This window comes from Macaca fascicularis, chromosome 11, assembly GCF_037993035.2.
Source record: "Macaca fascicularis isolate 582-1 chromosome 11, T2T-MFA8v1.1".
Taxonomy (NCBI): Eukaryota; Metazoa; Chordata; class Mammalia; order Primates; family Cercopithecidae; genus Macaca; species Macaca fascicularis.
Window position 1 is genome coordinate 97,984,889 of NC_088385.1, and position 72,089 is coordinate 98,056,977.

The 72,089-nt window shown below is 36.2% G+C and overlaps 1 protein-coding gene across 1 annotated transcript; it reads right to left on the reverse strand.

The window, feature by feature from the left end:
• Positions 1-3,536: 3,536 nt before the first annotated feature.
• Positions 3,537-53,428, reverse strand: EPYC (epiphycan). Its single transcript, XM_015431903.4, has 7 exons — positions 53,403-53,428; positions 50,853-51,030; positions 17,911-18,085; positions 12,569-12,727; positions 11,561-11,763; positions 9,853-9,948; positions 3,537-4,059 (listed from the first exon to the last, which is right to left on the reverse strand). Exons 2-7 carry the CDS (start codon positions 51,015-51,017, stop codon positions 3,889-3,891), a joined length of 969 nt encoding a protein of 322 aa, XP_015287389.2. The 5' UTR covers positions 51,018-51,030; positions 53,403-53,428; the 3' UTR covers positions 3,537-3,888.
• Between the last annotated feature and the right edge of the window lie 18,661 nt (positions 53,429-72,089).

Sequence of the window (72,089 nt, forward strand, 5' to 3'; positions counted from 1 at the left end):
ACAATAAGATATAGCAAATGATTTTTCTTTCTCTCTTATTACTTTCATTTATATTTCCCACAAATGCAAGCAAAAGTAACATTAGAATGTAGTTTTATCTAAAAATATGTCCACATGTTTAAAATAACTGAACTTTTCAAAGAATCATTGCAATTCTTTTTGTTAAACTATAACAAATGAATCAAAACCAAATCATCCACTTGGCTACCTCACTGGCATAGCAGAAATTGAAAAGTCAGTGACATTGTGTATTTCTTTGTCCACATAGAGACATCATCAAAGGGTAGCTATTCCATCCCAGAGATACAATAATAAAAAGCTTTCATTAAATGTTACTAATATTTCCTTATTATTCCCACTGCTATCATCACTATTTTTTATGTCTTTCTAGGAGGATTTAAGACTAGAGAAAGAAGGGCATTATCTGTGGTGAATCACCACTTGCTTATACTACTAGGATTTGCAGATTGTGTTAGGTAGAATTTTAAAGATAGGTCTCTGAGATTCCTGCCTTCTGGTTATTCAAACATTCTTCTAGGTATTGTTAAAAAACAATTACAGGGCCGGGTGTGGTGGGTCACACCTTTAATCCCAACACTTTGGGAGGCACGCAGATCACTTCAGGAGATCTAGACTATCCTGGCCAACATACTGAAACCCTGTCTCTACTAAAAATACAAGAAAAAAAAAAATAGCTGGATGTGGTGGTGTTATGCCCAGACCGTTTATTCCCCGAAGAAGACCACCAGAGTCCAGAGTCAAAGCTAAGCAGCAAGGATCTTTATTACAGGTTCGAACCTGGAACTCTCCCTCGCTCGTGAAACGAGATGGGCAGGAGAGCTCCCCCACTGAGCTCCGAGCAGTGTTATATAGTCTAAGAAAAGTGGGCATAGAGTTAATATACAAATCAGATATATGCTTGGCTAGTGTTTGAACAAGGCGATTTGGCTAACTATGATTGGTTCCCGCCATTTCTGATATTTTGGTTCAAACTTTGAGGCGGGAGAGCAGGTTTATGGCAGCAAGAGTTTATCTTACTTAAACATGTCTTGTGACCTTGCCTCAGAACTTACAAAATCTCTGGTATTGCAAAACAAAATCTCTGGTACGTGCAGAAAACCAGGTACTCACAGAACTTACGAAATCTCTGGTATGTGCAAAGATTAGAGAGCAGAACAAGGGTGTAGCGGGTGGGGGGCGGGTACACATCTATCTTTGTGTCCTTTCAGTGGCACACACTTGTAGTCCCAGCTACTAGAGAGGCTGAGGCAGGAGAATTGCTTGAACCCGGGAGGCAGAGGTTGCAGTGAGCCGAAACCATGGCACTGCACTCCAGCCTGTCAACAGAGCGAGAGTCCGTCTCAAAAAAAAAAAAAAAAAAAAAAAGCAGATATAATTAAAGCCCCAAACCAGTTGGCCTTTTCTAAGTTCATATGGAGGTTACCTGAGTGGGCTTGCCCCTACCGAAAGAGTACTTTAAAAGAGGAGAATTTTATCTGGATAGTAGGAGATGAGGAAATCAGAGAGATTGAAAGTAGAAGGAGGATTTGACATGCCATTTCAAAGACATTTGACATGTCTTTGAAAATGGAGGAGGCCTTGTAATGAGGAGTGTGGGCGTCATCCAGAAGATGTGGGGAGCCTCTGGCTGACAGCTAGGTATTGGGGACCTACAACTGCAAGGAAAAAAAATTCTTCCAAAAAGCCAGATAAGCCCAGAAGTGGGCTTTTTATGTCTTTCATGCAAGAACCTGGGGAAGAACAATTGGATTTTGGTCTTTTGAAATCCTAAGTAGAAAACCTAGGTGAGTCTTGTGGAACTTCTAACTTAGAACAAATATGACATAATAAATAGGTGTTGTTTGAGTTGCTAATTTTATGGAAATTTTTGTCAGGCCACAGTAGAAATCTAATATATATGTACAACATTAGATACAATTCTACTTTTAGTCTGGTGCATGGTCATATAGTTATTACAAAGTGTATCTAAAAAGCCAAAAGAAAAGCTTCTAAATAAATTTTTAATTGTCACTGGTTTGTGGCATTTGATGGTTAGATGGTCATTCTATTTGAAAGTTTTCAACTTTTGGGGTATACAAATTTGATTAATGATTAATTTTTCTCCATAGATCTCAAGCAAATTAACGGATCTTTTTTGTTATTAAAGACATGGAGGTGTTTATACTTTTTAACTGAACCAGAGGAACGTTAATGCACCTAAAGTGGAAGATATTAGAGCAATGCTCTCTAGTCATTACATTTTGAAAATTTTTGATTTAACTGTAGTATCTATATTTAGCAACATACAAGGAATGGTGTAGAGCAATGGGGAAAAATTCAAATAATTTAGACAGAAATATATTTGATTGAAAGATACAGTTGAAAAATATATTTAGTGTTTTTCAATGCTGGAGGAAGTATATTGCCAATTAATTGTCTCATTTTTTAATATGTTAATTCAGAAATAGACTATGAAGTGATGAAAAGATTTGCTACTAAACCATCTTAGTGAAGTTCTAGAGAATTATGTACTTTCCCACACTGTTGGTGAAAGTGTAAGTGGTTACACTGTCTTTGAAGGTCAATTTAGTAATATTTATTAAAATTTAAAATAATAATCTTTGACCCAGAATTCTACTTTCATGATTTTATCAGTACATGTACTCTCACATGTACACAAACTTATTCATGTTCAAGCAAGGGTATTCTTTGCAGTTTGGTGTAAATGAAAAAAATGTGCATCCATGTGATGGACTGATATGTGGTTTCCAGAATCAGCACAGCTATATGTGCTGATATGGAATGATCATCCAGCAATAATTTTAAAATAACAAGCAAAGTTCAGAATAGTGTTTATTTTCTGTACTTAAAAATGTGTATTTTATGTATAATACACACATTCTGGTGAAATGCACATGTAGCATGTGCACATATGTATTTGTGTAAAAAAGAAAAAGTTACTTATATGCAAGTTTTTGTTTCTTGTGGAAATCTTTATAAAATTATCAAGAAAACATTATTTCTGGGGAGCAGACCTGGAGGTGTTGCAGCTGGAAGGAAACTTACCTTTCATTGGATACTCTTTCATTGTCTTTCAGTTTTGAACCATGTATGTTCCTGTATTATGATTATACATTTTAGAAAGATGAACTCTCCTTAGAAAGTATTACTTAACTTCTTCCCTAGTATGATTATCATATCATCTTCTATATTTTCCATTTTCTATATTTTATTTTTCTTATAGGCACAGAAATACACTACATAACTAACCGGTTTATCAAAGATCTAAAATGAGTTGTCAGCTCTTTTAAGATGATGAAAGGTTATATTTCAGCAACTGGAGGTTATGTGTATTATTGTTGAATATGATTATTTGCATGGTGTGATTATAATGATTATTTCACAAGGCCATTATAATTTTCTAATACTTTTATTCTTCATGCTCTTTAGTGGATTAGGGGAATAAACATGCCTTAGTGGAAAAAAAAGGAAGAGAAAAGTTTAATTAAAAACACCTACATGTTGGCAAAAATACCTAAAGTGTTCATTTCAAAATTTTACTTTATTATGTGCTTAATTTGAAATTATATAGGATATGAACTCCTAAAACTTGCAAGTGATACACAATCTATAAGAACATGTGTGAAATATTTTCTATCACTTAGTTTTGCTCTTTTTGTAAATCTTATAGGTTTATTCCTAACTCCTCTGGTGTTTTCTTAAATTACTACATTTTCATTATATTATAGCATTTTAAATTGTATTTTATGTACTCATATCATCTCTCAGAACACAATCTCAAAGTATCATGCTGAGTTTTGTTTTGGAAGAGAGCAGTAAGAATGGTTTATTTATAGTAGGCATCTTAATGCCAACCATTATCTGAAATTAGACAAGGCTCCCAACAGGCAGACGAGGCAGACACATGTATGCTTGAGGAGTTTTGCTGAGATTAATAGGGTTTCCATCCAATCGAATGTCCTCTAGTGCCTTACGAATATAAGTCAAATTTTTAACATTGCAGAACGTATCTTCGTGCATCTCCAGAATGTTGTTATTCTAAAAAAGATGAAAATAAATTATGACAAGATACAACACATCCTTATTGATTGATAGCACAGTCCATTGTGCTTCACCCTTGTTTTTATTCTTTTGTTCTTTTCCACAATCAAAATTACTTAATGTATATGCCAAGCACTTTCTAAGCAATGGGGATAAATTAGGAAATAGACATGCTCCTATCTTTAAGGAGTTTATATCTTTAAGGAGTAAGAGAAATACAAATTGAGGTGAGAAAACTACTAAAAGAAAAGTTATTTCCAAAAATGATGAGTATTGTGAAGAAAATAGGATGACTGAAAAGTTATCGTTATCGTTAGAGGTAACAATTGAACTGAGATTGGATTGACAAGAAGAAAAAGGTGTGGGGAAAAAAAAAAAAAAAAAAGGAAAGAACATTCTAGGCAAAGATAACATCAGGTTTAGAGCCCTGAGGAATTAGCATGGAATGCTCCTCCCTCAGCATTCAACATTCAAGTCAATGTGGCTGAAAGGAGGGGAAGGAAGGAGGGAGCAAATATCCAGAAGGTAAGCAGGACCCTGGACTGGATTTTTAAACCTAGGTTTATTTACTGTATCTCACATACCATAAAATTCACCCACTTAAATGGTACAGTGCAGTGTTTGTAGTGTATTAACAGAACTTTGCAACCATCTGTCTAATTTTAAAGCATTTTCAACACTTCCAAAAGAAAACCACACATTCCCCTCCTCCCACCCTGGCAACTGCTAATCTGTTTTCTTTTTCTATAGATTTTCCTATCTGGACATTTCACATAAGTGGAATTATATGTATATATATTGGTACTGAGTTCTTTCACTTAGTATTGTTTTCAAAATTCATACATGTTGTAGGATGTATTGGTATTTCATTCTTTTTTATTGTCCAATAGTATTTCATTGTATTGATATACCACATTTTTGTTTATTCATCAATTAATGGAAATTTGAATTATTTCCAAATGCAAATTATGCCTCTTATGAATATGCTTCTGTTAACATTTGTGTACAAATTTTGTATGTATATATGCTTTCAGTTCTCTTGGGTATATACTTAGACATTGAATTGCTGAGTCATATAGTAACTTCATGTTCTAATATTTTTTTTTTTTTTTGAGACGGAGTCTCAGGCTGTTGCCCAGGCTGGAGTGCAGTGGCGCGATCTCGGCTCACTGCAAGCTCAGCCTCCCGGGTTCCCGCCATTCTCCTGCCTCAGCCTCCTGAGTAGCTGGGACTACAGGCGCCCGCCACCGCGCCCGGCTAATTTTTTGTATTTTTAGTAGAGACGGGGTTTCACTGTGGTCTCGATCTCCTGACCTTGTGATCCGCCCGCCTCGGCCTCCCAAAGTGCTGGGATTACAGGCTTGAGCCACCGCGCCCGGCCTAGTGTTCTAATATTTTGAGGAACTGTCAGACTGTTTTCCAAAGTAGGTACACCATTTTACACTTCCACCAATAATGGATGAGGGTTACGATTTTGTCTGCATCTCAAGCAACGCTTCTAATTATATCTTTTATTTTAGCCAAATAAGTGAGTATGAGTTGGTATCCCACTGTGTTTTTGTTCATTGTTAGTGTATTGAAACATAATTGATATTTTATATTGATTTTATACCCTGTAACATTGCTGAACTTTTTTATTAGTTCAAATAGATATCCTGTATACAATTGATATTTGTATATTGATTTTGTAACCTGCCACATTGCTGAACTCATTTATTAGTTCAACTAGTTTTTAGTGGATTCCTTAAGATTTTTCGTATGCAAGATCATGTCATCTGAAAATAGAAAAATGACTTCATTTCCAATTTGGAAACCATTTATTTATTTATTATATTTTATGTATTTATTTTTCCTAATAGTCCTAGCTGTAACTGCCAGGCTCAATACTGAATATAAGTGGTGAGACAAACAATTTTAGTCTTGTTTCCGTTCTTAGGAAGAAAGCGTTCAGTCTTTCTGCATTGAAGATGATGTTAGCCTGAGTTATTTATAGATGTTCTTTATTGGATTGAAGAAGTTCCTTCTATTCCTAGTTTTATATTTCTAGTAATATTATAATAAAATGGTGTTGGATTTTGTCAAATGCTTTTTTGACATCTCTTGAAAGAATCATATGTTTTTTAACCCTTTATTCTATTAATATATTACATTGGTTGCTTTTTAAATGTTAAACTATTCTTATATTTCTGCAATCTCACTTGGTCGTGATGTGTAATCTTTTCTATATGTTGTTGAATTCAGTTTGTTGTGTTTTGTTGAGGCTATTCGCATCAATATTTATAAAGGGTATTGGCCTGTAGTTTCCTTTTCTGGTGATCTATTTGTCGAGTATTGTTATTGGGTAACATTGGCTTCACAGAATGGGTTAGGAAGGAAATGTTCTCTTTTTTTTGTTGTTATTTGAAATAGTTTGTGAAAGATTGTTATTAATTCTTTTTTAAATGTTTGATAAAGTCAACCAGTAAATCCATGTGGGAGTGGGTTGTCTTTTTTGGAAGATATTAAATTGCTAAGTTAATATATTTGCTTATTATAACTCTATGCAGATTATCCATTCTTTAGTCAATTTCAATAGCTTGCATTTTTCTAGAAATTTGTTCATTTAATTTGTTGGTTTACATTTGTTCATAGTAATCCCTTATGATCCTTCTTATTCCTATAAGGTTGGTAGTAATGTCCCCTTTCTTATTCCTGATTTTAGTAATTTGTGACTTTTTTCCTAGGTCACTTCAGCTAAAAATACGTCAATTTGTTGATCTTTTAGAAAACCAAATTTTAGTTTTGTTTCTCTATTATTTTTCTATTATATATTTTACTTATTCTGCTTTAAATTTTATTATTTCTATCCTGCTCACTTTGGGTTAGTTTCCTCTACTTTTTCTATTATCTTAAGGTGAAAGGCTAGGTTATAGATTTGAGATCTTCTTTTTGAATATATGTGTTTACAGCTGAAATTTCCCATTAAGTGCTGCTTTAGCTCCATCCATACATTTCAATATGTTTTATTTTTGTTTTTATTTATCTCTGATTTTTTTTTTTTTTTAACTTTCTTGAGATCTCTATTTTGGCCCATTGGTGATTAAGAAAAATTTCATTGCATATCCACATATTTGTGAATTTCTTAAATTTTATTTTTTGTTGATTTTGAATGCAATTTCATTGGAATCAGAAAACATACTTTGTATAATTTTAATTATTTTCAATTTACTAATACTTGATTTGTGGTCTAGTATGTGGTCTACCTGGGAAATGTTCTTTGTGCACTTGAGAAAAATGTGTATTTTGAAATTGTTGGGTGGAATGTTCTGTTGATGACTGTTACACCAAATTGGTTTTCAGTGTTGTCCAAGTTTTCTATTTACTTAGTGATCTTATAGATAGTTGTTCTATCCACTATTGAAGCGGGGCCAGGTGCAGTGGCTCATGCCAGTAATACCAGCACTTTGGGAGGCTGATTCAGGAGGATCACTTGAGGCCAGGAGTTCAAGACCAGCCTGGGCAATATAGTGAGACCTGGTCTCTATAAAAAATTTAAAAAGTAGCCAGGCATAATGGTTCACACCCTAAAGTTCTAGCTACTCAGGAGACTGGGGTAGGACAATTGCTTGAGCCCAGGTGTTTGAGGCTGTGGTAAGCTATGATCATACTACTGCATTCTAGCCTGGGTGACAGAGCAAGACCCTTTCTGTAAAAAAAAAAAAAAAAAAGTAAATTTAAAAATGAAAACAAGAAGTTGGAATATTTCATTACTATTGAACTGCCTATTTCTCCTTTCATTTCTGACAGTTTTTGCCTCATGTTTATAATCATCTATGTATTGACCCTGATATATTAACCCTCTTATCATTATAAAGTGTCAGTGAGGAATAATGCATATTTTGTGCCTATTATCTCTGCTCTTCCCTTTGATGTGTGATAGATATGTGTTGTTAATAACTGTGACTTATATTTAAGTATTTATCATATATCAGTAGCTATATTAAATGCTTTATAAACATTGTTTTATTCATCCTCCCAGCCATCCTGTATAGTAGATCACCTTTTAATCCACATGAGAAAACAGAAATTCAGGGAGTTTCAGATAGTTTTGGGTCTAGAATTTCAGCCCAGGGCATACGCTTTTGCCAGAGCCTTCAGTTTTAATTGCTATACGCAAATATTTTTCAAATGAATAAAAAAGGGGATTTATTTACGTATTAAAAAATATAGAAATTGAAGACAATGTAAGCGAAAAACAGATATATGTATATTGGATGTTGTGAGGTGACAGTGATGGAGAAAATATTTTTAAGTTGCACTTACTGACTTTCAAAGCTTAGAATGGGAATGCAAAAGCAGTTACTTTAAAAAATTCCCTCATGTTATATATACAAACAAATTATGTTTAAATATAACATCAAAGACTTCTTTCTTGGTAGGATCAGTATCATCTCAGATAATAGTAATAAAATTTAATTCATAATTGGAAAACACATTCCAAAATCTCTTTAAGTACTCCCTTGGAAATCTTTCCTTCAGTCATAAACAAGGAAAGAAATCTTTATATGTATAGAAATTCACCCCCAGAAAAAAAGAGAGAGCCATCCAGAAATCAAGCCAAATGGCTAGAAAATACATATACAATAGGCAAGTAAACAAATCAGACAAACCCACAAAAGAGACAGATATCCAAGACACATACATGTATGTATATACACACATATATACATAGTGTGTATATACATATATGTATATATAGAGATATATATTTATACATATGTAGACACTGAAAATATGAAAATGTTTATATTAATAGGAAAAAAGAAAAGGCACAAAGGTAAATATTCACAAAATCCACAAGGGGAACTACAGGAATTCATGTCCTGCTCTTACATAGCAAAATCGCTTTTTGTACATTTCTGCCATAAAATATAATGCTAAACTATGACGTTGTTTCTTTGTTTCCTTGTTGCTTTGAGCATGAAATGGGTGTTTTCTCTATTTATTCCACAAAACAGATCAATTTGTTAGAGAATGTTGATTATAACTACAGGCTAAAATTTACAACTGAAATAAGAAATAATTTATATTTGTTTAACAACCAAAAATATTCATTATGATTGAAAAATTTTTTAATCACATAGGTGAAAATAAAATATTATTCATTCATTAAACTAATCAAACTGAATACTTCAAAGATAACATGTAGCTTAATGGGATTTAAAATCACCAAAACTTTCAAATATGTTTTTTATTTAAACAAAACAAAACAAACAAACAAAAATGCTGCACTTTCTTTATCCAGAGAGATGGAGCTTGCCATCTCTCAGCACATAGGAATGCCTTCGGATTGAATTTAATTCAATACATAAAACCTAAAATCACAGGCTAAAATTGATTTTTTTTTCTCTGACAACTAAACATCAACTTAGATTTTTATTTCTCCCTTTACTTTTCCACTTCTAATCTTTACATTTTCTTCAACAGGTGAAACTTTCAGTGTTTTTTGTTTGTTTGTTTTTTGTTTTTCGTTTTTTTCCTAAAGAGATTTGTGTACCAAAAGGGTGTATTTTGCTTCAGAAAATAAGTAAAAGAGTAAAGTTATCAGAATTCAATTAGAATAGAGTGTTGAATGTATAAAGATAGCTTTATATTCAGATAAAGAGAGAGAATAAATGAGAAAAGAGAAAAAGAAGAAAAGTTGTCACAGTGTGTCAACATGCCATTACAGACAAATTCTTGTGTCCTGACGTCCTTCTTGGCTTTGCTTTCTCTGAAGCTCTTGGACACACCTTACTGGTAGACTCCTACCTGGAGGTGAAGGGCTCGTAGATTTTCTGGCAGTGGCAGAGGGATGTGGTCCAAGTTGTTATCAGTGAGGTACAGATGATGGAGGTCATACATGTCCTGTAAACATTCCAAATGTGGGAACTCAATAAAAACTCGAGGTGCCACAGTTGTGTTTCCCATTCCCTCTCCATGCAAATATTTGTAAAATAATGTGTTCCAGTTCAGGTCTTGTTTTGTAAAGTTGAGGCAGCTTAGTTTTCTGAGTTATTAGACAATTCAAATGAGTTTTGGAAAAATTGGCTGCAAGCAAATATTTCTTTATGAAAATACAATGTGTTTCTCAGTCTCTAGGAAGAACCATGTTTTGTTCAGTCTAATTTTCTCAATTTAAGCAAGGCTGCTTCCTCTTATGAAAGACATTGTGCAGTGGGATTTTGAGGATTTTGATGAGACATAACAAGCATTTCCTTTATTTTATAGGCATGGGAACAAATAGTTCCTCCCTAGCAATGGCCTGGTAGCCCAAGTACCAGGAAAGGGGCAGCCTAGCAAGACAGAAAACATTTAGACAATAGCTGTTCTACTGTAGCCAAACACCCTAGAATAAACTGTGACTGATCACCACCTGTGCCAACAGAGGCAGAGTGGGCAGACTAAACTATGACCCTTGCCTGGCTGTAGTGAGATGCCCTAACTCCCGTAGCTACCATTGATGGTATCATAGGAGGCCTAGTAGAGAGACAGAGTATTCACCACCACTCAGTGGTCATGAGGCCACACTATTCCCTGTGCCATTCCTGAGAATAATGTGGTGTCTCTCTAAAGAGTATTTTAAAATTATGTGTTCAATGTGCACTGGGAGGAGCTGCTTGAATGCCCTAAGAGGGGGCAAGAAAGCCAGTTCGTTGCTGTTCTCAGACCCTATGCTGTTTTTCCAAGCAAGTCCTGTAGCTCCAAACCTGCTTGCTTCACTTAGAAAACAAAATCTCTAAGGTTAACTGAATCCATCCTCTTTATAAGGTCATTTAGTAGCCTGCTGTCTTCAAGATATTGCCCATTTCCTGCCAAGTAGCTATCCTTTTAGCCAGGTAGTCTTTCTGAGTGGAGGGTCTGATCGATACAGATTCTCTGGCTTGCGTCACTTCCAGGTGCTCCTGTAGACTGTAGACAGTGCTTCGGGTAGCCACCAACTTCTTATTCTAGCCCTGCTTTCTGTTCTTGGTGCTTGATCACCCTCACAATGTACTGGAACATAGTATTTCTCAAAAGCACGATAGATGCAGTTGATAAGTTTATTTTGAAAGTTAAAAGTCTCACTAAATTAAATCCCCTTATAGAAGTTGAGCATAGTGGCTCACACCTATAATCCCAGTACTTTGGGAGATCAAAGCGGGAGGATCACTGGAGCCCAGGAGTTTGAGACCAGCCTGGGAAATATGGCGAAACCATGTCTCTACAAAAATATACAAAATTTAGCCAGGCATGGTGACACTTGTCTTGTAGTCCCAGCTACTGGGGAGGCTGAGGTAGGAGGATCATCTGAGGCCAGGGAGGTTGAAGCTGCAGTGGGCTGTGATCGCACCACTGCACTCAAGCCTGAGTGACAGAGTGAGACCATATCTCAATCAATCAATCAATCAATCAATTTCCCCATACGAATAAAAAGGCTAGTCAATGACAGCAAATAAAATTGGAAGATAAAAATCCGCACATCAAACTTAAAACTTACTTTAAATGCTTCTTGCTTTATCCCTTTCCTTCCAAGTCTATTGTTGCTAATATCAATAAATGTCAAAGTGGTTGGCAATTCTGGGAGTTGCCTTATTTTGTTGTCACGCAGGACAAGCTCTCGAAGTTGAGGCAGTTTTCGGAATGCATCTTCATCAATCTCAGATATTACATTTGATGTCAGATCAATCCTTCTTAAATCACCTAGAAGAAAAAAATAAAGGAAGTAGTTAAATATTCTTGTTTTGCTCACACAAAAATATGAATGTAATTTTCCTTTATTTTGCAAATATAAATATGAATTTAGCAATGCACAGTTAATGAAATGATTATCTTTCTTTTTATAAAAATTATTTCCCCAAATACTATTCATATTTATGTACTTAGGAGTATAACTTTAGCAAAGAAATTGGTATACCACATTTAAAATAACTGGTCTTCTCTCCATAATCTTCATAAAGTTTGTCTGGATTTTATCATTTAAAATGTTTCCCTCAGTGATAAAGAGTGTTGTGTTTTCTAACAGTCAAAGATACAGGCATTAGAAAGAAATCTTCAAATGATTAAAACATTTTATGACACATACCAAAATTCTTTTAAGTTGGCAACAACTATAAAGCCAGAATTCATCCATCATAAAGCAACTATGCTTTAGTGGAAGTTTATTTTTAAAAAGCCAACTCCTCATAAATATGACCATGACATTTTACTCATAAGAACATGAGAAAACATTCCAGCATGTAAAATATAATTGTTTATCATGCATATTTAGTTTAAATTGCTCATTTGAAAACATCACCTATGTGGTTTTGAGATGACTATTGCTTGTTTGTTGTTTTTTCTTATAATTATTAAAGCAAATTGTCAAATTTTTAAATAACAAAAAACTATTGATTCATGAACCAGGCTTTGGCATTCAAGCTGCATTCTCAGCCAACATTTGACAATGTAAAAATTTTAGGGAATTCTGTAAAGCAGTGAAAACCGCTGTTACTGCTGTCATCCATACTTAGGCTTGCAAAGTCATTTTTGTTGATCTTTTTAATTCTGTTAAAGCGGGAATAGAAATAAGCGGTGTTCTTGGGCAGCGGAGGAATAGCATCAAGTTCATGGTCATCACAGTACACGGTGGTACTTATACAAGTACACAGAAGACAGGTTGGAAAGTCTAAAAGATAAAGGAAAATGAAATTATTTGTAAGTACCAAATCAATTTCTAAGAAATAATGTGGAATGTTTGATAAACAAGATTAGACTCTCCCACTAACCAAGGAGATTTTATATTTTCTCATAATGTTTTCTGTAAATAGAATATTCAAGTCAAACATACCAATTAAAATTGTCTCAACAGGCCAGGTACGGTGGCTCACGCCTGTGATCCCAGCACTTTCGGAGGCCGAGACGGGTGGATCACGAGGTCAGGAGATCGAGACCATCCTGGCTAACATGGTGAAACCCCGTCTCTACTAAAAGATACAAAAAACTAGCCAGGCGAGGTGGCGGGCGCCTGTAGTCCCAGCTACTCGGGAGGCTGAGGCAGGAGAATGGCGTGAACCCGGGAGGCAGAGCTTGCGGTGAGCTGAGATCCAGCCACTGCACTCCAGCCTGGGCGACAGAGCGAGACTCCGTCTCAAAAAAAAAAAAAAAAAACAAATAGTCTGAACAATTAGTATATTCAATGTAACATTTTAAAAATAATTTAAAATTACTGAGTACTTTTCTATTTATTAGAAATTCTATATTCAAAATTTAAACATTATTATTGTGCTTTTCATAAAGTTAAAATATCACATGTAATATTTTCATTAAGTCTTTGGTTTAATAGTGAAACATCTCACTGAAAAAACACCTGCTTCAAGAAAAATAAAAGATAATAATTATTAATATTCAGTTGCTCAATACATATCATTGAATCCTTTCTATGTAAATGGCACCATGCTAGCTGGTGAAACAGTGCTGAGCACAAAGAGACCCAGTTGTGTTTTATGATCTGCTATGTGAAATGAATGTTAATCACACAAGTAAAATTATGAATGTGACAAATGTCATGAAGTGTCATCTGAACATAACATAGGGGGATTTGACCTAGTCTGGAAATCATGGAAGGCAACTCTGAAGTGAAAGCTGAGCTGAGATCAGCAGAAGAGGAATAATTGACTATGCAGGTAGGAAGGAATAGTATGCCAGGCAAAGGAAGCAGCATGTGCCTTCACTTTGGAGGGACTGAAAGATAGTCCCTATGGTGAAAACTCAGAGAACATTGAAATGTATGGGACATAACATGCAGGGGCCTTGTAGGCTGTGCTACAGCTTTTATTTCTTCCCATGAGGATGGACAGAGGTATCATACGATGCAGTTTGCATGGTAAGAGTTAAGTCTGCTGGAAGGTGTAATGGAAGACTGAAGCAGGGCAACTGGAAAAAGTGGAAGTGAATCATAGTGTAGACAAAAGATGGTTTTAGACAAAAGGGTTTTAAGGGAAAGGAAATAATCAACAACCTAAGCCTCCTGAGATGTCAGGTAAATTAAGGACTGAAAAATGTTCTTGGATTAGTTATTGCAGTGGTTATCAGAGAGTTACAAGATATGCAAAGTGAGGGAGCTGAAAGGCAGATTACAGTCCATTAAGGGAGAAGTTGGAAGTAAGGGAAAAGTTGCCACAAATGTAGAAAATGCAGAGAGGTTTGTGAAGAGCAAGGGATGAGACATAGTGATAACTATAATAAAATATGCTTGTGGTTTGTATGATGAAGGGGGTGATTAATGTGGAAGATATTTGGAGAAAAAGATCCAGAGGAGGTGAAGTTGAATATAAAAAGGATCATGAAAGGACAATAGGAAATAGAACTCAAAGAACATGGAAGGATTTTCATCCCACCTGTGGAAGGACAGAGTGTCTTTGTTGTGCTAGAAGGAGAGGGAGATAGAAGAGCACATTGATATAGATGGATATAGATGTAGGTAGATTATTTGTCTGGAAACAGGAAGACCAAGGATCTGCTGACTAAGAAATTGCATTTTCTTTGTGAAGTAGGAAGTTAAGTTATCTGACAGGCTTGAGGAGTCTAGGGATGAGGTAAATAAGGGTTGTAAGATGTGAGATGAATGGAGAAAGTGAAATCTCTATGACATAAACTAGAAGAGAAAAGTGGTGGAAGAAATGTCCTGAAATTGCTCAATGATCAATTTGTCTTGGTTTACCTGAGACTTTCCTGTTTATAACATTCAAAGACACTTGCTTTGGGAACTCCTCACACCCAGACGCACCAGGAGATTTGATCACCCTAGTTGAAAGGTCCATTTGTGGTTTGTAATCATGAACTAATAATGTACCTATTAAGGTCTTATTACTATCATTAAATACAAAAGTCATTTCCATTTTAAGAATGGAAAGCCAGGAAAAAATATTTAAGCGGGAGCTGTAAAATATTTAATATGTGCTAATTTCTCCAATCATTGTAAATTAATATTTTATACTCGTCATAAAAATTTTAAGAGTTAAGACATTTGATTCTTCTATATATTTATCACCTTGATAATTAAGCAACGATTGCTTAGGGTAATTTTTACATATTCACAGTAGTTATAATTTAATTCTAAGTTTTTCTACACCTAACTCAAGGCTACATTACATGGTTTTAGAATGTTAGTTTTAGAAATTTGTTTTAGTAGTAAAAATATGGTATTTTTATTTTTACTATTCTAAATATTTCTAAACTATTTAATTTGATGAATCTGTGCTTCTTCTTTGAAATTAAAATGTGAGTTTGAGTTTTTAACTTCATTATTTATCCTCAGAGTACTTTAGAGACAAAAATTTTCTTTAAAAGTCTTAGTTTTTTTTATGTTTCTAAATTGACATTAGTGAAGCATTACTTGACTCAAGCTTCTGAAAGGATTGGGCATTCTGCTTCTCTGTGGTTACTGGCTCAGCTGAGAGATCCAGAGTACAGGTATTGATACCAGGTTGGTCAACTTTTGAAGGATCTGAAATCACTTAAACATAAGTAATGTTCTAGGGATATTTAATTTTCCTATTTTGGGTGCTTTATGCTGGATATTTACATTTCCTTCTCATTATGTCTCTTCCTTTTTCTACTTGCAGAGTGTTCTACTACACAGAAATTTAACTACACAGAAAGAATATAATATATTCATTAATGACACTGACAACATTTATTGGTCTATGTTGCATTCCACATACCACCTCTATGATACTGGACACATTTTATAGTATGTTGGAGTTTTAGTTTTCTTATTTTTAAAAATGAGTGATCAGTGTCCAGTACATAGTGTTATGACTCTTCCAAAAGTTAATGTAGATAAAACAATTCGAGTGTCTGGCATATAGAAGGCATTGGATGAAAGGGCAACTTTTCATATTACTTATTGAAGAACAGCTAAAAACTCAAAGAAGCAAAGAGTAAAATGGTCATTACCAGAGCCTCAGGAAATGGGGAGTTGTTCAAGGGGTATAAAATTTCAGTTATATAGGATGAATAAGTACTAGAGGTCTGCTATACCATAGTATTCATAGTTAATAATAGTGTATTGTACACTAAAAATGTTAAGAGAGAAAACAGTGCATGAACTCCTTTATCAATATTAGAATTTTCGTAACTAACACTATGTTTACTATGGGCCAGTAACTACACGTATTCATTTAATGCTGACAGCATCTCTGTAAGGTAAGTTCTATTATTTATTATCCCATGTTTTTTTAGATGAGAAAACTAAGGCACAAAAATATTGAATGCCTTGCTCAAGACTATAAAAACCCAACAAGTCACAGTGCTGGGATTTGAATACATACATTTTGCCTCCTCTGTCTCTCCAAGAAACTCTCAGTTTTGATTCCTGTACTTTGCTTTTAGTCTTGCCTTAGGTAGTATTGTTCCTCCCACTCTTTTTGTCTCCCAGTGTGTTCTGGACACTTTTCTCATAAGACTTGTAATACAGTGATACAGTTTGGCTGTGTCCCCACCCAAATCTCATCTTGAATTGTAGCTCCCATAATTCCCACATGTTGTGGGAGGGACCTGGTGGGAGATAACTGAATCATGGGGGCAGCTTCCTTCATACTGTTCTCGTGGTAGTGAGTAAGTCTCACGAGATCTGATGGTTTTATAAGGCGTTTCACCTTTCACTTGGCTCTCTTTCTGTCTTTCCTGCTGCCATGTAAGATGTGCCTTTTGCCTTTCACCATGATTTTGGGTCCTCCCCAGCCACGTGGAATTGGGAATCCATCAAACCCTTTTTTCTCTGTAAATTACCCAGTCTTGGATATGTCTTTATCAGCAGTGTGAACATGGATTAATACATACAGTATTGCCTCTAAATTTGTTTGTATGTCTATCTTCCTGTGCTAGGCAGAAATATTCATGAAAACAGTGGTTACTTAAAGTTTTGTGTCTACAGAACTTGGAATACAGAGACACTATACTCACTTGACTCTTGCAGTGGGAACTCTCCTTACTTTTTTTCTACACTCCCTAACTATGCCATTCTCTGTATATATAAAAGTATTCCAGTCTGAGTCTTCTTGAGTACCCCCAAGGTTGATAGTGACACATTCAAGCAAGAAATATAGACATATAATAGAATCACATGTAGCACCAAGAATTCCTTCTCATTAACTAAAAGGCCCTGGTTTCTTCTGCAGGCCAGGCAACATAGTGTCTGATGTTGTGCAACAAATTTCCTCTCTCTGTTGCTTCTTAGGAGTGAGTGAGAAGAAGCCTGTTTTTAAATAAATAAACAGCCAAGAATCTGAACAGGCTGGCTTCAAACCCACTATGTAACAGCTTTGTGATATCTGGCAAGTTACTATCCCCTTTGAATTATAGTTGTTTCCATGATAATGAAAAGAGTAATATTAACACTCTCACAGGGAGGTTTTAATAATCCAATGAGATAATGTGAAGTGCTGAGCATAGGGGCCACAGATAGTATATGCTCAATTAGTGCAAAATATTATTACTATTACCATCATCTTCATCCTCATCATCTCTTATCCCCTTGAAATGCTGTGGCCTGATCTCAGAGGCAAAGATTTTTTCCTGCTTATCAAATACTCTCTGTTCTACAAATACATTCCACTACACAGGTTTCGAGTAATGATGTACAATATTTTCATCCCAAATCTTTGGTTATTTGATCATTTTAGCGAGACCAAAGCTGAATTATTAAAACTGCTTTATATTTGAATGTAAAATCTATGTATAAATCTACTTCAAACCTGGCCTATTCCAAAACTTTTTTTCTTGGGTCATGTCATGTGGTTTCTCTATAGAGTTGAAGCTTTGCAGTTAATGTGGACTCAGTTGTAATTCTGCTTTGATGTATCTGACCTTCATTTGTGTGTGGCCCCAGAACCCCTGTGAATTCAGGCTCCTGCGGGGAAGAGCCATCAATCAGCCTGGGAGTGGATTCTTCCTCCTCTTCCTCTTCCTGGGCCTCCTCAGGCTGTGGGGGTGGAGTGAGGAGCTCTCGGTTCCCTGAGGGCATCACTGTGGCTATTTCAATCTGAAAAAAAATAAAAGAGAGAGAATTTCTTCAGGCAAACTTCTCAGTCACTCTGTGTGGCAGTGACACAAATTTAAAATGTACCCATCTTTGCCACAAGAGGACACTCATGTTCTAAAGTTCAACAATGTGACCATCCTGCTTGCTTGGAGGAACACACATGGTTCTAGTAACTGTTGTTGTTTTTAATTAGTTTTGTTTCTCAAATCTTAGAAGTTGTTTTCAATTCTTCCTTTTTTTTTTTTTTTTTTTTTTTTTGGTCTTCTTGTTCTTTAACATTTTATATGTTTGTTCATTTCATAGTTTCTTTAAAAAAGCTCATTTATTGTTTTCCAATAATAAGTAGCATTACAAGAGTGTATCAATGTTGTGAAAGCTTCACATTAATTCAGAAGTGTACAGAGTAAAATGGAAAAGTCCCCATCACCATTCAGCCCTCATTCTACTCCCCTTGAAGGTAATAACTGAGCAGAAATTGATATATATTATCCTGTCCTTTCAATCCTTGATTTCCGAGGTTCAAATATTCTGTTCCTTACCAGTGACTTATACTTTCTCTAATGGCGTTTTACTGAAAAGTATCCTTTATACTAAAATAAAATATATAGTGACATAAAAACTATGATTTGATGATGATATGCCATTTCTTATGTGTTTTCAATATTATTAAAATAACAAATATTCCAATGATATCTAGGTATCTTAAAATGGACTTTTTTGAGAGCTTTGACAGGAAGAGGCAGTTATAAAATTACAAAATTATTCAAAGATTATTTTTTGTATATTGTATTTTAGATTATACCTGTTTTGCTCTTATCTAACTTGTACATTGTCAGTAATGGAGTCATTGCTTTTAAGAATACTGTTTGTATTTAGGAGAAACCTTCCTTTCAGATTTCTTCCTTTGTCTGAATGTATATTTCTTTGTGGTACTTAGTAAATATCTACTTCTCTGATGGCCTTGTAATCTTGGGTTGAAAATTTGCCCCAGGCAATTGGGATGGCGACTTCCAGGACCCACCCTTTGTGGCCCAGTGTCCTTGTGGTATCCCCAGAAATCCCAGATTTTCCCTTCACCACACCAATATGGCCTTTTGGTTTTTTCCACCCTTTATTTGCTTTCATTAAAGAAGTAAGGAAACACATAAATTATTTCTGTATTACTTAATAACAAATGATGTGCAAACTATTCCTTTCATCTATAACACAGGTGTATTTTCAGACCAAATATTTTCTAGATGTTTGAATAACCAAAAAATTTTAAAGATACACTTATGATTTGATATCATTTTTAATATATTTAAATGCATTGCAAATCACAAATGAAAATTATTCTTTTGAAGAAACACTAAACTTTATTTTATCAGTTTATATTTCTGAATTGTGCATCCTTCAGTGCTTCCTTAGTCTCTCTCTTTCAGCTTTTTCTGTGCTGTATTACATTGGTTCCATTTGTTTTCTGCATATCCAAGCCTGCTGGATGGTAAAGTGTGTCATCTCTTTCATCTGTGTACCTCTAGGCTGTAAGCATAATAGGCAATCAGCAAGTACTTATTGAAGTATAATTTTTTCAAACTTTGCTTGTCCAAAATATCTCTCATTCACAGCTCTACGTTTAGAGATTTTCTGAGACGAATCAGTGAATGTGCTAATACTTACTTTAAATTATTTAAAGCATGAAATCAAAACAAAAACAGATTATACTGTCTTTGATACATTAGGAGCAATACATGAAGATACAATAAAGCTTGGCCAGAAAACTCCAGCTGAGAAGATGGGGCACATTTTCTTAAACAGAAAGACATACGGTTTCCATCTGTAGGTCAGAATGAGGCAGATTCAGAGGGAATGGATTTGTAGAGAGACCAAAAGGAGGCTCCAGGAAGAGCGGAAATTGAGACAGATGTTTCATGGAATGGAGACAGCCTAAAGGGAGAAACAAATTCCAGACACGTTGCCTTGAATCTTAGCTTTGTAAGAAAAATGTTTGCACATACTTTTTACAGATAATTGTTTTTCCACTGATTTGATGTGAAGCTGTAAGATCTCACTTGTCATCCAATATAATGAGGCAAAACAGCATTTTGCGTTTATCAAAAATTGTTTTGTTCATGCTTCCTTGCTAATAAAACATAAATGCAATACAACTTTGAAAACCAAAAAAAGGAATGCCTTTTCACATCAGCAAAATTGCAGAACCTCAAAGTACTGTGGCTGGAGAGACTTTTGTTTTGTAGACACATTTATTTTCACTATTAAGTAGAAGTGATTTAGGCATCTTTTCCCCCTCTTCAACAATCTTCATACTGTGATATGAAGTTGTGAGGCAATGCATACAAAAAAAAAAAAAAATGAGTCCAGGGAAACAAGACCACCGGGCCTTCCGTGTGGCAGGCTTGTATGCTTCTGTTGCAGAAAACTAAATTTGAACATAAACACAAATGACCAGAAAAAAATCCCTGCCCTTTTTTTCAAGCTACAATTGGTAACACTTGAATGCAAACATAATTGAGCCTCTTCTACAAATACTCATAAATTCTTTCAGTGTTTTCCTCTATTTGTTTTTCTTTGGCCTCTTGTTTTACTTGAATTGCTTTAAGGTTTTTTTTTTTTTTTTTTTTTTTTTTTTTTTTTTTTTGAGACGGAGTCTCGCTCTGTCCCCCCGGGCTGGAGTTGCAGTGGCCGGATCTCAGCTCACTGCAAGCTCCGCCTCCCGGGTTCACGCCATTCTCCTGCCTCAGCCTCCCGAGTAGCTGGGACTACAGGCACCGCCACCTCGCCTGGCTAGTTTTTGGTATTTTTTAGTAGAGACGGGGTTTCACCATGTTCACCAGGTTGGTCTAGATCTCCTGACCTCGTGATCCACCCGTCTCGGCCTCCCAAAGTGCTGGGATTACAGGCTTGAGCCACCGTGCCCAGCCCTGTTTTAACTTTTTAATCTGTTCATTATATTTCCCTAAAGTTTAAAAATATAATACAAATGGTCATTACTACATATGACTTCGATTTCTGTCAAAGGCACTGCACTTGTGTGTCTTCTTAACATAGTACCAGCAGGGTACATCTTTGAGTTGACAGTTTGCAGTAAGTTATCTATTTCTATTTTCTTGTGTACCTGGTCTTAGAACTGTAGATGAAACTAGGCCGCATAAAACTTAGAAACTAGGCATCATAAAAAAAGAACTTAAAAAAAAATTAACACCAGGTGGCTCTGGATAGGGTCCCACCCTGCCTCGATAGGGTCTCACCCTGATAGGGTCCCACCCTGCCAATTCCGGGAAACAACCTCATGGGGTCCCACCCTGCCAATTCCGGGGGTCCCACCCTGCCTCGAAGTTCCCGGAATCAACAACTCCAGGAAAAAAACCTCATAAGGTCCTGCTCTAACCAATTAGAACAAGACACCTTGCTCAGGCCATAGACAGACCCAATTACCACGCGCCTAAAGCTTTGTTTGAATTTCGCGCCCTAAGCTGTGTTTGAACTTGTGTTTGCCTATATAAACAGCCTGTAACAAGCAGTCGGGGTCCCAGGGCCAACTTAGAGCTTGGGACCCTAGCGCGCTAGTAATAAATAACTCTCTGCTGTGAATCTCGTGTCGGTGATCCTTCGCGGCGACCCCTGCCCAGGAGGGAATCGACAGTTCGGTTCCAACATAGATAACTTATATTATGGTAGCTTTTGCTTAGGGAGTACATTCTGCATCCACAAAACAGTACATCTATTCCAGAGATGACAAATGGATAGTTCACAGTGACCTAGGCTGAGTGAGATATCAGCAGATGTCAGTATGAAGAGATAACTACCAAGAGAAGAAGTCCTTAGGCCTGTCCCAGTCTCTGCACCCTGCACAGCCGTGACTCCATGTAAGCAATGTATCACCTCAACCCAATCTCAGGGTAAAAGCGGTTGAAGTGACCCTGGAGTGTCTCAGGCTAAGTTTCTGCTCCCTGGAGAAATAAAGACTCTCCATAGAAAATAATCCAATTACATTTATTGTTTCAGATTGAACTGAGACTTTTACTAGCAATATTTGTGTTATTATTAAAAATATGACAAAAGATTAAAAGCTTTCATTTTCTAATAATCACCATTGTTGTCAACAGAAGATTATCTCTATAAAAACATTCAGAACCATTTTAAGTGACAATAAGATTTGGTTAACAATAATTTTGATGAAATTCATTTGCCCCTTAGCAAAAAGTGCATCTAAATGATCTATATAATTATATTGCTGCCACTAAGCCTACTTTTTTGTCTTAATTTCAGGGTAAAAATATGAAAAACTGGTGTGTTCAGAAACAGCAATCATACATCTTCCTGATTGCTTCATTATCCACTGAGTCCTTTTAGTGCAGATTTCTTGTTGAACATATAAATTATACCTGTTTATGGGGATCATAAACCATTCGCTGCCATTCAATATTGTGGGGGTTTTTTTGTATTTTTTGTATTTTAATTTTTTTAATTTTAGTTAATCTACAGCTAAGTTTCTAATAAGGAAATCAGTGATAATGTAATATATATGTTCTGGAAAAAATGCTGTTAAGGAATTCAAATAAACTAGATTTGATTCCTACCTTTATGAATGAATAAAAGAATCGCCAGGTGAATGTGTGAATTTGTAAATGGTGGAAGGTTTGCCAATCTTTATCTAAAATGTCTATGTCAAACATTATGCTTAAGTTATGATCCAACTGTTCACTTGATTTGTCAATACTGTTTTCTAAACATCTATCAATATCATTACTTTTGTTCCCTATCTGCCATCATCACCATTATCTAAATTACTATCCTCTCTTAGCTGGAATACAGCAATAGACTACTTGTATAAAGTTAGGTTGTCCTCTAGTGTAGATGTACTAAGAATGGACTCTTTTAAAAACAACTTTATGGAGATACAATTCATATATTATACAGTTCATCCATTTAAAGTATATAGTCTAATTTTTTTTAGTAACAGTTATGCAACTATCACCCAATCAATTTTATGGCATTTTCATCACCCAGAAAAAAAAACTCTGCAACTATTAACAGCCATTTCCAACTTCTCTCTTCTCATACTCTCTCCTTCCCCCCTCCAACCTCCCGGCCCCAGGCAATCACTTACCAACTTTCTGTGGTTGTACTTTTGCCTAATCTGTTTCCATATTTGCCTATTCTGGACTTTTCTTTTCCCTCCTCTTTAACCGTAATTATGTATCTTCCAACCAACCTTTCCCCATTTCCTTCTTTTCCCTAACTACCTAAGCCTCTGGTAACCACCATTCCACTCTATCCTAGGGAATTAACTATTTTAGATTCCACATACACTGAGATCATATGGTATTTATCTTTCTATGCCTTGCTTATTTCACCTAACATAGTATTCTCCAAGTTCATCCATGCTATTTCAAGTGACAGGAGTTCATTCTTTTCATGTCTGAATAAAATTCCATTGTGTGTATAAACCACATTGTATTTATCTTTCCATCCATTGAGGGATACTGAGGTTTATTCCTTGTCTTGGTCTTTGTGAATAGTGCTGCAATAAACATGGGAATACAGATATATCTTTAACATACTGATACATTTATTTTGAATATATACCCAGTAGTGGGCTTGCTGGATCTTATGGTAGTTCTATTTGTAATTTTTTAAGGAATCTTCACACTGTTTTTCATAGTGGTTGTACTGATTTACGTTTCCAACAACAGTATGCAAGAGTTCCCTTTTTTCCACAAACTCACCAACACATTTTATCTTTTAGTAGCCATGTAGTCAATGTGAGGTACGCATTTTTCATCTCTGGAATAGATGTACTGTTTCACGGACACATAATATACTCCCTAAGCAAAGGCTACCATGAGATAAGTTATCTACAGTTCTAACTGCTAACAGTTCTAATATCGTCAAGCAGGGAGTACCACTGGACCCCTTTCACTTGCTATTCTGTCCTATTTTTCCTTAGAATTTGGGGGCTAAACACCAGGCACCTGTCAGCCAGTCAAAAGCAACTAGCATGACTGCCAGACTAAAGACATGGGTGTCAGGCTTTCTGTGAAAGGGCTCTCTGACAAGCCCTGACTCTTCAGACTTGGGAGCATTTGTTTGCCTGGAACCAGCTTCTGGTTTTCGTGTACTTCCAGACTGAGCTGATGGTTGACAGAGAGGAAAGCCATTCAACTCCGGTGTCCCGACAAAAACATCATTCTGATACTAAAGCCTGGCAAAGACACAACAACAACAACAACAACAACAACAACAACAAAAATAGAATTTTATACCAATATCCCTGACGAACATCAATGCAAAAATATTCAATAAAATACTGGCAAACTGAATCCAGCAGCACGTCAAAAAGCTTATCCACCATGATCAAGTGGGCTTCATCCCTGGGATGCAAGGCTGGTTCAACATATGCAAATCAATAAACATAATCCAGCATATAAACAGAACCAAAGACAAAAACCACGTGATTATCTCAATAGATGGAGAAAAGGCCTTTGACAAAATGCAACAGCCCTTCATGCTAAAAACTCTCAATAAATTCAGTATTGATGGAATGTATCTCAAAATAATAAGAGCTATTTATGACAAACCCACAGCCAATATCATACTGAATGGGCCAAAACTGGAAACATTCACCTTGAAAACTGGCACAAGACAGGGATGCCCTCTCACACCACTCCTATTCAACGTAGTGTTGGAAGTTCTGGCTAGGGAATCAGGCAAGAGAAAGAAAGAAATGGTATTCAATTAGGAAAATAGGAATTCAAATTGTCTTGGTTTGCAGATGACATGATTGACTATTTAGAAAACCCCATTGTCTCAGCCCAAAATCTCCTTAAGCTAATAAGCAACTTCAGCAAAGTCTCAGGATACAAAATCAATGTGCAAAAATCACTAGCATTCTTATGCACCAATAACAGACAAACAGAGAGCCAAATCATGCATGGACTCCCATTCACACTTGCTTCAAAGAGAATAAAATACCTAGGAATCCAACTTACAAGGGATGTGAAGGACCTTTTCAAGGAGAACTACAAACCACTGCTCAATGAAATAAAAGAGGATACAAACAAATGGAAGAACATTCCATGCTTGTGGATAGGAAGAATCAATATTGTGAAAATGGTCATACTGCCCAAGGTAATTTATAGATTCAATGCCATCCCCGTTAAGCTACCAATGACTTTCTTCACAGAATTGGAAAAAAAAATACTTTGAAGTTTATATGGAATCAAAAAAGAGCCCACATTGCCAAGACAGTCCTAAACCAAAAGAATAAAGCTAGAGGCATCATGCTACTTGACTTCAAACTATACTACAAGGCTACAGTAACCAAAACAGCATGCTACTGGTACCAAAACAGAGATATAGACCAATGGAACAGAACAGAGCCCTCAGAAATAATACCACACATCTACAAACATCTGATCTTTGACAAACCTGACAAAAACAAGAAATGGGGAAAGGATTCCCTATTTAATAAATGTTGCTAAGAAAACTGACTAGCCATAAGTAGAAAGCTGAAACTGGATCCCTTCCTTACACCTTATACAAAAATAAATTCAAGATGGATTAGAGACTTAAATGTTAGACCTAAAACCATAAAAACCCTAGAAGAAAACCTAAGTAATACCATTCAGGACATAGGCATGGGCAAGGACTTCATGTCTAAAACACCAAAAGCAATGGCAACAAAAGCCAAACTAGACAAACGGGATCTAATTAAACTAAAGAGCTTCTGCACAGCAAAAGAAACTACCATCAGAGTGAACAGGCAGCCTACAGAATGAGAAAATTGTTTTTGCCATCTACTCGTCTGACAAAGGGCTAATATCCAGAACATACAAATAACTCAAACAAATTTACAAGAAAAAAACAAACAACCCCATCAAAAAGTGGACAAAGGATATGAACAGATACTTCTCAAAAGAAGACATTTATGCAGCCAACAGACACATGAAAAAGTGCTCATCATCACTAGTCATCAGAGAAATGCAAATCAAAACCACAATGAGATACCATCTCACACCAGTTAGAATGGTGATCATTAAAAAGTAAGGAAACAACAGGTGCTGGAGAGGATGTGGAGAAAGAGGAACACTTTTACACTGTTGGTGGGACTGCAAACTAGTTCAACCATTGTGGAAGACAGTGCAGCGATTCCTCAAGGATCTAGAACTAGAAATACCATTTGACCCAGCCATCCCACTACTGGGTATATACCCAAAGGATTATAAATCATGCTGCTATAAACACACATGCACACATATGTTTATTGCGGCACTATTCACAATAGCAAAGACTTGGAACCAACCCAAATGTTCAATGACAGACTGGATTAAGAAAATGTGGCACATATACATCATGGAATACTATGCAGCCATGTCCTTTGTAGGGACACGGATGCAGCTGGAAACCATCATTCTCAGCAAACTATTGCAAGAACAGAAAACCAAACACCGCATGTTCTCACTCTTAGGTGGGAACTGAACAATGAGAACACTTGGACACAGGAAAGGGAACATCACACACCGGGGCCTGTTGGGAGGTGGGGGGAAGGGGTAGGATAGCATTAGGAGATATACCTAATGTAAATGATGAGTTAATGGGTGCAGCACACCAACATGACACGTGTATACATATGTAACGAACCTGCACGTTGTGCACATGTACCCTAGAACATAAAGTATAATTTAAAAAATAAAATAAAAACGTTGGTTGACCCTGCAGTCATGAGTGGAACTCTCAAAGTCATGTCCCCCAAGCAAGACTCACCCATCTATCCTATCTATCCTGACCCTTGGCTCCTGGGTCCTAATGCCTGTCAGACAAACTTCCTCCAACCTCTCTTCTCTGATTCTAGTCCTGCTTCTAAAAACCACTCCCTGTCTCTGGTGCTTTTCTAGTTTTTCCTATAAGAATGATTTCTAGTATAAATTTCGGGACTCTGTTCCTTTCTTTAGGCACCCAGACTCACTAATCAGAAAGACAAAATTTTTGCCCAAAGCCCCATTGTGGGGGTTACTATCTAGAATTTTAGGATCCCTCTTCAGACAAGCAGACCTAACAAAAGCTGTTCCTGAAGCTAAGATATGGAGAGCCCCAGAAATGATATCCTTCCTATTCATATGATGAGAAGTGAGGATAAAAGGCATCACTCTTCCAACCCTGGAGATCCCTTCCCTCCCTCAGGTTATGGCCCTCCACTTCATTTTTGGGGCATAACATCTTCATAGGACAGGGGTAAGGTCCCAATACTAACAGGAAAACGCTTAGGACTCTAACAGGTTTTTGAGAATGCATTGGTAAGGACCACTAAATCCGGCCTTCTTTGATCCTCTTTGTGGTCTAAGAGGAAAAGTAGTGTTTCTGCTGCTGTGTCGGTGAGCATGACTATTCTGATCAGCAGGGTCCAGGGACTGTTGTAGGTTCTTGGGCAGCCAGGGTGCGGGGGACAAACAAAGCAAAACTGTAGGCAGTTTTGTCTTTCAAATGGAAAACATTCAGGCATCAACAGGCTCACCCTTAAAATGCATCCTAAGCTATTGAGACCAATTTGACCCACAAACTCTGAAAAGGAGGCGGCTCATTTTTTTCTGCACTATGACCTGGCCCCAATATTCTCTCTCTGATGGGGAAAAATGGCCACCTGAGGGAAGTATAAATTTTAATACTATCCTGCAGCTTGACCTTTTCTGTAAGACGTAAGGCAAATGGAGTGAAATACCTTATATTCAATCTTTATTTTCATTGAAGGAGAATATGCAACTATGCAAAGCTTGCAATTTACATCTCACAGGAGGACCTCTCAGCTTACCCCCATATTCTAACCTTCCTACAGCTCCTGTTCCTATTAATGATAAGCCTCCTCTAATCTCCCACGACCAGAAGGAAACAAGCAAAGAAATCTCCAAGAGACCACAAAAAAAAACCCGGGCTATCAGTTACGTCCCCTTCAAGCTGTAGGGGGAGGGGAATTTGGCCCAACCCAGGTACATGTCCCCTTCTCCCTCTCTGATTTAAAGGAGATCAAAGTAGACCTGGATACGTTTTCAGATGATCCTCATAGGTATATAGATGTCCTACAGAGTCTAGGGCAAACCTTCAACTTCACTTGGAGAGATATCATGCTATTGTTAGATCAAACCCTGACCTTTATTGAAAAGAATGTGGCTTTGGCTGCAGCCTGAGAGTTTGGAGATACCTGGAAAGGGACAAATTTCCTACTGGTCAACAAGCCGTCCCCAGTATGGATACCCACTGGGACCTCGACTCAGATCATGGGGACTGGAGTCGTAAACATCTGCTGACCTGTGTTACAGAAGGACTAAGGAGAATTAGGAAAAAGCTCATCAATTATTCAATGATGTTCACCTTAACTCAAGGAAAGTAAGAAAATGCTTCTGCCTTCCTCAAGCGACTATGCGAGGCCTTAAGAAAATATACTTCCCTGTCATCTGACTTCCTCAAGGGTCAATTGATCCTAAAAGATCCTAAAAGTTTATTACCCAATCAGCCACAGATATCAGGAGAAAGCTCCAAAAGTGAGCCCTGGACCCTGAACAAGATCTGGAGGCATTATTAAACCTGGCAACCTTGGAGTTCTATAATAGGGACCAAGAGGAACAGGCTGAAAAGGAAAAGCAAGATCAGAGAAAGGTCACAGCCTTAGTCATGGCCCTCAGACAAACAAACCTTGGTGGTTCAGAGGACAGAAAATGGAGCAGGCCAATAACCAGGTAGGATTTGTTATCTGTGTCATTTGCAAGGACACTTTAAAAAACATTGTCCAATGAGAAACAAGCTGCCCCCTCACCCATGTCCATTATGCCGAGGCAATCACTGGAAGACGCATTGCCCCAGAGGACAAAGGTTCTCTGGGCCAGAAGACCCTAACCAGATGATCCAACAACAGGACTGAGGGTCCCTGAGGGAAGCACCAGCTCATGTCATCACACTCACCAAGCCCCCGGCAAGTTTAACCATTGAATGCCAGGAAAATGACTTCCTCCTGGACACTGGTGTGGCTTTCTCAGTGTTAATCTCCTGTCCCGGACAGCTGTCCTCAAGGTCCATTACCATCTGAGGAATCCTGGGACAGCCTGTAACCAGGTATTTCTCCCACCTCCTCAGTTGTAATTGGGAGACTTTATTCTTTTCACATGACTTTCTTGTTATGCCTGAAAGTCCCACACCCTTATTAGGGAGGGATATATTAGCCAAAGCTGAAGCTATTATCTATATGAATATGGGGAACAAGTTACCCATTTGTTGTCCCCTGCTTGAAGAGGGAATCAACCCTGAAGTCTAGTCTTTGGAAGGACAATTCAGAAGGGCAAAAAATGCCTGCCCAGTCCAAATCAGGCTAAAAGACCCCACCACTTTTCTTATCAAAGGCAATATCCTTAAGGCCTGAAGCTCATAAAGGATTACAGGATATTGTTAGACATTTAAAAGCTCAAGGCTTAGTAAGAAAATGCAGCAGTCCCTGCAAAACCCCAATCCTAGGAGTACAAAAACCAAATGGTCAATGTAGACTAGTGAAAGATTTTAGACTCATCAATGAGCCAGTAATTCCTCTATATCCAGTTGTACCCAACCCCTATACTCTGCTCTCAAATACCAGAGGAAGCATAATGGTTCACTGTTCTGGACCTCAAGGATGCCTTCTTCTGCATTCCCATGCCATCTGACTCCCAGTTTCTCTTTGCCTTTGAGGATCCCACAGACCACACATCCCAACTTACATGGATGGTCTTGCCCCAAGGGTTTAGGGATAGCCGTCACCTGTTTGGTCAGGCACTGGCCCAAGATCTAGGCCACTTCTCAAGTCCAAGCACTCTGGTCCTTCAGCATGTGGATGATTTACTTTTGGCTACCAGTTTGGAAGTCTCATGCCAGCAGGCTACTCTAGATCTCTTAAACTGTCTAGGTAATCAAAGGTACAAGGCATCTAAATTGAAAGCCCTACTCTGCCTACAACAAGGCAAATATCTTGGCCTAAACTTAGCCAGAGGAACCAGGACCCTCAGCAAGGAATTAATACAGCTTATACTGGCTTATCCTTGCCCTAAGATGTTAACACGGTTGTGGAGGTTCCTTGGAATCACCAACTTTTGCCGACTGTGAATCCCTGGATACAGCGAGATAGCCAGGCCCTTCTGTACTCTAATCAAGGAGACCCAGAGGGCAAATACTCATCTAGTAGAATGGGAACCAGAGGCAGAAACAGCCTTCAAAACCTTAAAGCAGGCTCTAGTGCAAGCTCCAGCCTTCAACCTTCCCACAGGACCAAACTTCTCTTTATACTTCACAGAGAGATAAGGAATAGCTCTTGGAGTCCTTACTCAGACTCATGGGACAACCCCACAACCAGTGGCATACCTAAGTAAGGAAATTGATGTAGTAGCCAAAGGCTGGCCTCACTGTTTATGGGTGTTTGTGGTGGTGGCCGCCTTAGTATCAGAGGCTATCAAAATAATACAAGGAAATGATCTCAGTGTCTGTACTACTCATGATGCAAATGGCATACTAGGTGCCAAAGGAAGTTTATGGCTATCAGACAACTGCCTGCTGAGATATGAGGTGCTACTCCTTGAGGGACCAGTGCTTCAGATATGCATGTGTGCAGCCCCCAACCCTGCCACTTTTCTCCCAGAGGATGGGGAACCAATCCATCATGACTGCCATTATCAAACAAATTATAGTCGAGACTTACACTGCCCTAGAGGATCTCTTAGAATTCCCCTCAGCTAATCCTGACCTTAACCTATATACCGATGGAAGTTCATTTGTGGACTTCAAAGTTCATTTGTTCATTAATGGGATACTAAGGGCAGGTTATGCCATAGTTAGTGATGTAACAGTTGAAAGTAAGCCTCTTTCCCCAGGGACCAGTGCCCACTTAGAAGAACTAGTGGCACTTACCCAAGCCTTAGAACTGGGAAAGGGAAAAAGAATAAATGTGTATACAGATAGCAAGTATGCTTATCTAAACCTACATGCCCATGCTGCAATGTGGAAACAAAGGGAGTTCCTAACCTCTGGGGGAACCCACATTAAATACCACAAGGAAATCATGGAGTTATTTCACACAGTGCAAAAACCCAAAGAGGATGCCGAAGCCATCAAAAGGAGGAAGGATAGGGAAGAACAGCAGCGTAAGTGGCTGGCAGAGGTGGGGAAAGACCAGTAGAGAAGAAAGACAGAAAGTCAAAGAGAGAAGGGGGATGGGGGTGAAAGACAGAAAGTCAAAGAGAGAGGGGAAGAGACAGGGACAGAAAGCCAAAGAGAAGGAAAGAGAGAGAGCAAGAGACAGAGACAAAGAAGGAGTCAAAGAGAGAGAAAGAAGCAGAAAGTCAAAGAGAAAGAAAGAGAAAGAGAGAAATAGTAAAGAAAAAACAGTGTACCCTATTCCTTTAAAAGTCAGGGTAAATTTAAAATCTATAATTGATAATTATAGGTCTTCTCCATGATCCTATAACACTCCAACACCACCTTGTTGTCAGTGTAAACAACGGCGTAGCCCGAAAGCACTGAGGCCACTGACAACCTGTAGTTTTCCTATCAAAAGTCCTTAACCCAGCAGGTTTCCTAACAGGGGATCTAAATCTTAATTAATTACCATACAAAAGTCTGACCAGATCTAGGAGGAACTCCCTTCAGGATAGGACAATAAATGGTTCCTCCCAGGCAATTAAGGGGAAAAGACACAATGGGTATTCAGTAAGTGATAAGGAAACTCTTGCAGAAAAAGAGTTAGGAAAATTGCCTAATAATTGGTCTGCTCAAACATGTGAACTGTTTGCACTCAGCCAAACCTTAATGTACTTACAGAATCAGGAAGGAGCCATCTATACCAATTCTCAGTTAATATGGACTGAATGAGGTCTTATTAATAGTAAAGAATAATTGAAATCCCAAACTTACAAGGTTTTCAACAGAAGTAAAGTTTACTAGAAGTTAGCAGTGAAACATATTATCCTACTATCACACACTCTCAACGGATTTCTCATACAGTTTGCAAGAAATAACAAAATCTATCCTTACTCTACAATCCCAAATAGACTCTTTGGCAGCAGTGACTCTCCAGAACTGCTGAGGCCTAGACCTCCTCACTGCTGAGAAAGGAGGACTTTGTACCTTCTTGAGAAGACTCTCGCTTTTACACTAACCAGTCAGGGATAGTATGAGATGTCACCCAGTGTTTACAGGAAAATACTTCTGAAATCAGACAATGCCTTTCAAACTCTTATACCAACCTCTGGAGTTGGGCAACATTGCTTCTCCCCTTTCTAGGTCCCATAACAGCCATGTTGCTATTACTTGCCTCCAGGCCCTGTGTTTTTAACATCTTTGTCAAATTTGTTTCCTCCAGGATCAACGCCATCATGCTACAGATAGTCTTACAAATGGAACCCCAAATGAGCTCAACTAACAATTTCTACTGAGAACCCCTGGACCAACCCTTTGGCTGGTCTAGAGAATTCCCCTCTTGAGCACACTGCCACTGCAGGGCCCCTTCTTTGCCCCTTTCCAGCAGGAAGTAGCTACAGTGGTCATTGCCCAATTTCCAACAGCAGTTGGGGTATCCTGTTTAGAGTGGGGATTGAGAGGTGAAGCCAGCTAGACTTCCTGGGTTGAGTGGGGACTTGGAGAACTTTTTTGTCTTATAAGAGGATTGTAAAATGCACCAATCAGTTCTCTGTAAAAATGCACCAATCAGTGCTCTGTGGCTAGCTAGAGGTTTGTAAAATGGACCAATCAGTGCTCTGTAAAGTGGACCAATCAGCACTCAGTAAAACGGTCCAATCAGCACTCTGTAAAACGGACCAATCAGCAGGACGTGAGTGGGGACAAATAAAGGAATTAAAGCTGGCCACCCCCAACCAGGAACGGCAGCCCACTCGGGTCCCCTTCCACCTGTGGAAGCTTTGTTCTTTGGCTCTTCACAATAAACCTTGCTGTTGCTCACTCTTTGGACCCATGCCACCTTTGAGAGCTGTAACAATCACTGCAAAGGTCTGTGGCTTCATTTTAGAAGTCAGCAAGACCAAGAACCCACTGGAAGGAACTAACTCTGGACACACTAAGAGATATGAGGTGATATCTCATTGTGGTTTTGATTTACATGTTTTGATGATTAGTGGAAAATGAACTCTTAACAAGATGAAAGTTGTTTAAAATTCTTCAATTTTTTTTAAAACTTTGTTCATAATAACCACAAGAATAATGGCCTTGCAGAAACACTATTACAAATTGGTTAAAAAGAAGGATTTGGACTAGGTGAGTTTGAATCTAGCCTGATTGTGAGACTTGGACAAGTTACTTTACCTCCTTGTGCTGAGACCTTGTGCTGAGCTCAGTCATGGAGACCCTAACCCAGCAGCGCTAGAGGAATTAAAGACACACACACAGAAATATGGAATGTGGAATGGGAAATCAGGGAACTCACAACCTTCAGAGCTGACAGCCTCAAACAGAGATTTACCAACATATTTATTGACAGCAAGCCAGTGACAAGCATTATTTCTATAGATTATAGATTAACTGAAAGTATTCCTTATAGGAAACACAGGGATGGGCCAAAACAAAGGGATGAGCTCTGGTTAGTTATCTGCAGCAGGAACATGTACTTAAGGCACAAATTGCTCATGCCATTGTTTGTGGTTTAGGAATATCTTTAAATGGTTTTCCACCCTCAGTGGGTCAGGTGTTTCTTGCCCTCATTCCAGTAAACACACAACCTTCAGCGTAGGCATCATGGCCATCACAAACATGTCACAGTGCTGCAGGGATTTTGTTTCTGGCCAGTTTTGGGGCCAGTTTATGGTCAGATTTGGGGGACTGTTCCCAATACCGTGTCCCTCAGTTTTTTTTATTTGCAAAACCCTGGGATAAATAGTACAGATGATTTTAGGATTAAAATCTAATATATATAAAACATTTAGAATAATGACAGGTATATAGTAAGTGACCCAGAAGTGGTTGTTATCATTATTAGAATAAATTGAAAATCTTTTGACTTATAGGACAGTTTCACCCTTCTAAGTGTTATCATCTTCCATCTCACCAGTTGAGCTCTTCTGCTATCTGATTAAGCTACACTGGCCACCTTTAATTTCTTATGCTCTCAATGTTCCTTCTCCTAAAGAACATTTGTGTGCACTAGGTCTTCTGCCTGGAAATCCCTTCTCTCTCCAGCTTTTCTAATCAACTGTTTATGTATTCTTCATATTTAGAACAAGGGTCACTTCCTCAGGAAAATTTTTTGTGATCTACTTGACTTAGACAAGTATGTTTGGTTGTTCCCAGAGCATTGTGTACTTCTTGTTGGCACATCAACTATTGCATTTGTGTCCAATTCTTTAAATTGTTGCAGTTACTCCCTTCCTTGGATCCATGCCCCTTTGCAATATGACTTTCCAGTTCCTGTAATCACAATTTAGAGCCTAATTCCTTATCTTTGATTATTGAATTTAGAATGGCCCCCTAATTTGGTTTAGTCAACAGAATATGCTGATTTCATGTTAATTTTGAGGATAGTTGTCCAGAAACATTGCAAACTTTCATTTGTCCTCTATGAACCCTGTTTAATAACCATATAAACAAGCTTGGGCCAGCCTGTTGGAAGATGAGAGAGCACATGGTGGAGAGGAAAGCCACTTCAACTGAGGCCAAGCTAGTCCAGCCAGCAGTGTACCAACCTAGCATATACCCAGTGTGAGTCAACCCAGTGTGAACCAGCAGCACATCAGAGACCATATATCTGAACTACAGAATTGTAAGCTAAATAAATTGTTGTTTTAAGTTACCAAAATTTGGAATTGATTGTTACACAGCAAAAACTAGCTGATACAGATTTTTATATTGTATCTGTGGGTATTTGATTAATCTATCTCTCCCCGTGAGGATAAATTCTACATATTTCTTTTTTTTTCCCCATTATACTCCCAGCTGCTACTCCAGTATGCCTAGCAATTATTAGGCCTTCTGAAAAATACAGTTGAATCAGTACAGGTAAATCATGGCAATTTTTGATACATTAAATGATCGTTTTGTGTATAAGAGTAAGAAAATATAACATGGTTAAAGTTGCATGAGAGTGACAGAGCAGGATTATCACCACCTTGGACAAGCACTGCCATTTTAAAATTTACCTTGATCAAAAACTGCCTAAATTCAAAGGGCATCAACCTAATGGCGAAGGTCAGCATACCCATAAACCACAAATAACATCTCCAGCCAGAAACATTCCAAACCCCTCCCTGACCACAGACAAGCTAGCCCCGAGATAACCTCCCCTCCAGCCAGAAAGATGTCAGCCCCAAGATAACCTCCCCTCCACCCAGAGACATTCCAACCCCATCATAAACTTTTCCCCTACGCAGAAACATTCCAAGATTGCGATGGGCCCCGTCACCCTAAAACCAATATATACTCTTAGTCTGTGAGCGAGAATACTCCTGACCAAAATTGGTCAGAAGCCCCTCTCAGGTTTATTTCTCTAAAATAAACCTGCCTTTGATTGTTAAGCCACATTTCATGTGTCTTTCTTATTTATCTCATAGCGAGAGCAAGTATGAAAATAAGTAGTTATGGCTCAGATATCTCCATGTCTGCCTACAGACATTCATTATATGTGTTAACATATGAAAGGAAACTAAAGAAGATGTGCTCCAACTTCTTTAGATGAAACTAGCTTTGAATCTATTGCTGAGCCAAGAATTTTAGCTATATATGCTCTATATTTGAAGGAAAGATGGAAAAATTATACATCTAGTGGTAGAACCACTCCATTGCACAACTCTGAGAAGCACTATCTATGTGGTGTTCTATGTGAATGGTGCTTCCTAGATGTGTACAGTGTAATAGCCTTACCTGAGTACATATTAACTCTTAAGTGATCAGTTAACCAGTCTTCACACCTAGGTTTCTCTTTTCTTTTTCTATAGCCTCTTTATCTCAATCATACTCCTTACAATTTTGACTGAAAACCCCAATTTAGTCAGGGAAGGATAATGTTTTATTAATCTTTCCTTTGCCTGTATGTGCAAATGGTAAATAAAGAGAGTCCAGGAAATCCCTGAAGAAAGTAAAAACATGTATACACTGAGATCCTTATTGATTCATTGATATTTATGAGGATACCATTGTTCCTATTAAAATAGGAAAAACAAGGCATATTTTAGTGTAGATACACCTAAGGCCAGAGATAGTCACATTAAGGTCCCCATGCCAAGCAATTAAAGTTACTTTCAGTTTTTCTCATCATAGAAAAGTGATATTAAAAATGCCCAACAAGAGGAAATGATTCTTCTGAAGCCATTAGGAGCAGCTTCTTTATTCTCGACTCTAGCTGATTAGTGATGATGATATAGCTAAAGAAAAGAAAGTAAGCTAAGGAGGCAGCCTAGAAAAACTGGGTTCAGAGAAGAATGGTTTGTTATTATGGTCAGCACTGTTTGGAGGAGGGAAATATTGAATTTGTTGAAAACAAACAATTCAGTCCACTAAAGAGATTATATCCGACATGGAAAAGAAAGGTTTAATTGGACCTCATCATGGGCCAGATGAAATATTCTGCAATTATGAATATAACTAGCATAAATTGTATACTCAGCCACGTATATTTCTGCTTAAATCATCTATAAAAATGCTAAAAATTTCTCCCGTTGTACAACTGGGAAATGCATAATAAAGCAAAAGTTGAAAATGTCTATATTATGGCAAGTTACATTAGTAGCTGTAACAAACTAGTCCAAAATCCCAGTGGTTTAGCACAATAAAATATTCTATCTTGCTGATATGACTCTCTAATGCAGGTAAACAAGTTTATGACATTCCTCTATGTAATTACTCAGAGATCCAAATTTCTTTCTTGCTAGGACTTCACCATTTTCAGCTTCAGACTTCAAGGTCCACAGGTATTGTCTCTCCATTGACAAATTAAGGGAAGAGAACTAGCCACATGAGCCAACATAGAATCAGAAAAAGTAAACAATGTGTTTTATCTGAATGCCCAGAAGGAAAATGAAACAGGTGAATACATGGAATTGTCTCACCCATCATGTAGACATAGGTTAAAGTTTCAGTCTGACACAATACTTACTTCTCATAAAAGTAAGAAAAATTATAACAAACACTGATTGTAGTTTACAAACCCCCTATATCAATGTTAAATAGAAGTTTTCATACTTGTCAATTTTAAGGGATGACTAATTATAGGTTTATTTATCTAGTACATATCATTGACATTAGAAGAAATAAAAGCATATTTTTGTCTCTTTATCCTCTGATTTCTTTTTTATAAACAACTGTTCTTAGATCTTATTTGTTGTAGCACTTACTGAAATATAATATCACCAAATTTGTGTAAATTCACCATTATTTCCATTTATTTATTGTTAAATCTCAGTATTTTACTAACTGAAGTCAAAATTAATAAAGTTATGTAATGGATGAATATTTGCAAGTCAAATATCAAAATAGTTAATGGCCTTTTTATTACACCAAATATCATAAAATCATTATATTTGGTATTGACTTGCTAGGATATCAAGTTTAGAACATGCACATGCTTTTTTAAAAAATCTATCCCAATGTATAGTTAGTTTTCACAGATTCATATCTCTAAAAGATAATGCTTATTCGTACACATTGCAATGTTTAAGTGAAAAATTCCATGCCAAAGAAACAAGAGCTGATTTTAAAGTTTCATTTAATCATACCCTCTAGTCTTTGTCTCTTTGGGGACTTTAGTATTTTTTTCTTTGCTCACATACTTCTCTTCTTATTTCCTTTTCTTATTGTCAGAAAATGGCAATATTCCATTTTTAGTCACCAGAAAGAGTTTCTACTTCAGCTTCATCTCAGTTTATTCAAGACTCCATTCACCATCGTCTCCTTAGTCTCCAGAAACTTAATAAGTTTTTTAAATGTGTCATCTAGTTCTAATTAAATGTCTCCAAATAATATTGGTAGGGAACTTTGGCAAACACTTTAGACACATTATCTAACAGCAAAGTCAGTTCATATTCCCTTCCCCCTTATTGCCCTAGTTCCCTATGTAAGGATGCCAGAAAGACAATTTAGACAATTTAATGTAGGCTGAAATCAGTAATCTCATGAGGATGGGAGGAGGGGAGCAAGTCAGTCACAGTAATTGAAAACAAAGAAGTTGGACTGAAAACCAAGATATTTGGAACCTTCAAAACTCTAGCTCTTTATTTCTGATGGAGTAATTTAGTATTTTTTATTCAGTTTCAATCTTTCTCAGTGCAACACAAAGCAAATTGTTTCTTCTAACACAGCCTTTATTGAGGCATAAATCCATGCCTTTTAATTTGTAGAACTTTTTTGAATAAAACTACTATTTATACATAATGACAATGATGATAATAATGATGCATATATTATCACAGGGTAACTGTGATATAGACATTTCGTATAAGAAAAAAAGTGTGTATTTACAGAGGATATCCCAGAGAGGACCAGCTAACCACCAACTGCCTTTGAAAGGGATAATCGTTACATGTTAATTTTTTATTACTGTCCGCTATCACTGGCAAATTCTTGCAAATTTTACAAACTTAGAAACCTGACTTTATCTCTTGGGGCAAAATTATCTTAAACAAGTTCAAAGACCACATTAAACCTGAAGGCTAACCTTCATCCTCTTAGTGCCACCACATTCTCTGTAGGTAGTCCCACTTGGGAAGCTAATTATAGTCAAAAGATTGTTGATGACCACAGAACCAGTACAAAGGACTCTGGATAAATCAGCTCCATAATAACATGAGGCAAAAGAAGAACTCTTTTCCAAGGGATCAAACTCTTTAAATGTGTTAACTCTCATAAGTTTTTGCAGTCGTTAGCATGATAAAAAAACACCCTGCCAAAAGACGACTGCCGAATAGTGATTTATTGGCCTTGACAACATTAGCCTCTGGGATCTTCTTTTTTTCTCTCTACTTCCAAAATTTACTGATCCTCTTCAATGTTCATTCTATCCTCTTATACATTACAGAATTAGTGTAGTTATAGTAGAATAAATTATTTTATCTTAAATGGCCTAGATTTAATTTCTTTCAATTTTATGTTTTTAATCAGAGTTTTGATATTATAACTCTAGAGAGAACACACTGACAAAAAGATTTTATCCTGTCTCAATATTTTTTAGATCTATTTCTTTGTTCTTCTCAAACATGTCAAGGAATGGAGCATATAATATACATTTACATACATGTTATTTAGCTCTTTAAAGCCCACATTGAATATTAGCAAGGGGATTTTCATGCCTATATGTGTACACATTAACCAACAAAGGGTAAGTTTCTCTGTCCCTAGAAAACTCAAGACAAGGCCTACTAGAATTTGCCCTAAGAGGGAGAATGAGAAATGTGGAATTAGGGAAAATCCAGTGAAGCTTAGGCGTATTAATGGAGGGCTAGGGAGGACAATAACAAGTGAAGTCCCAATTCTGGCTTAGAAATTAGTCTGATGGGACAACATATCGAATTAAAAATATCCAACTCAGGAATCTGAGGATTTCCAAAATGTTTTGGAGAGTGTTACTTTTAGCAGATTCATAAGTTACTGATTTACAGAATGTAGAGGACTATGCCAGAAAACGAAGGTGTGGAACAGAAAGAAAATAAAAATTAACTAAAAAAGAAGGCTCTTTTTCCAAAGAACACAGTACTAGAGAAGTAAAGAGATAAAATTAAGAAGTATATTAATTTTTTAGAAACAACTGCATGTGACACTGAAAGTATAGATGAGGAAAGTCAAACACCAAACCTGGGTGTCATCCACAAATCATTCCAATTTCAGTAGTCCTAGATATGGCTTAGGCATCGGGATTTTTAAAAGCTCTAGAGCTGATTCAAATATGTGACCAAGGTTGAGAATCACTGCACCAGAGAAGTGACTTATGATGCAGACTAGGATGTAGGAGACAGAAACACTAAGTTCTAGAACATTGAACTATTGAACAAAGTCTTGAGGAGAATGTGGTAAAGGGATTGTTTTTTACTAGGTTCCCGGGGGGCATAGACTTCAAAAATATCAATAGCAACTTCAGTTCAAAAATATGCTGAGGTTGATTCTTCAGATCAGCTGTCCCCAACCTTTCTGGTGCCAGGGACTGGTTTTGTGGAAGACAGTTTATCCACTGGGGATGGTTTAAGGATGAAACTGTTCCACCTCAGATCATCAGACATTAGATTCTTGTAAGAACAGGCAACTCAGATCCCCTGAATGCGCAGTTCACAATAGTATTTGCATTCCTATGAGAATCTAATGCCACTGCTGATCTGACAGGAGGCGGAGCTCAGGCGGTAATGCTGGCTGGCCTGCCGCTCACCTCCTGCTGTGTGGCCTGGTTCCTGACAGACCTCATAGCTTGTTAAGAACTGCACAGCCAGGGGATTAGAAATTCCTGCTTCAGGTGACAAAAGCATGGGGAATGGAGAAAACTCTCTGAGAGGTAGACTTCTTGAAATCCATAGCAGGAGGAAAGGGTGAAGCCACTGGGCATATAACATCCAGGCTGGAGAACCCAGAGGGTTCTTGCTCACTAAAGAGTCTGTCATAGGACAGACCACCTATGCAATGCAGCATCAGGTGCCAGAAAGACAGGTCTTAGCACAAAAAGGGGTAACTCAAAGCCTTCAAGTTTTCAGAAAGAAAGAGAAACTTCAGGTAAGACTGGACGACTGATTCTGCCACCATTGCATATTTACAGACTGTGCCAGAAAACAGAAAGATCTCAAATGTTACTCTGAGAGAAGGAACATTATATTAGGGAGAATTTTCCGAGTTCAATTCTTCTTAAATCATAGGCTCATCAGAATGATCTGGCTTGTTCACTGAACTCCTTCCATATAGCTTCTGATTCCTTAGGTCTGGAGGGGGACTCGAGTATTTGCATTCGTGACTAGCTCCCAGGTGATGCTGATGCTGCCAGTTCAGGGACCACATTTAGAGAAGAAGAGCTCTAATATTAGTCAAATGTGGTGTCATAATTTAACTCTTGGTGGGGCATTTCTCCAAATTGTGTTTGAGTACATAGATTACAGACCAGAGTCAAGGGACATAAACTGACCAACATCTGGATGAGGCTAAACCAAGATGTTTTCCATCTTATGACTCTCTCCAGGAACAATCAAAAGTCTTCTTAGATCCTCTGTTGATCCCTTTTCTCACTCCTAAGGTAATTGATGATTGAGAGAAGGAACTGGTACCAGGTGGTTCCCTTTCCCTTTTGGGGAGAACTGACTGTCAATTGCATACATTTCATTTTGCCCCTCCATGAGAAAAGATTTACAGGGGTAGATTCTGTACTGAGGCTTGTGGCTGGCCAGCACTGCCTGTGACTGATGGCATAGTTTATTTCTGGAGTTTTGTATTAGGGAGCTCTTACTTGCTTCACACTGAAGTAATGCATTAAATTCAGGGGGTACACCTCGCCTTTATCAATATAAAATAGAACATTTTGAGCTCTATTTTTGTGTGAATCCCATTTCTCCTTCTCACCTGATCCTGAATTTAGATAGGACATAATGGGAGCAAGTATAGAAGTCCCCTAAAACTTAGCATTACTGCCCAGAAAAACTTTACTATTTTTATGTATCTCTATGAGTTTAATACAAAAAGGTGTGAATTTTGATATATCTACCCAACTCCTGGCTTTGTATTATGTTCACAACTATTATTTTTTCTTTGTCTCACTTTCTTAGTTTGTATTTGTCGCCTCATAACACATGATCAGTAATATATATAATACAAGGTATGATATAGCAGGTAATATAATAGAAAATTATATACTTATAATACATATATAATATTTTGAGATAAAGTTATTGTACTAAGATTTATGTTTTCATCTTTGTATGTTAATTTGTGTGTACATTATAGCATTTATTCATGTAAGTAAACTTAAATACTGTTAAGAAAAGGTGTTGGATAAACAAGTAAATACTTTATATCTCAGATTAGCTGCCAGGTTTAAAACTAATGACAGATTCAATAACATAATTTCTCAGCATATGCGTTTTGTGAGTGAACTCATAAAAACTTACATTCCAATAGATAGCTATAGATCTTGTATACATATATCTTATATGTATCTTTTTAAACTTCCTCTAATGTACTGAAACTGTAAGACTACTAGCCTGAGACTGTCAAGGCACAGGAAGAGATTTGGTCTAATTTGCCTTCCCCAATTCTTGACTCTCAGCAAAAGATTGGTAAGTGGATCTAATGTGAACCCAAGCACAATGGGAGTTAGCCTTCATCATAGCCCAAATCCCATCCCTTCCTTTAACACATCTGTGATCATCAGTACATAAGCTTCAGTGGCTTTTAATTGAGTGAGTGATCCAATGGTAAAGTTAGTTGCATTTATTAAACATTTGCTACGTACCAGCCTCTATATTAAACAGCTAACATGTTTATCTTACTTAATCCTCAAAACGTGTATTCTAAATAGAAAACTGAGGCCCAGAGAGGTTGTATGACTTGCCCGAGCTTACACAGTTTGTGTGACAGACCTGGCACTTACATCTAGAAGTCTGACTTTAAGCCCTGTGTTATTCAGCATTATGACAAGGCTGCCTCCCAGTGAGGAAATGGGTGTAGAAATGAGCAACACCCAACACCAGTGGTTTCTCCCATTATTCTTTATAGTGTGTGTGTTAATGGTTATGTGCTCAAGCAGAGCCAAATTGGAAAGAAAATATTTGTACCTATTTATTCACTTAATTTAGAATACCCATTGCACCAGTCAATTACTAATGAGAAAGCCCAGACCTAGAGCAGATAATATTCAGCTGATAATATTTAAATGACTGATCTTCCTTGTTTTGTTTAAAAAAAAAAATGCATTTGAAATCCAGAATATTTGGACTTTTACTCAAGCACAGAATTAAGGTTTTCATTAAACGAAATTAAATTTTGAATTTAACTATCTCTTAATTTGTTCTACACGGTTGAATAAATTAATCTTGAAGCAACTCCTCTGTATTACTGCTATGGCAACCATTGACTTCTAAAAGCTTTAAAAGGCCCTGCACTGTTTGGCCTGAGTTACTAAAGATGTATTTTTATGGGTTTAACATACTGACATGTAGACACGTTAAGCACAGTGGAATTCTGCTTTAAACATGAGCCTGGTGCTCACATTTGTTTCCGTGATCTACATTAATTATCTAAAAAACTGTAACCATGAATACCTGGCAATGAAGCTGTATCTTACTTTCTATTTTATCTTGAAAATAGATGAGGAAGAAATGTATTTGGCAAAGCTTGCTCAATCCTCATATTTCTGACAAAGCATCTTTCAGTTCAGAAGGATCATATTACCTCTTGCCCCTTTAAACACTTTGACAGCTTAACAGAAATATTGTGTTAATTGTAATCACTTGAAAATGGTTGTTTTTCTGATTCTTAATAATCAAATCACTTAATTTCAGAGAAAAGAAACCTCAATATTGGGCACAGCTCAAAGAAGTAAAGATTAAACAGAAGAAGCAGAAAAAGAATGGGGACTTTTAGGGCCACGGTCTCTCTCCTTTGGCATTAAAAGACTGGATTAAATTTTACTCAGAAACTTACTAGATGAAAACTCTGGACAAAATTCTGTTCCGCAGCTATCCTTATTTAATGGTTACAATAATACCTTATTTCTAGGGTTAGTTATTTGAGTTATCTTATGTTTGTGGTCTCATAAATAATATATAATACAAATATAAAGAAGTCACTGGCAAGGACTATCAGTATTTGTTTTCCCAATGAGTCTACATGATTGTATATTTTTTGTTGCTTAAGTTTTTAAGGTTCTTAAATACTATAGCTTAGCATGAGAATTAAATAGTTTAACACTGTTTTCAAAATAGTCTTATGGAAAGTCAATGAGACAACCATATTAAAATCTCATCAGCAAAATTCTTTCCTCCCTTCCTCCAAATCATCTTCAGTAAAGAGAGAGATTAGCTTTTATTTTTCACATACTCTGGAAAAAGATATTTAATTCAGGCTGATTGTGTTAAAGTTTCTTCTTCCAACATAAAGTTTCATATGTATGAAACTTTCAAATACACTGTATAAATTGGCCACAGTAGGATATATTTTTAAATATAATGACAAGTATTGCATATCTTTTGCCACCAGAATAGTATAAATATTGCTAATATAAGTACTTTGTGTTCACTAAATACAGAGACAATTTCCTAGACTAATTACCCTTTAACATTAATGCAGTCCTATACCAATTTATTATGGTTACAAAAACTAATGTTAAGATACTTTTTATATATCATTATCTAAAATGTACTTTGATTTCTGGAAGTTGTCCAGAATTAGCTTGATTCTCCTTAAGCAATTTCTGGTGTTACAGAGCATCAACATATATTCTAAAGTTATTATCTCTTTTTTAAATTTTATTTTTATCAAGTTCAGGGGATACATGTGCAGGTTTATCACAGGGGTATATTGCTTGGTGCTGAGGCTTGGTTAGTTTGCATTGCACCATACTATAATAAAGACAAATAAAAAGAAACAATTCCTCAAGTTTTAATTAATACAACTGCCTTTATTGAGTTCTCTACCATTCCTACAACTTTGCTAAATATAATTTCATCCCTTTGAAATATCTTCCAGAGTTTTAAAGAATTCATCATCTGTAACTACTATACTTTATGGTGCCTTTCTTTACAAGAATGATTTTAAACAATCTAGCCACTTTATCTGTTCTTGGAGGAGAATTTGCCTCAATTTTAAGATCATTGGAGGGTAATATCGAGGAAAGCATCTCTCAAGCAAGAAATTTTCTATGACCAGTTTTTACTGATATTCCTTTATTCATTGCTACTGTTATTTACTGATGGATGCATATACCATATCATTCCAGAAAGGATACGAGACAGTTTTAAAACAACATATGGTAATACTTTTAAAAAATCTACATACGTAGTTGAGGTGACAAGAAAATAAAGGTAGGCAAAGTTATATGAAACCAGGGAAGACTGAGACAAAAATTGGGCCCCAGGTTGCTGAGCAGGCAAGCCATAATGACAAACACACTCAGTTACCAATACAGAACCCCGAAAGTAAGCAACTGTTTTTAGAATTAACCCATTCTGACACTGAGACCTGAGAGAAATTTTTCTTACACATCCCCACAAAGCCCATTGCATAGTGCCATTGTAAATGCCCTCCAGGTCATCGTACAGCAAATACAAGTAACAGCTCTATAGCACTTTGTAGTATAACATTTCTTGGTGTTTACTGAATACACAGGGATAGTACAGGAAAAGTAAAAGTAATTATATAAGGCTACATTAATTAATGTAGTACAGGTGAGGAGGAGTTTATTAATCTGGATGAAGCCAAGAAAATTTTACTGGAGGAATGGATGCTGACATCCTTCTATAGAGCCTCTATAAATCTTAACATTGCTACCAAGCACTTTGCTGGAAAAATGCTTTACTCATAGGTAGGGCTCATGTTGTTCTTAGAAAACAAGTTGAAGCCCCCTCCAACCTAAGCAAAATGAAATATCAATAACTTTATAACATGAAAATGGAGACATCAAATAACCACCTTCATCAAAAAGTCTATCTCAATTTAAACCACTCAAATAATATCAACTTTTGAACAATGCAGTTTTCTGATGAACCCTTTAAGGCGAATAGAAAAACGTTTTCCTAGACTAGTAAATATGTGATAAATATAAAATTATAGTCCAGAACTTAGATATACGTTGAAGAATGCATATTTACAATTAGAAGTAGTCTCATACCATTCTTTCTTACAAGAATTAGATAACAGAGTCAGTTATCTATAAAGGGTACCTCTAGTTCACATTACCCATAGAAAAAGGCTTTTCTTTTCCTTTTAGGAGTTGCGGAGTACTTGGCATTCAGTTCAACTAAAATAAATATCAAGTTAAAAGAACAATGTAGAGCTTGACAGAAAATGGGGGCAGAATAACAGTCTTTTATTACCCTTTTGGAAATTATTCTGTGATATGAGAAGACAGCATCACTATTATGATATATAATTACTAACTGTTTAATCTTAGTCAAGTTACTTACCTAACTGCTCTTTGTCTGAAAATCCTCATCTATTCAATAGGAATAACAATAGTAATTTATAGTTTTTGTTGTGAGAAATAAATGAGGTAATATATGTAATATGACTACAACAGTACCTAGCACATAATAAATGCTCACTTAAGGTTAGCTGTAGTTTATCAGAAAGCAAAAAGTCTACCTTTTGATCACATAGCCTATAACCAATTCCTATTCACAGCACTAGAGTAAAATGAAAGTGCAGTAAAAGCTGCAACCATTTTATGTCACACCAATACATTTACGTACTGGGTAATACATAGCACTCTGATGGCATTGTTGGGTCTAAAACTTGCTTCTAATATAGAAAAGAGTGGATCATAGATAGTCTAGATCATAAGAAATCACACAAATCATCAGTTTGGAATGATATTACTGAATACAATTTTCAAACACAAATAGTTGAATGACCCTTTCTCAACAACTCAGGAGCCAACAAATCTACCACCATCAGTAGAAACCAAGAAAGTTCAATTGAGATTCTTCCTCTGGGTTTTGGGGGCAGTTTGACTTATTGACCACCTAAATCACCAGACTCACAAATGCAACACTTACAGTGGAATAATTCAAATTTGATTTTCAGATAAAAAACTTTTAAGTTTTTCCATCTTGTTTTATTATTATTATTTTTTTTTTACTGCTGCATAACAAATTGTCGTAAACTCAGTAAACCCATACCCAGTTTTTTAGCCTACAGTTTCTGTAGGTCAGAAGTTCAGGCCTGACCTGACTGGCTTCTCTTCAAAGGGTCTCACAAGGTCAAAGTCAACTTGATGACCAGGCCTGTGGTCTCATGCAGAGCTCAGAGTTGCTTGTGTCTATAGGCCTGAGGACCACATATGCTTACTGGCCATCAGCTTCTCTCACCATTTACAGGCCTTCTACATTCCTTGCCAAATTGGTCTTTCTGTCTTTTAAGTCATCAACAGACACTTCACTTTGCTTTGAATCTCTCTCATGCTTCACATTTTGACTCTGACATCAAGATGCTGATTTAAAGAGCTCATCAGTTTAGGTCAGGCCCTTTTAGATAATCTCCCTTTCTTAAATTCAACTGTGCCATGTAGCATAGCCCGATTATAGAAGTGATATCCCCAAATGCCCATGATACTAAGGATTGTAGAGGGCATGGGCATACTAGGAATGGGCCTTTTAGGGAACATCTTAGAATTCTGCCCACAATATACATCACAAGCCTTAAGAATTAATCTGCCAAAGCCTAAACCAAGGGTCCATTACACTGGTACAAAATGCCAGGTCTTATAATTTGTAAGAAACTGGCATATATGTTAAAGGCATTGTTCAGTTATCCTATACATTTATAATTTTAGGATAAAGGTTTTCTGTTCTACAGATGAGATAAATTATAGGCTAAAACAGGCAGAACCCTACCCTTGCCATTGGAGATTAAAAAAAATATGAAGAATTTCATCCTATCATTTTCCATTGTTTTATTTACCATGGATTTTTTTCTTTAACTGTACCCTATATGGGTTATGTTAGTAGTATTTAGTCAGAATGTTTCATAGGAAATTAAGAACATTTGGAACAACTCACCTTAATATACAAAAATGAGATAAATAAGCTTACCACGAGTCACTGAAATCTGGACTTCCAGGACTGCATGAAGAAATTCCTGTCATGAGTAACTCTATTAGTTAATCTAGTCACATGACTGGATCTATCATCTTTACGTCACATCACCCCATAAGAACTTATGCACTGTTTTTTCACTTGTTTGAAAAGTAATTCATTTTAATTTGTTAATATCTGAGCTAAAGTTCTTCTAAATTTTGTTCCTCATGTCATCTTACTTACTTTATCATATATTTTCCTTTTTGTATTTCTTTGTTTCTTAGGTAATGGATGACTGAGTTGGTTGATTTCTTGTTGCTAGATCTACCCTATAAATATTTTTAAAAACTATTTACAGGTTTTAAGTGCATTATAGTTATTATAGCATACGTATATGCCTATTTAAATCTATACCATCTACCTACAAACTGGTTTTTCTGATGATTAGCTCATCATCAAGGAATGTTAAGTAAGGGATAACTAATATATTTCAATCAACCACAAGGGATTGTTAGTGGCTCTCTGGGTCCCTCAGTCACTGAGGATTCTAAGTTTAGTTACAAGTAAAATTGCTCAGAAAGGACCGTGTGAAGTTAGAGTTGTTTGTATGTGTTAAAGACTGAAGTTTGTAAAGATGCAATGCTTTATATTTGGTATTTCACATTATATTTGGCATTTCACAGGAAGTTGTTATTCCAGAAAACACAGATACTAAGGAGATATTGTATATTAAATCATCTTTTTATAGATATGTTTTTAGCTTAAATTTCTTGATATCCTGAAAAATGTCTGAACCTCATGAGAATGCCTAGAGCTTTACGGGCAGTGAAAATGATCCTGATGGTAAGGAATGGGTTAAAAGAGTTCTGCAGATATAGTCATTTTTTTTCATTTTTGCCTAGAGAAGCCATGATCCCAAACAGCTTTTTTTTTTCTACTGTGTATTTGGTCTTGTGAAAGGAATAAACAGCACCCTTGAAACCATTCCCAAAACCTACTCAAAATAGAAGATTCACTTATGGCAATCATCAAGTCTCTTTGATCCTCTGTAATAGTTTGGGGGGAAATGACAAATAAGTTTGAACTAAAATGTTTAACTTGATAGATAAATTCAGAAATGCACTACAGGTTTTTTTTTTTTTTTTTTTTTTTTGAGACGGAGTCTTGCTCTGTCACCCAGGCTGGAGTGCAGTGGCCGGATCTCAGCTCACTGCAAGCTCCGCCTCCCGGGTTTACGCCATTCTCCTGCCTCAGCCTCCCGAGTAGCTGGGACTACAGGCGGCCGCCACCGCGCCCGGCTAGTTTTTTTTTTTTGTATTTTTAGTAGAGACGGGGTTTCACCATGTTAGCCAGGATGGTCTCGATCTCCTGACCTCGTGATCCGCCCGCCTCGGCCTCCCAAAGTGCTGGGATTACAGGCTTGAGCCACCGCGCCCGGCCAGGTTTTTTTTTTTTTTTAACAAATGTGTTTTTATGCAAGATGAAAAAAGAAGCAAAGCAGACGAGTTAACCACTGAAAAACTTTCATCTTATATTCTATGTTGATGCATCACATTGGAGCTGTAGAAGTCACATAGGGCAAGATCAGTGTTAACAACCATAAATTCTCAACAGAAAATCCTGTTAACAAACAGAATCCATACAGTGAAATAAAGCAAACAGTGAATATTATTAAAGACTTAGAAAATAAAGTCACAATCAAACTTGCAGAAGAAAAATGATCTGCTATTAAGCCTAAACTTTATTAAAGAGAGGAAAAATGGGAGGGAAAGATGAAATGAGGGTGAAAAGAGGGTGAGAGTGAAAGTAAGAGAGAAAGAGAGAGAAGGGAGAGAGGGGAGTAGATTTTTAAAAACTATCACATTGTGAAAATCTGACTGTTGTATTCATAAGGCAACATAAACAATATTGAAAAATTTTAGTATCTTAGTAAAGATATATCTAAGTTCAAGACAAGTTAAATATATGAATTCATCTAAATATTTCCTAACTTTGGTTATCAAAAGTAGTTATTCTAAGAAGATTTGCACTTTAAAGACGGCCCAAAATATGTTATGATCCTTTAAAGGTGAAGTAATTTCCCTTTTTGTTTATTTATAGCTAATTAGTCTTTGTCAGTGTTGCACATTAGTTACACTCCAGCATTTCAAGGTCTGTTTGCTTTCTGATTCATAAAAATTAACCTGTATCCTTTAGTTATATTAAAAGCCTTGTATTTAATTAGGAACATGTCATGTCAAATTTATGGAATGGGCTACAACCTTGCCAATTTCTACATTACTGCTGGAGAGACAATCAGTTATTTAGGGAAGCACATTCACTCTTGAGCTACAATGGAGTTCCAAACTGTTGTTCTTTCTCTGTATTTTTATTTTCTTCTAGTTTCTTCTAGTTTATTTCAATCTCACATCTTTCTCCTTTACCCCAAATTTTCCTCATCATTGCATGCATACCATTTTAACTCTCTTCCTTGCTTATTAACTTTTTCTAATTTTCTCTGTTCTAACTTCACAGAAATGCATCTTTATGTTCAATTTGGCAATAAAATTTGAAGGAAATAACATGAACTTTAAAAAAGAAAAAGATTGGCCAGGCACAGTGGCTCACGCCTGTAATTCAGCACTTCGGGAAGCTGAGGGGGGTGGATCATGAGGTCAAGAGATCAAGACCATCCTGGCCAACATGGTGAAACCTCGTCTCTACTAAAAATACAAAAATTAGCTGCATGTGGTGGCACGTGCCTGTAGTCCCAGATACTTGGGAGGCTGAGGCAGGAGAATTGCTTGAACCTGGGAGGTGGAGGTTGCAGTGAGCCGAGATTGCACCACTGCACTCCAGCCTGGGAGACAGAGTGAGACTCTGTATCAAAAAAAAAAAAAAAAGCAAAAGACTGTTCCGGTATTAACCTCCAAAAGATTGAACATGTTTTGGAGAAAAGGTTAATATGAAATTATTAACAAAAAATCTTTCTACTTATTAAAAAACCAACCATCTATTTGAAGAGAACAGACCGCAGTCATTCCTCATCCCATGCATTTAAAAGGTTCAACAGTAGGAGAATCGATTACCTCAACTTGATCAACAGGTATGTTTTCATAGTTGTACAAATTATCCAGGTCTTCCAAGGTGGCATCATAGGTTTCTGAGTCATAGTTGATGGACTCTAGAGTTGGGGCAGTCACAGCAGCATCAAAGATGACAAGTCCCAGAACAAGTATTGCTAATGTCTTCATTATTCAAACTTTCCTAATTATAAAATATTAAAATGCATAAATATTTAATTAATAGTTTATGAATAGTTTGCACTAAATAGAAATGATAAATTAGTGTCATTATCAAAGAACTCAAGCTGGGAGCTTTCCTTCCATGGATAATTTATAAACATAACACATGAAATCATCTGATTTCCTAGGACCATTGCCGCCAGATGTTCAAATTAATTCACAAACCTGTCTCTGATTTTACAGTGGATATTTTAATTACAGTAAAATTTTATTTTATAGAGAACAACAGAGCTTATTCACAAAAGCTTTTTCATCATCTAATGGTTTTACCATTTATTAAACATTAAGATCCTTCATCCACTCTGGGATATGAAGTTGAAGATGATGAGGATAATGATGATGATGGTGATGATGCCTGCAACTGTCATACCATTTTATAGGTGAAGAGACTGAGACAGAGTTGACTGGTAATACAACTAGGACATCCACAAATAATTCCAATTTTAGTGATCCATGGTGTGGCTTAGGCATTGGGGTTTTAAAAATAATTTAAAGAAAATAGGACTCATAACTGTTTCTTGTACATTGAAGCCTAAGGCCTTTTTCAGAACAAAGTAACAAAGTTTTGTTTGTTTTTTCTGTTACTTTTTTGTAGCATCTGGATATATAAATACATACATTATTTAATATGTATATCAGTATTCCATGCAATATTGTCCAAAATGTTCCTAATGAAATAGAATAGAAAAAAAATTTTTCCTTTAGTCCTCAGTATTTTATTTAATTCTTAATAGCTATCTAAGATTTGAACTCAGAACCAATAGGAATACGTGTTTAAAAGGCACTATTTAGCATGATTCCCTTGTATGCCTATGGGATTATAGCCATCTTTTTTTTTTAATTCCTTAATAAGCACAATTCTTATTTTCCATTATAACTTTTATTATGCTTTTTGAGGATTCAATCAAGATCCTATAATTTAAATAATTTTTTTAGTTCTGTATATACTCATTTGAATACATTTTGGTTTAGAAAAAGAATCTTCATGTTTAATTTTAAACATTTAAGTTAGTCTTATCAAAATGTTAACTGGTGATTCTTTATTGAGGAGGCAAAGTATTGTAAAATTCTTTATCAACCATATCTAATTTTAGAAGCTTTTATATTTTGGACACACTGCCTGGGTTTACTTTAAGAACAGTACCTGTGGTGTTAGTACCTATGCATACATATAAAAGGGAATTCATGATAAATACTACTTTTAAACTTGAATGCACTGGCAGACAAAATGACCTTCAGTTACTTGAAAGACAGTCTTTATGAACCAGGTTTAGGCAGAAGGATATGAAATTCCTCTGAGAATAAGAAGCAGTACAAGGAGCTCCTTCTTAGCTCTCCTATGCTTTCTTCAAATAAATTTCTTGTTCACATTGGATAAACTAAGCCTCTCTTTCAGTTTCCTTTGCAGAAATCTTTGCAGGATTGCAGATTTGGAACTGTTTTAGGCAATTACCAACAAAGTCCTACTTAATAAAGCAGTGGATTTGCAAATCTTCCAAGAACCATTCTCCCATAATCAAGTTGGAAACATTAACAGAAGCCACTACCAACTCAAAACAATATTTTCCTTATATGTTTCTGGCAACTTCCATTGTTCAAAGAAATTATACACTTGCTGGCCTTTTTTTTCCTCACTTCATACTATATTTGATTACATATGGCTACATCTCAGAATTTACTTGCATTTTGCATCACTCCTAGAGCTATCAGCTATAAGGCAGTCTGTGTGAATTGTAAAAATATAAACAGCATCTATCTATGTTTGGTTTAAAAATTTATATTGCTTTCTGCAAGTAATTATAATAGCATTTAATGTAGTTTCTTAATTAAAACTTTGTGTTCACTTTATACCATTTCTTAATATTTTTAAATTTATGTGTTTAAAACTTTCAATATATAGCTCAAAAAACATTCTAAATGCATAATGTCATGTCATCATTACAATACTTTTAATCTCCTGAAATTTCACCATTTCCTCCCTTTGCATAAAATTTCAATTAATATCAATCAATAGTGCCTGTCTATACTGGCAAAGAATGTGGTCTGTGTCAGGACATTTTACTTAAGGCATATATTGGAAACTACTATAATTTTATTGGCATCTGTCGTGACTATTGAGATTAACTATTTGCTGTATGTTATTAATTCTTAAGCTAATTCAAAATTTTGGATTTTCCAAGAATAATACAAATACAAAGTCAATAACAAAAATAAACCAAATCCATTGAATCAAAGTTCACCAGAAGATATTAAGGCAAGTTGAATTATTTTTTAAAGGTTGTTATAGTAGGGAAAAAAGTCTGATCCAAGAAGAAAGCAAGTATAAAAACTTACCTTTGGCTCTGACGTGATGAAATGGCACAAAGTGACTGAGGATGCAGAGCTAGTGGTATTTGCCCCTGACCAATGGATGTGAATTCTGGTCTGTGGGAGGTGGAATTTATAACACTCAACTTTCTGTTTGCAAAACTTAACATTGAGAAATGCTTCTCAGTCTTTAAAAAACCCCAAATTATTTTATAGTCACCCAAACTAAGCAGTGGGATCCAAATCACATATTATATAAAGTTCTTGAAATTATGTTAATGGAGTTATAATTGCCAAAGTAACACCTTAAAATTTTTTAATGGAAAAAGTTGGATTTAACATACCTCATCTATAACAAATTTACCAATTAAGAAATGAAGTTCATGTATACAGTGATACTATAGATGGATATTTTGGCTCTAATAAGAAATAATTTTCCCAAAACTTGAAGTCTTGAATTGCTTTCTACACTTTTCATTAGTGTTAAGTGAAATTTGGTAAATGTTGCAGAAATCGTACCTGTTTAATATTGGGTAAGTAAAAAAAGATATCCCAATTATTTTGATTGCATGGAATGCTTTGATAGCAAAGCAGGGAACAATGAAACTTTTGCATAACTTAAAAAAATTACGTCCAGAAGTAACGCATAAATATGATCTGAGTGTTTTGAGGAGAAAAGGGACTCTTTTTTAAAAAAAAGTTATTTTATCTATCGTAGACAAATAATCAAATTTCACATTTTTTTCCTTAGAATAGAAGCTTTATTTTAAGCTCTTGTTAACTTCCATGGTTTGTAAAATTGAACTTTAATACAAATATGAAGAGAAAAAAATATGCTTTAAATTTCCATACCTCAATTTTACATTGCGTAAGTCTTAGAGAAAGATGAAAATTGCTTCTTGTATTCTGGTGTGCTTTTTTTTTTTTTTTTTTTTTTTTTTTGAGACGGAGTCTCGCTGTGTCGCCCAGGCTGGAGTGCAGTGGCCGGATCTCAGCTCACTGCAAGCTCTGCCTCCCGGGTTTTTACGCCATTCTCCTGCCTCAGCCTCCCGAGTAGCCGGGACTACAGGCGCCCGCCACCTCGCCCGGCTAGTTTTTTGTATTTTTTAGTAGAGACGGGGTTTCACCGTGTTAGCCAGGATGGTCTCGATCTCCTGACCTCGTGATCCGCCCGTGTCGGCCTCCCAAAGTGCTGGGATTACAGGCTTGAGCCACCGCGCCCGGTCTCTGGTGTGCTTTAGATAAATCTAGGAATTTGGTTCTCACTTACGCTTCAGGAATCTTTTCCTTCATGTCTGCAAGTGAATAGATGTATTGAATTTTGAAAGCGGGATTACTCCTGGGCAAAGTGATGGGAGAGAAGGTGGTTTGTCTTTAGGATTCTCTCACTCCCCTTCCTGCCTCTGCTCCCACCTTCCCTGCCCTCAAAATGTCTTTGCCCATCTATTCAGGGCATTCTCATTTGTCATCCCCATCATCCAACCCTGTTTCCAAATGATTTGTTCTTAGTATGCATTGTTTTTCTCAACAACAATTTTATTTGGAACAGAAGCAGTGATAATGGATAATGTATGAAGTCTACTAAGACCTCTCAAAAAATGAAGAGGCCATCTTGGAGACAGGGACTTCTTTCTGGTATCTGTAAAGTGTCACCCCATCTTATAAAGGCCGCTTTTAGAAGCAGTGCTGGAAAGATGCCTGAATCTGAGTTTCTAGGCTGGCCCTCTTTAGCAGCAAGGTCTATGTGGGGTGTCAGGTGATTTCATATATGATTGTTAATCGCCTCAACACATTCTTAAGCAGAGTGCTTACCACTATTCATATTCACAGATGGGACTACTGAGACTCAGATGTTAAATGATACAGCACCATGTGTGACACAAAGAAAGAGGAAATCAAATTGGCTTTTCTCTGTGTCGGGTCCCTGGACATGATTGAGCCTGTCTGAGGGATATGCGTATACACAAAAAGGCAGTGTTAGCGCTCAGTTCCACAGATTTCTGATTCACAGCCTATTTACCGGTCACTAGCTTCAGGCTCTGCTGAATGTTTTAGAAGAAACAACCGATTCCTTGAGTCTCTATGAAAATACCTAACTTTCTTCCTTTTCCCTCAATATTTGATCTAGTACTCTGTGCACCTTGTTAGGTGACAGAGAGGTGGGAGCTGCCTAGCCCCTTGCCTTCTGGAGGGCTCTGGTTAAACTTACAAAACTATTTCCAGAAATACTGTTTCGATGCTATCCTTTGTTGAACTGTTGGTGTTTGAATTGTGTCTTCCTTAGGCTTCAGAACACTGTGTAGTTGAAGTCTGATTTTCATGACAATTTAAAGGCCAGACTATTTGTCTTTGTATAGCGTTGAAAGCAGAAATGATCATTCTTGAACCTTTCTTTCTCCAAATAAATATGATTTTTACATGTCCTTATAATAATTAATTTCTTAAATCATTTCTCTTCATCTTATTGGGACCCTCTCCAATATTTCAAAATCTATTTTGAAGGCTGAGCACTCAAATTGGTTACAATTACTCAAGGACCTAATCGACACTGAGCAGTGAGGAAGGATACGTTACCAGCTCTAGCCTTTCTTATCCTTGGTGAATATCTTCTGGTCTCATGACAATTTTCTTAATAGTGCCCAAGCTTGGTTATTAGAAACCCTCGGGTGATCAGTTATTATGACTCCTGGAGTTATCTAGAAACCGAGGCTTTGCGGCTTTATCCCTTTAAGCCCCAAAGCACTTTACAAAACCTTTTCACTGTAACTCTTTGCAAAATTAATTAACATCATCCTACTTGCTTAAACAGAATTAATTTTAAACCAAACACAGTCTTTTCCCAGTGATTACTTTCTCTTTGTTCTGCAGCAAAGGTGAGCAGACGCTGTGAGGACAGCCCCCTGCTGCCTGCTCTTGCCCCTGGCTTCAAAAGGTGACATTATTAAGAGCTATGAGAGGGTGTAGATATTCCACCTCACCAATTATAAGGGAAAACAAAAACAACAGCCACAGAAATTCACTGCAATGATTACCTTATCTTCCAAAAAAGAACTATTAAGATAAACCTCATGTCTCAGAGGCCTCCTACTCAGCAGAAATCCAAAGCCCCAGGCCGTCGTATCACCATAAACCCGTATGTACCATGCTAATTTTATCCAATCTTCTCCTCCCAGTATCTTTCAAGCCTTCTCTGCAATCTTTGTCTCAGCTTCTTTCAGAAAATGGTCCTTTATTTCCATTACCTTAAAAGAATCTGGCTGTCTCCTGACAAAGCTTTTCCTCTGCAGTCTTTTCAAAGTGGTGGTTGGTTGGCTCTTCTTCCTCCCTCGCATAATTCAAGAATGGAGAGGTTTTTTTTTTTTTTGGCTCCACATTTTCTCTCCTAAATGATCTCTTTACTTTTTCAAAAACATTATTCATTCTGAAACTCATAACATGTGGCTTAGTTACCCACAGCATCCTCCCTGTCATCAACCGCTAGACATCCTTGTCAAGCTCTTTTATGGTTGATTACTTTTGTGACTGGTTCATTCATTCCCTCCACACATGCACATCATCATTCACAATTCCATGAACCTCCGTGTGTGATCCATCTATCATGGGGGCCTGGTGGTTGCTTTGTCTTCTCACATATAGAAATTACCACATTCCTACCCAGCCTCTCACCATCATTGTTGAACCCATCAGCTTGTGATCACCAGGCATTATATAACCTACCAGTAGAGTATTGTCATCATTTGTCTTTTTGCCTCAGAAGACTTTCATTCCGTAGACCTCATCACTTTTTTACCATCTATTAAAACTTCTATCTTCACTGTCTCCTTATCCTTGGATTCCGTGGGCCATTATCATAATTACTTCCTTTCAGACACTTTTGCTGTTTCTCTTTTCCCTTCTATTATACTCACCTGGGAAAACCTCAACTTTGGTTTAGCACAACTTCCAAGTGTCTCCCATTCTGCATCTGAGAAGCTGTATATTACTAGTGAAGATCACACACAATGATAATTGGTTTCACTTCAAGTTCTTTCAGATAAGCTTCAACCTTGGTTGGCAGATCTAGTGTGTTTCTGACATTGATTCCCTTTCCAACATTAGGATGAATATTTTATAACATAACTTCTGTCCTCAAAGATCCTATATTCCATTTCTCTGCACTGAAAAGATAGGTCATCAGAGAAATAGTTAACTTTCCACTATCAAATTCACCTGCACGTCCTCATATCTTCTTTGACTTCCCTGTTACAACAGTGCAAGAAGTTCAAAATACATTCCCATTCCTAGGCTCCTATTCCATTTTCTCTTCTCAAGGTTTGTGTTTATTCAGTTGTCTCCTCCTTCTAAGTAAAGTATCCCACGCTTCTGCTGATCCATTCTATGTAGATGCACACATTCTCTGAGCACAGGGTCAGGCAGGTATTCGATATAAACCAAATGAACTGAATTAAAGTCAATCAAAAGTGGTACATACAGGAGAAAATTAGAGAGAACATGCTAAGTCTAAAGGAATTCAAAATCAAATGATTTAAAATTACTATAGAATCCAAAAGTGTATCTGCAGATTTAATTCAGTCTATAAATCCTTCAAATTTGGTTTCTGCAATTATGCTTTTTTTTTCTCTTCTTTTTCTTTCTTTTTTTTTTTTTTTTTTTTTTTTTTTTACAAAATAATGGCCCTTGAAGTCTACATTTTCATCTGCTACAGTCCTTTTTTTCATGTGCCCTTTTTCAGAAAAATAAATTCCCAAATAAACAGTATGCATTGACTGTTTCTGCTTGCTCTGTTCCCATTCACTCATCATTCCACTGCAGTTGGGTTCTGTGTGAATAGTTTTCTGGTTTTGTCTTAGTTAGTGTCCCAGCAGCCTACCTTGGCCTTGATGTGGTTTTTCTCTGACCACATGAGCTATGCTTTCTCAGTTTCTTTGTTTGCCTTCTTTTTCTCAAGCCAGCCTCTAACTTTCAGAATGCCTCAGGTTTTAGTCATATGATTCATCTTTTCTCTAGTGATCTTTTCTCTGTGGGTGACCTCATCTGTTTCCATGCTATAATTACAACAAAAACAATAATATGTTAACAGTAACTAGTTTTGAATACATGCTATGAGCCTGACATTGCTTATTATCCTCATTTATGGAAGAGGAAACTAGGTCCAGGGAGGTTAAGTGACTTCAACAAATAAGAAGCAGAGCCAAAATCAAAACTGAAGCACTCTGGCAGCAAAGCCCAAGTTCTTAACCGCAACACTGAACTAACATTTTATGTGCAAATCATCCAGGTTTACATCCTCAGCCCCCATGTTTTATTCTGAGCCAAAGATTCATATATGCCGTTGACTACTTAGAACTTGACATCTTCACTTGGATGTCTAATTAGAAGATCACAATACGCCTGATATGAAAGCTTTTAGACTCACTCTAAGCTTTGATCGTCTCCTCTTCACAGGGATCAGGTGGTGTCACATCACCCTAGTTGACTCCAGCCCAAAGCCGTAAAATTGCTATTGATTTCTTATATTTCCTAATGTTTCCCCTCCATCCAATCTACTAAAAGAAATTAATTCTACTACAAAAGTGTCTCATTTCACAATCATCTCTCTCCTCTACTACCAGAAAAGCATATTATCAAGTCTTCCTGCTTCCTTTTTTTACTGTTTCTATCATTCACTCATCAAACACGAGCCAGCGAGATAATGAAAAAAATACATAAAACTCCACATTTTTGTCTGTGTGTTTTATCTACTTTATTTTATTTTTAAATTATATTGTTTGATTTTTTTTCATTATACTTTAAGTTCTGGGTTACATGTGCAGAACGTGCAGGTTTGTTACATAGGTATACACGTGCCATGGTGGTTTGCTGCATCCATCAACCTGTCATCTACATTAGGTATTTCTCCTAATGCTATCCCTCCCCTAGCCCCTGACCCACTGACAGGCCCTGGTTTATGATGTTCCTCTCCCTGTGCCCATGTGTTCTTGTTGTTCAATTCCCACTTATGAGTGAGAATATGCGGTGTTTGGTCTTCTGTTCCTGTGTTAGTTTGCTGAGAACGATGGTTTCCAGCCTCATTCATGTCTCTACAAAGGACATGAACATTTTATGGCTGCATAATATTCCATGGTGTATACGTGCCACATTTTCTTTATCCAGTCTATCATTGATGGGCATTTGGGTGGGTTCCAAGTCTTTGTTATTGTAAGCAGTGCTGCAATAAACATACATGTGCCTGTGTCTTTATAATAGTATGATTTATAATTCTTTGGGTTTATACCCAGTAATGGGATTGCTGGGTCGAATGGTATTTCTGGTTCTAGATCCTTGAGGAATTGCCACACTGTCTTCCACAGTGGTTGAACTAATTTACACTCCCACCAACAGTGTGAAAGCATTCTTATTTCTTCACATGCTCTCCAGCATCTGTTGTTTCCTGACTTTTCAATGACTGCAATTCTAACTGGCGTGAGATGGTATCACATTGTGGTTTCTATTTGCATTTCTCTAAAGACCAGTGATGATGAGCTTTTTTTCACAGGTTTATTGGCCTCATAGATGTCTTCTTTTGAGAAGTGTCTGTTCATATCGTTCGCCCACATTTTTTTTTCTTTGCAAACTTGAATAGCTTCACATTTCTCTTTGAGTAAAATCAAAACTCTTAAGCCATGGCTTGCAAAGCTCCCTGTCAGCTAGATCCTTCCTACTTTTCCAAGCTTAGGTCAAGCACCTGTTCCTCAGTCACTCCACTTCAGTTATATGGATGACCTTTCTATTCTGGAATGAAGCCAAATCAGTGCATCCTCAAAATACTGCATTTAATATTTGTTTCCACACTTTAGAATGGCTGCTTCACTTTTTAAACTTCTGCATAAATATCCCCTCAAAAGAGGGTTTCCCTGACCCCCTCCACACCAGGATAGACCCTCTTCCTTCCCATTACAGTCTACCTGCCCTCCACATTTGTTTCTTCATAGCCCTTGCCATATTCTGTTACATTTTTCTATTCTTAAATATGTCTGTCGAAGGTGAATAGAAACTCTATGAATAAACATACTTTACTGGTCAGATTTGCAGTTGTATTCTCAGTGTCTGAAATAGTCCTTGGCTCAAAGATTATGCTCAGTATTTTTGAATGAATTAATCAATTAATGAAATTGTGAATTAATAAATAATCAATGAATAACCATTATGATTTGCTTGAGCTATTCTAATATATAGGAGGTTGCTTGTATTTATGACAATGATAACAGGTTCTTGGCCAACATGTTAAATTCATTCCTTTTCCTGTTTTTTTTTTAATTACTTTTTTTCTGTTCTTTCTAGGCAAATGACCAAACTGTTCAGTGACACTTTTCAAGCTGCTATCCATGGGCCTCTTGAAGTGAGGTTTTACTTTTATTTGCTGCTAAGACTTTCTTATGTCACCTATAAAGATACATGGCATGGACTTTTGATGAGAATCTGAAAGAGTTTCTGTAGCACTTAAGACTCTTACTGGCTAAAAGTTAAGAAAACCAAAAATCAAACTGGCTTAGGAAAAGATAATTGATTTGCCCAAGTAACAGAAAAGTACAAGTTTCTCTTTTTCCAGAGAGCTTCCTTTGGTAAGCACCATTCTCAGATGGGTTTCCAAATGGAAGATATGGCTACAGCTGCTCTGTATCTTATAATTTTTTCAGGTTGAAATCCAGAATTGAGAAATTATTTATTCTAGAAAGCCCTCCAAAATATTTTCTTTGTGTACTCGATTCTGATCAAGCTACATACTTATCACTAAAAAAAAAAAAAAAAAAAAAAAGAAAGAAAAAAGCTGGGGGGAGTTGGGGGAATTAAAAGTCCTAATTTGCTGAATCCTAATGTCATTCAAAGCTTTACTCAAATGTCAGATGTTACTTCTTCAGTTGCTTCTTCCCTCACCACTTCATTTAAAATAGATCCAACTTCATTATAACACTTAAAACTATATGACATGATTACATAAATTATTAGTTTATTTATATCCTCTACTAGAATGTTATCTCCATGAAAACACAGTTTATCAATTTTATCTACTGCTGTATTCCCAGCCTATAATACATAACAGGCATTCAGCAAGTATTTGTCAAGTAAATACATGAACTGACTTAGACCTTAGGACAAATGCTTTCACCCCTTAGTTTTCAGACAACTAAAGAAAGGGTGGAGTGGTTCTCAGCAGGGACTAGCAAAAGAATAGCAAATAGATCATGAGTAGCAGTAGTGTTTGAACCTAAGCACATGGCCTTTCTGACACCTGTTTTGGCTAAGCTAAAGTCTCTTGTGTGCATTTCTCAGTCTTGTCTGCATTCCAAATGAATTGAATGCAAGATATTCATAGTTCAATTGATAAACAATATGTTATAGTAATATTAAATCTCTGCTTCATGAATAGCTTGTGGTATACTATATCATATCACTTTTCACAATACACATACTTTATCAGTAATAATTAAAATCCTAGTTATAGTCAACCACTATGAATACTCATTTTATCATTATAATTTGGACTTCAGATTCTTCTCTTTTACTTGCCTTTTTTATATTTCATTTTTTAAAAAAAGCTTATAGTTTTGGTATGCATCACATCTTTTATCATTATAAAAAGAATAATAACTAGATATGTTATTCTCTTTATGACTATTTTGAATAGGATTCCATTTTTGATTTGGCCCTCAGCTTGGATGTTATTGGTGTATAGAAGTGCCACCGATTTTTATGTATTAATTTTATATCCTGAAACTTTGCTGAAGCTTTTTATCCGATCTAGGAGCCTTTGGCAAGAGTGCAGAGACTATGCGGTTTTCTAGGTATAGAACTATATCACCTGAAAAGAGAGTTTAATATCCTCTCTTTCTATTTGGATGCCTTTTCTTATATTTCTTTCTCCTGTCTGATTGCTCTGGTTAGGACTTCCAGAACTATGTTGAATGGACTGGGGAAAGTGGGCATCCTTGTGTTGTTCCAGTTCTTAAGGGGAATGTATCCAGCTTTTGCCTGTTCAGTATGATGTTGGCTGTGGGTTTTTTCATAGATGGCGCTTATTACTTTGAGATATGTTCCTTTAATGCCTAGTTTGTTAAGCATTTTTAATATGAAGGGATGTTGAATTTTATTAAAAGGCTTTTCTGCATCTATTGGAATGATCATGTGGTTTTTGTTTTTTAGTTTTATGTGATGAATCACATTTATTGACTTTCATGTGTTGAACCAACCTTGCATCCCATGGATAAGGCCTTCTTGATTGTGATGGATTAGACTTTTGGTGTGCTGCTACATTTGGTTTGCTAGTAGTTTGCTGAGGATTTTTGCATCTATGTTGGTCATCAATATTGGCCTGAAGTTTTCTTTTGTTGTTGTTGTGTCTCTGCAAGTTTTGGCATCAGAATGATGCTCACCTCATAGAATGAGTTAGGAAGGAGTTCCTCCTCCTTGATTTTTTTGGAATAGTTTCAGTAGGATTTATACCAGCTCTTCTTTATAAATCTTGTGGAATTTGGCAGTGAATCCATCTTGTCCGGGACTTTTTCTGGTTGTTGTTGTTGTCGTTGTTGTTTTGTTTGTTTTGTTGTTGTTGTTTTTTATTGCTGCTTCAATTTCAGAAGTTGTTGTTGGTCTGTGCATAGTTTTAATTTCTTCTTGGTTCCATCATGGGAAGTTCTTTGTTTCCAGGAATTTATCCATTTATTCTGAATTTTCTAGTTTGTGTACATAGTGGTGATTATAATTGTCTCTGAGTGTTTTTTTGTTTTTTTGTTTTTTTGTTTTTTTGTTTTTTGTATTTCTATTTGGTCAGTGATAATGTACCCTCTGCCATTTCTGATTGTGTTGTTTGAATCTTCTCCCTTTTTTATTAGTCTAGCTAGCAGTCTATCCATCATATTTATTATTTCAAATATCCAGCTTTGAGTTTTGTTATCTTTTGTATGGGTTTTCACATCTCCATTTCATTCAGTTCAGCTCTAATTTTTTTCCTGCTAGCTTTGGTGTTGGTTTTCTCTTGATTTTCTCGTTCCTCTAGGTGTGATGTTAGGTTGATCATTTGAATTTTTCTAATTGTTTTGTGTGTGATATAGAATATATCTACTATGAGAATTACAAGACGTTGCTGAAAGAAATCAGAGATAACATTAACAAATGGAAAAACATTCCATGCTCATGGATAGGAAGAATCAATATTGTTAAGTGGCTATATTGCCCAGAGGAATTTACAGATTTAATTATATTTCCACAAACTACCAACAATATTTTTTCATAAAATTAGAAAAAAAAAACAAAACTGTTCTAAAATTCATATGGAACCAAGAAAGTGCCTGAATACATAAAGCAATTCTAAGCAAAAATAACAGAGCTGGGCATAGCACACTATCCAACTTCAAATTATAATAAAAGTCTACAGTAATCAAAACAGCATGAAACTGGTACAAAAACAGACACATAGACCAATGGAACAGGTTAGAGAACCGAGAAATAAAGGTGCACAACTACAACCATCTGATCTTCAAAAAAACTGAAAAAACAAATAATGAAGAAAGGACTTCATATTTAATAAGTGGTGCTGAGATAACTGGCTAACCATATGCAGAAGACTGAACCCCTTTCTTTCATCATACACAAAAATCAACTCAAGATGGATTAAAGACTTAAATGCAAAACCTGAAACTACAAAAACTCTAGAAGAAAACCTAGAAAATACCATTCTTGACACAGACCCTAGCCAACATTTCATGATGAAAACTCCAAAAGCAATTGCAACAAAAGCAAAATTGACAAGTAGGACCTAGTTAAACTGAAGAACTTCTGCACAACAAAGTAAACTATCAACAGAGTAAACAGACAACCTACAGAATGGGAGAAAATATTTGAAAACTATGCGTCTGACAAAACTAATCTGAATCTATACGGAATTTAAACAAATTAAACAGCAAAAAGGGACAACCCCATTAAATGGGCAAAGTACATCAATAGACACTTTTGAAAAGACATACACATGATCAACAAACTTATGATAAGATGCACCACAACACTAATCATTAGAGAAATTCCAGTTAAAACCACAATGAGATACTATCTTATATCAGTCAGAATAGGTATTATTAAAGTCAGAAAATAACAGATGTTAGCAAGGCTGTAGAGAAAAGAGAATGCTTATACAATGCTGGTGGGAATCTAAGTAGTGCAGCCTCTGTGAAAAGCAGTTTGGAGACTCCCAAAGAACTTAGAACTATCAGTTGACTAACAATCCCTTTACTGGGTAAACACCAAATTAAATATAAATTGACATACTCTCATATGTTCATTGCAACAATATTCACAGAGGCAGAAACATGGAATCCACCTAGAAACCCATAAAGAGTGGACTGGATAATGGATAATGAAAATGGTACCTGTAAATGATGGAATAGTATGCAGTCGTAAAGAAGAATGAGATCACGTTCTTTACAGGAATGCAGATAGTGCTAGAGGCCATTATCCTAAATAATTAATGAAGGAAGAGAAAAACAAATACCACATGTTATCACTCATAAATGGGAGCTAAACAATGAGTACACATGAACATAAAGAAGGAAACAACAGACAGTAGGGCCTACTTGACAGTGGAGCTTGGGAGAGGGGTGAGGATTGAAAAACTACCTATTGGGTACTCTGCTCACTAGCTGGGGGATGAAATTTGTATACCAAACCCCAGTAACATACAACTTACTCATGTAACAAACCTACACATGTACCTCCTCTCAATCCTAAAATAAAAGTTGTAAGTAAAAATAAAATTTCAAGAACTATAATTATTTTGAGTAAAAGGAAAAATAATCCATCTTAAGTATTATTTACCACCTTAAGTATTATTGTCTCTGCATATCTACAGATAAAACAGAAGTGGTATATATAGCTACATGTAAATAATATTACAAAATATAAGATATCTGATTTAAAATATTTAATTATACTTATATTTCATATTAGAAAAATACTGTAATTGAAGGAATAGATGAGAGTCATATAGATGTTTCATTACAGGAAATATAATTTGAAAAATTATCCATTCAAAGATTAATATTAAGAGTAAAATTATTTTTTAAATATTTCCAAGTTAAATGCACTTACTTATATTTACATTTACATTTTACTCTACAATTTTTGTTATGTTTTTACTTTACAGAGATTGACAAAAATTTTCCTATATCTCAAAGCACACCGTTTGCTTGCTTCAGCTAGTATATTTTGAAGAGTTATGTCTCCTGCACTTTTATTTATATATTATAGCACATTTAATCTTCACAAAAATCTGTGAAATAATTCCACTATTAACCTGCCCAAGATTATACAGCTAAAATGTTTTAGAGCTGAAATTATAATACAGAATTGTGGATCCAGGCTATTCTCTCTGTCCAGTTATACAGCACTGTATTTTTTACCTTTGATACATACACACTGTTGTTTGACCTTAGATAAATAAAACAATGGTTTATTTAAATGGATTATTTAATACAAATAATATATATTTTTTTGTCTCTGCCTCATTTTTGAAATGCACGATTTTGATACAATTTTCCTTTTCAGCTATATTCGTTTCCAGACAATTTTTTTCCAAAAAGTCTTATATGTACTATGTTCTTTGAGTCCTTGCATGTTTGAAAATATCTGTGAACATTTTATTCTAGGGACAAATTGTTTAATGGAATACTGTTGGACAACATTTTTCTTAGGACACTGAGACATTGCTTCATTTTCTTCTGGCACTAACAGTTACAGTGGAAAAGTCTGAAGCCAGCCTAATTATTTTTCACTGTTTAAGTCACTTGCTGTTTCTCTCTGGAGGCTAGTAAGATGTTTAGTAGACCTTGAACCTTAGTAACATCACAAAATGATGACTGGGACTTTATGTTTCCAATGTTTTCTGGAGAAAAATATCCTTTTTTTAAAAGTTTTCAGTTTGTTATGTTTAATTTCAACACAGACCTCTTCTACTTTACCTTTGAATTTTTATTTCTGCTGAATTCACTGTGATCTATTTTCTGAGATAATAATTATATTGTGTTGAAATTCACAAGACAATTATGGCAAAAAACTACTTTGCTTTTTTCCCATCACTATCATTTTTCTCTCTAGTCAGTTTTATTGTTTTAGCATTTTATGAATCCTGCCTTTCTACTACTGATTTTAACAAATATTTTGAAATATGCCCAAAGAAAGCATAAAAAAGGCCTGCCCTTCATGGAAACTTACTCTAACAGGGCGCTATCTGGTGTGAACTAAGGGCAATCAGCCAACTCTAGCCCCATCTAAACTTCCTGTCTCATATAAGGAAAGGAAAAAAGGGGGCTAAGGATTGCTTCTGAATGTCATAGCCCAGGAACTCAAGTATACTGAAATCATTGATTTAATCATAAGACTATAGAATGTTTACCCTCCCGGCACCTTACCACTATATCAACAGGGCTTCTGTATAAAATCAATGTCTCACAACTAAGAGAGGTTCAAGACACAGACTCTATTTAATAAGGAGTTTTTAGAAAAACCCAAAGACAAGAGGAAGAAAAAGTCCAACAAAGAAATTACTGGAAACAGAAGGTGCTGGCACCTGTAGCTACTGCAAACATTCAACACAGCCCAACGCTGCCAGATTAGAATAAAACTTTACATCAAATACCTGTTTACTTTAGTGCCTGTTAAATAATACATCATGTGAAGTTTTCAACAAAAAAATTATATGGCATTTTAAAAGGCAAGATAAAAAGTTTGAAGAGATAAAGCAAGCATCAGAATGACTCAGGTGTGACACAGATTTTGGAATTATCAGATAGAGAATTTAAAATAATTACAACTAATTTGCTAGTAATTAATGAAATGTAGACAAAATGCAAAAACAGATAAGTAATTTAAGCAGAAAGATGGAAATTCTAAGACAGAATCAATAGGAAATTCTAGAAATCAAAGACACTATAATATAAATAAAAAATGCTTTTGTTGGGCTCTGTAGTAAACAGAACATGGCCAAGGGAAGAACCAGTGAGCTTGAGGATATGTCAATGGAAACTTCCAAAAGTGAGATATAAAGAGAAAACTTTTTTTTAAAGGAACAGATTATCTAAGAAGTGTAAGACAATTACAAAAGACGTAAAATATGCATAGTGGAAATACCAGAAGTATAAGAAAGATAGGAAGAGAAGAAACATTTGAAATAATAATACAGTATTTTTCAAAATTAATAACAGATACCAAACTACACATTCAGGAAACTCAGAGCACTAAGTAGAATAAATACCAAAAACCTATACCTGTGAATATTGTATGCAAACTTCAGGAAACCAAAGACAAAGAGAAAAGTCTGAAAAAATCCAGGCCAATGGGTGGGAGCCTTATCTTTAGAGGAATAAATGTAAGAATTGCACTGAATTTCTCAGAAAGCACGCAAGTGAGAAGACAGTAAAGTGAAGTATTGAGTTTTGAAAAAAAGAAACCCAAATTCTAGAATTATGTGTTCATTGAGATTAGCTTTCAAAAATGAAGGAGGAATAAAGACTCATTCAGTCAAACATAAATGGAGGAAATTTGTCACCATCAGGTCTGCTTGCAAGAAACGCTAAAAGTTCTTTTGAAGGAAGGAGAATGATATAAGTCAGAAATGTGGATCCACATAAAAAATGGAAGAGCAGAGGAGAAGCAATAAATTGAGAGAAAATAAAATGTCTTATTTCTCTTATTCTTAATTAATCTAATAATAGTTTTTTTTTTTTTTTTTTTTTGAGACGGAGTCTTGCTCTGTCACCCAGGCTGGAGTGCAGTGGCCGGATCTCAGCCCACTGCAAGCTCCTCCTCTCGGGTTTTTTAAAATAGTAATAGTCACAACATATTGGGAGATTATTGTATATAGACGAATGAAATAAATGGCAATGCTATAAAGAATGGGGGAGAGGAATCAGGAATACTTTGTTTATAGCAGTTTTATTCATTATTGTCCAAAACTGGAAACAATAAACATGTTCTTCAATGGATGAAGGATAAACACGTAGTAGTATATCGATACAATATAGTATTTTTCAGAAATTTAAGATAACTGAACTATTAAGTCATGAAAAGACAAAGGAAAATTTAATGCTTATTGCTAAATGAAAGAAAGTCATCTGAAAAGCCTACATATGGTATGATTTCAAACATATGACATTCTGAAAAAGTCAAAAATCTAGAGACAGTAAAGAGATCACTGGTTGCCAGTGGTTGGGAAGGGGTGGGTAGGGATGAATAGTGAAGCACTGTGCATTTTTAGGACCATGAAACTGTTGTGTTTGATACTGCAGTGGTGAACGCATGACATAATGCATTTGCCAAAGCTCATATAAGTGTACAACAAAAGTAGTGAACTTTAATATAAACTATGGACTTTCATTAATAGTAATGTACTAATATTGGTTCATTAGTTATAAACAATGTCTCAAACTAATGCAAAATACTAACAAAAAGGGAAGCCTATGCAGGAAGGGGGAGGGTATTTTGAGAATCTCTGTACTTCCATTTCTGTTTTTCTACAACTATAAAATTCTTCTGAAACACTTCACTATTTGTATTTTATATCAATAACAAAGATTAATATATTCATTTACTCAGTAATTTGCCTTAATTGTTAAGTACCTGCTATATCTCAGACACTGTACTTGGGGCACAAGCCCTTAGGAAATAGTGTCATGAAAACACAGACTAATATAATATCATACTGAATTAAAGATAGACCACATCTTAACATGAAGTGATTATTCTTAGGTGTACTATCAGTCCCACTGTTACTACATCTAGTTATGGATGGGTTGCCACATTCATCTGCAAGGGTAACCACACACTATGTACATTTTACATAGACTCAATAAATTTTGTCTCCTTTAGCAAATATTTTTTGTTAAGGAAAACATTTGAAATCAAAAGAGGCTTTTACCAGAGCAGGAAACTGTATCACACACTGCATTAATGGTGTTCTTACTACAGCATATTCCCCGGCTTCCAACTTTTGAGGTCTACACATGCATATAAATGTCAGCAGTCTTAACACTTTTCTCTCAAGTTTTCTAACTCTGACATTTGTTGGCTCTGTTATGATTAGTATCTAGTCTTTCTTGGGCTGAAGTTTCTTTGTGTTGTCTAACATAGTTAAATCACTCGTTCTAAATTAAATAGGCTAATTCATGTACTTGTTTACAAAATGATATGTTTTTCATCTTGGTTTTCACAGCTGGTGTAGGTGAATAGGGTTTTTGCTTTAAGCTTGATTCTGATTCCAAAACATCATCCAGCTTTCACTCTTTCTACACCTCAACTGTGGATTTTGCTCTGGCGTTTGCACTTGAGATAGAATTCGGTATAGTTTTTACAAGCTGCTACTAAGTTTTTCCTCTCTCAAGCTTTAGCTTTTTAAAAAATATTATTGTCATTGTTGTTACCAAAAGGAATACTTAGGTAATATAAATACATATACCTAAGAATTAAGAGTAGGATTTTAGTGGGTTTATTAATAGTTATCTAAATATTTGAAAAAGTGACTATGTCATGGCTCAGGTAACTTAGATACCAAATAAACACATCAAAAAAAAATCAGAAATGCTTTTCTTTTGCAAAAGAAATTTTAGATGTTTTGTTTGTGACAACCAGGGAATTTTTCCAAGTAAAGACTACAGAATTTTATTTCTCCTTAATGCATTATGTCTAGTCTGAGCTTCTTTAAACTGTCTGCAGTGCATCATTTTATACTGCCGTTATTTTTTAAACGTTCTCTATTGATATTGTTGGTCATTTATGACGCAGCAATAACTCTTGCTTGTGCTTAGAATTAAATAATGAATCCTTTATGTAGCCTAAAAAATATTTTGCAACATGGCCTCCTGCCTTTCCAACCTCATGCTACCATGTCACTTGCCTCACTTTCCATGTGTGGAATCACACTAGTCTTTCACTTCCTCCAATAAGGCAAATTATTTCTCACTACCATTTCCCTGTCTAGGTTGTTCCCTTTGTTTTCTATGTGCTTTTCCACCTTTCAAAATACCACCACTGATCATTTATGTCTCAGAGAGGCCTTCATAGCTGCTCCCCACTCAAATATGTTTCCTGTTGTTTTTTCCTCCGTAGTATCCTGCTTTATTTTACATACTACTTGTTGAATATTTGGTATTTATTGTCTAATTTAATTTCCCCAAAGTGGAATTCTATGGTGACAACAATCGTTTTTACTTTCCCATCTCTGTCTCTGGAGCAAGGAAAGGCTCCAATCAGTGTTTGTTGAAAGAAGACTGATCAGCTTCAACTCAATTTCATTTAGTGGAATTAGTGCAGAAGTACATCAGATCCAAGCAAAGACCTTCCAAATCACCTGTTTCCTCCAACATTCACAGCTTCTATGACTAGAAACAGTACTTGGTACTGGTGACTATTTGATACACTTCTTGTCATCTTGTGAACACTTGAGCTGGTACCACTTACTGAACGCTTGTTTTTATGACGTACCATTCTAGCCACTCAGTGAGAAACACTTTTAGTTTTCCTAACTTTTCTCCCATTTATCATTTTTATAATAGCCTTTCCTTTATTCCTTTAAGAAGTGTTATTGAATGTTGACATATAAGTCATTGATCAGTATTATGAAATCTAAAATGAATAAGAAAATATAAAAGTTCAGAGCTGGAGAGGTTGGAAGAAGGCAGAAGAGAGAATATATCAATTCATCATTCTATATATGTATATATACACACACATATGTACATATATATGTATATATAAACACACACACATATATACATATATGTGTATATATATGTATATATAAAATTTGGTGCAGATGTACATACATACACGCGTGCCTGCACACACACACACACACACACACACACAGAGAAATACACCCAGAGGTTAATAATGTTTATCTATATGTGCTAAAATTACAATTAAAATGATATATGTTAAAAGTTATTTTTTATACAATTTCCACTTTTCAAAGATTTTAGTTCCTAAATTAAAAAAAACATGTTATCTGCCTTAAACCCTTTTTAGATCTGAGCAAATTACTGAACTATGTTACCTGGAAAATTCAAAGCTCTGGAAGTTTTCATGGTTATAATTTATTATAGTATTCAGATCAGTATTAAAGTCAAAAATCTCTGGAACGTATTAATTATTTTATGAATATTTTTCATGATTATGATGATGATTATTAAGAAACAGACCCTCACTTTGTCGCCCAGGCTGGAGTGCAGTGGTGCAATTATGGCTCACTACAGCCTCAACTTCCCAGGCCCAGCTGATCCTCTGGCCTCAGCCTCCCAAGTAGCTGGGACAACAAGCGTGCACCACCATGCCCAGGTAATTTTTTTATTTTTGGTAGAGATGGCATTTTGCCGTGTTGCCCAAGTTTGTCTTGAACTTCTGGGCTCAGTCTACCTGCTTCAGCCTCCCAAAGTGCTGAGATTATAGTCATGAGCCACCATGCCTAGCTGTTGATTCTTATATCAACAGCAAATGTAATATTTTACTCTCTTGTCTGATTTACCCTGTAATTGTACTTCTCAGTTACTATTGAGTATTACCAGGCTTACCAAATAAAAATACAGTATACCCAGTGAAATTTGAATTTTGAATAAATGACAATTTTTTTATTATAAGTATGTTCTGTGATATATTTGGAATGTATTTGTACTAAAAAAATTACACATTGCTTACCTA

What these genes read in the sequence shown, in the direction of transcription:
- EPYC (XM_015431903.4), bottom strand. Translation starts at nt 51,017, where the DNA reads ATGAAGACATTAGCAATACTTGTTCTGGGACTTGTCATCTTTGATGCT. An exon ending in GGGGCCACACACAAATGAAG is followed by an intron (nt 12,728 to 17,910) that starts GTCAGATACATC and finishes TTTATCTTTTAG; the next exon opens with ACTTTCCAACCTGTCTTCTG. An exon ending in TACGAGCCCTTCACCTCCAG is followed by an intron (nt 4,060 to 9,852) that starts GTAGGAGTCTAC and finishes CATCTTTTTTAG; the next exon opens with AATAACAACATTCTGGAGAT.